This window comes from Protomyctophum parallelum, assembly GCF_964188405.1.
Source record: "Protomyctophum parallelum genome assembly, chromosome: 12".
Taxonomy (NCBI): Eukaryota; Metazoa; Chordata; class Actinopteri; order Myctophiformes; family Myctophidae; genus Protomyctophum; species Protomyctophum parallelum.
Window position 1 is genome coordinate 21094233 of NC_139712.1, and position 72089 is coordinate 21166321.

Consider the following 72089-nt stretch of genomic DNA (forward strand, 5'->3'; position numbering starts at 1 on the left):
ATTCATGTTGAACCCATAATGCATGCACTGTATGCTCCTCTCATCTCAAACAAAGTGCAGACTGCAGATGTAAACATGGCTTAAAATAACTGATATTAATATTTGTGTAAATCTATATGGGAAAAATGAATGGCAGATTTTTCAGTGGGTCCAGAAAAGTACGGTAAGTCTCTATCCGGGTGCTACACCAGAATTCAGCATGCAGTATAGTATATAGCGCGCAGTATAGTATATATAGCGTGCAGTATAGCCTATTTAACATCACACATACGAGAATCTGTATGATGGAATGCCAAAGGGTGAGCCAGAAAATAGCAGCCAGCAGGAGAATGAGACTGGCAGGACACTGGCCAAATTCACCAAGAGCTTCCAGCCAGCCAGAACTAGTGCTGTCGGATTAACCAACACATGGGCACCGGTCACAAGGACATCCCACATGAACTGTATATATATGGATGTATACTCGAGAATTAAGAGGCAGGAGCGTAAAGCACCAACGAGCTGGCCAAGATGTATAATTCTGGGGGACGACAGGTCGTCTGAGGACCTGTATAAGAGAAAATGTGCCTTTGTCACTCAGTGCTTCCTGGCACTAGATGAGTCACGCTAATAAGGTATCTTCCTCGCTTTCGGGTTCTTGGAAATGCCCCCCCAGCCACTGCGTTAATTTTACTGAGGTTAGGTTTAGGTATATTTTACTGAGGTTAGGTTTAGGTATAGTTTACTGAGGTTAGGGTTAGGGTTAGGTTTAGGTATAGTTTTACTGAGGTTAGGTTAGGGTTAGGTTTAGGTGTAGGCTGTCAATCACAGCGACTGGCCAGTCACAGCGCACCATTTGGCTGGGGGGCGTTTCCAAGAACCCGAAAGCGAGGAAGATACCATATAGAGCGTTGCAGTCCCGCCCCCTCGAGAGACCCTGAAAAGAAATCGCCGTTCATTTTCTCATAGGCATTTCTTTAAAGTATTTATTTAAAGACGGTTACGCCGCGGACAAAGCCAACTCGGATCGTGACAAATCATGACAATGAACACAATATTTTGGGCCGATCAAATCATTAGAAAGAAGAAAATAAAGGCAGGAGACAACACTATTTGTTTTGTTTTTCTTCTTATAAATTATTTGATCGGCCCAAAACATTGTGTTCATTGTCATGATTTCTCACGATCTGAGTTGGCTTTGTCCACGGCGTAACCGTCTTTAAATAAATACTTAAAGAAAATCCGATAGGAGAAATGCATTGCATTTCATTTCCTGGGCCACTGGTCGTTCTGAAAGGGGGAGGGACTGCGACGCTCTATTAGCATGAGTCACAGCGACAATTAACTAAGCAGGGCGAGGGGGAGGGGGGGGGGGGGGGGCGTGAGAGACAAAGTGCACATAAACAGCAACAAACAGATACAACGTATCAGGAGAATCATGGGGACCCCCCCGGTGTTAAATGGGTCTCACTTCTGCTATACAGAGGGCTGTGGGGCTGCGGGACACAGTGAGAGAGAGAGCTATTATGAAGTGGGTGGGTGAGAGACACAGAGAGACATATAGAGAGAGAGAGAACCCGAGAACGATTAAGGGGAGAACGGGGTGCAGAGAAAGATACAGAAATACAAATAAAACGAGGACATAATGTGAACAAAAGAGAATAGAAGGGCAGGAGAGAGAGAGAGAGAGAGAGAGAGAGAGAGAGAGAGAGAGAGAGAGAGAGAGCTAGGAGAAGGGTGTGATGATGATAGGCCATTGGAGACAGGAGACAGCTTGCGGTTCTCTGTTTCTCCTCATCTTCATGATCATAAGGCACCCCTGGTACTGCAGCTGTGCGGGGGTGGCGCTGGGTGGAGTGGGGGGGCTGCGTGGGCCCCGTGTCGGCTGTTTGTTGTGGAGTGGGGGGGCTGCATGCATGGGCCCCATGTCGGCCCCTGTGCATGACGCTGGGTGATTATATTTCCTCGTCTGTGCTGAGGCTTCCAGGAGAGTGCAGAGCGGAGGGAGTTTTTGAAAACGGGAGGCAAGAGAATTACGGAAATTGGATCAAATTTAGAAAAATGGCCCCCGACTCAATTTAGCTGTCCCTAACTCTTCTCTTGCTGTGGGCAATCGAATTGTTGTGAACCCCCTTCCCATAGTATCATTGTGCGTGTGCACACACACACACACACGCACACGCACACACACACACACACACACACACACACACACACACACACACACACACACACACACACACACACACACACACACACACACTGTTCTTCAAAAAAGAAATAACTTAACAAAAGCCATCTTAAACTTAACTCAACCAAAAACAATGATCACCTTCCACCAAAACAGGAGAAAAAGGGAACCAAATAAAAACATCGCCCACCCCATATATGCCAACACTAGTGGGCTGTTAATTTCATTCAGCAGTGGGATACACACAAGACAAAGGCATGCTGTGTGTTTGCTATAGTGGTCCAGTTGGAAAGCCGAGTGGTAATCCATCCTTTGATCCTCTTCCACCAATCACCTCCCGGTCACCAACCACCTGCTCACTACAACACACCTGCTACAGCACGTTCAACAGGAGCACCTCATAGTCCGGCAGCCAACAGGCTTTTTGTTTTTGTTCACAGTGGGACATTTGGTATATCCTCAAAAGTATTGCTCGATGATGATAACAGCAAGTGGATTCATGAATGTATAATATATAGACAATATGTTAGGCCGATAAAAAATACTATTTACCAAATGTATACCTACTCCGCGCCCTGGAAATGTACACACGGAAGGTTACACATAAGCCTATACATAGTCTTATGACGCTTCCCCTACGACCTCGCACACGACAACGCATGCACACACGCACGCACTCACTCACGCACGCACGCACGCACGATCACACATTTTACATAACATCAATGGTATGACTGACATTTGTACCTTTTGTACATTTTTAAAGCCAATCCTCAGACTAAATGAACACATTTAGCTGGGGACCCCACTGGGACCCCCTCAAAGACCCCTGGGGGTCCTCAGACCCCACTTTGAGAACCTCACTGAGTGCCAGGACAGAACTTTAGGACGTATGCTGCCGGCAGTGCTAAATGAAGTGTGAATGATTTGACGCTCACTAATTGGCTGTCACAAACACTTTTATACTAATAACAATGTTCACAGGGCTTGTCTTGTTGACAGACATTGGAGGATGAAGCGTTACATTTGTTTTCTTTTGAGGACAAAGGCTTTAACAGATAGTGTTTAAAAAAATATGCGACCGATATATTTTAGGGGAAATGTATCTAAAACATATAATATTCATTAAACAGTACACGTCTTAACCCATGTTGGGCGGGAACCCCTTCTGGTGTTTTCTTTTAAGCATTATGTTATACTTTAGCTATTGAAAAATAGCAGATCTACAAGCTCATAGCACAGCACCGAGTGTAGGTCTGCTATTTTTTTTTTATCGTGAAAATGTGGCAAAAATCTTTGAATGGGCTATATATTCTTTCATAGCAAACGTTTTAAACTCAAATATTTGCTTCTGCATGAGAGGTTCCTGGAACAACATATTTTCAGATGGGGGTTAGTGGCCAATTACATATCATTTTTGAGGTCCTTGACATGAAATATTGAGCACCACTGATACAGAAACATGAGGTATTTCAGAAAACTGTCCACGTCAGGCCTAATATTGAATTGATTCAGAATGATCTCGCTTCATCACCATTTCCTAGCAGCGTCCCGGTTGCTATATAGGCCAGTGGTTCCCAAACGTTTTTATGTCAAGGACCCCCAAGTTGACACTAATTAATCCCATTTGAAAAGATATGCCAGAGACCGCCATAAGAGAAGATTTCTACGGCTCTGGCAGTGATTCTCAATCCGTTTAAAGGTATATTCAGTGATTTCACGTAATCCAAACTTAACTTAACTTAACGCAACTTATTTTTTTGTTTTGTTGTGATAATCCTCCCTACTATAGAATCTGCTGACCTAAGGAGTTCCTCCCTGTCCCCAGTTAACCCCTGAGGGTCAAAAAACCTTAGGTTTAATTTTTGGCTAGGTGGCAAAGCCTTCATCCAATCAGGATAGAGAGGGGCCTTCCACCAATCATGATCGAGCGGGGGCGGGCCTTGGTGTGTGTGCTGTTGGCCTGTCGCGTGTCACCCCACTGTAGTGCGTGCATGTGTACATCTTGTTCCCGGGGCAGACTGGGGCGTTTTCCAAATCACCCAAATCACTGAATGCTCCTTTAATTTCAAGGATACCCAGTTTCACATGCACTACGGACCCCCATTTAATGGCATTTCTAGCTCTGAGACCCCAATTCATATTGTAAGATCAATGTTAACTTAACTCTGAGTACACTCAGAGTTACAGACCCATAAGGGTCCATTTGGTTCCAAACTATCATTTAGCTGGGGACCCCCTGGTACTCCCTCGATGACCCCTGCAGGGGATCCCCGGACCGCACTTTGAGAACCACTGCTTCGGCTTTGCTTGGCTAGTTCCGGATGTCCCCTCTGTCCTCTTCCTGTAGTAATGCAATCCTGGCTTAAACCCTTTTATTCTCTGAATCTACGCTGCATTTGACTGATTTGTTCGCACCTGAGCCCATGCATGGCGGGACATTGGCTATCCTGGTATAATGTTTGTTTAGTGACATTGTTTAGTGACATTAACCATTAAAAGTCAATAGACTTGGCTGCCACATGATGTCACGTTTAGTGCTCTGAACAAACATTAAAAGTCCATAGACTTGGCTGCCTTATGATGTCATTCCCGAAAGCCAGATGTTGGAGGGTCTAGCCACGCCTCTCAAAGATAATTCTGTATTTGTTGTTGCAGTGTTCGCGTCTTACTTGTGTATACTTGGACTATGGGGGGTTCTAGAGTACTTTGTCCACCACTTCCATGCAGCCTCCTTCCACAACAACAGGCCACAGGATGGCGGGTATAAAACGCCAACTGAAAAGAATTGATGGCTCCAATTCAACAGCAAATTGAAATCAGGGTCGAGGCGGTTGCCTGGACCGTCGGCCGGCGGCTCATTGATTGCCCGAAGTAGGCCGAGGCAAAAAAGGAAAACAATAAAAAGACGGAAAAAATGGAAAGCCAAAGCCTGTCCCTGTTTTGTATGTCCAAAACAGTTTATTTGAAATACTTTACAAAAATATACTGTGTATAAAATAGTGAAAATATACGATCTACAACCTCACAACACCTCACGGTGTGAGATGTTGTGAGCTTGCAAATCTGCTATTTTCACTACTTTTTACGTGCAACACTCTTGTTATTGTATGATATCCCCCACCCCACACATAAATGTGTGTAGGGAGGGTGGCTAATTGGCATAACGACTACATTGGGATCAAAAAGGCATATATATGCCTACTTGGCTTCTCTAAAAAAAACATATAAACAGTGGCTCTGAAATGGCAGTAGGCCTATAGGTACAGTATAGTTTCCCTGCTCTGCGGGACATTTTCAGTGTGCAACGGTTCGTGGCAGACTTTCAAGCGAGCGAACCAGTGCCACATCATTAGTTATTCGGCACTGTGTCAAAGCACATAAAATTCACATTCGCTGTACCATGATCCGTGAATGTTTGTGAAATTTCGGTGAATACATTTGCATAATATCACATTGACATTCTTCCTACAGCTGTTGTGCTGTGAGGGGAAAAGAGAGTGATGGATTGCTCAAACTCACGCGGGTGCGACGTAGCCTCCACTGTATAGCGAGCGACACACGACGCACTTCAGAAAGAGTGTCACGGTCTACAGTGCATTTCCCCATTTCCCTTTGTTCCCCCAAGTTTGGAGTTTAAAGAATCCTTACTGAAAGGGAGCGTCGCAGGGAGTTTGCACAATCCTTTGCTGAAAGGCATATAGCGTATAGGCAGAGGCAGGTCAGACAGCGTACGAGTGTTCTCTGATAGCTTTGAGTGACACTCCATTGGAATGACGCGGGCACATGTGACAATCCTTCATGTCACTGCTGCTGCTACACATCGCTGGGCTGACGTTTTTGACACCTGCTTTGTATTACCTTCTAAAATGGGGAGGATTTCAGTCAACGGCAGGCACATACTGTGCGCGCGTGCGTGCACGCACACACACAGGCTCATATGCGTGCCGTCACACAGAGAGTGAAAGAAAATGTCAAGCTAGAGGGTCAGTGTGAAACATGACAGTGAATGCTGTCTCCTCGGCGTGGAATAGGTCTGTGCTATATAGTTTAACCGTTTAAATAAATGGGGGTCCTCTGACCCTCCAGAAATGCTTGCATATTCACAGACCAGATGACATTTTCATCTTCCTGACGGCTTGCCTTATAGACACAAATGACATTTGATATAGCATTACTGTTCTCGATCCGTCTAAATGTTTCCACATTTCAAACGCGTATGGGCTGAATCATCAACCCCGTAGTATAGTTTTAGTTGTTTTTTGACGGGCGGCTCAACATTTTCAAGTCAATGCATGACATTTAATGTTTGCTTTAAAAGCAGGCAGGTTGGAAATGCACTGGCATATACATAGTTTGTTTGCTTGGAACTTCCGTCAAGGTTGGACAGAGACAATCATTACGTTACGTAGGCTACCGCCAAGTGCCGTGATTTTTGTTCTGTTTTCTATGCGTCTATAAGTTAACATATAGCGGTTCCCAAACCTTTTTGACCATCCACCCCCTGTTACCTCCAGACCTAGCTGACGCACCCCCCCCCCCCCCCCCCCCCGCCACACACACACACACGGAAATATATATTACATCATTTTAACACTTCCTGTGCACTTTTTGGAAAATAAATCCTTCTCCTAGTATAATCATAGTATATAGGCCTACCTGATGATCATGTTTTTTTTGTTCGTTTTTGTTTTTTTGCGGGAGGGGTATGGGGGACGGGGGTGGCACTCCATCTTTAATCACGTTTCCTTATTTAGCAGTCTCATATAGCCTGGGGGAAGAAGCTGTTCCTCAGCTCACGTCTGCTTTGAGGACCTGTTATGGGGTCGGGTGGCCTTTGATGAACCTCTGGGATTTCCTGGGGCAGCGGCCGGGTGTACAACATAACATCTCCTCCAGTTCACATGCAGTAATCCGTTCAGCTGTGCTTATCCTTGTCATCATCGCATATCGCCCCATCATGTCTCCGTTCCGCATGGTGAAGCTGCGCTATTTAATAGGGGGTGGGACGACAATATGGGTACCTCACGATGCGATACCTGTGGCGATATTAACGCCGTAGTTCATAAAACACTGACTGCAACTTTGCAACTTGTCCACACCTTGTCTGTCCACAACAATGGGTATACTACTTGTATGCTACTAACTAATCACTCCATCACTAAAATAGAGTATGTAGTGAAAATGGAATTGACAAGAAACAAATAAAATGAGATGGACATATTAACGTGCCGAGCATGACATAACCAATTAAAATGTCATTTTTAATTCAATCCCAGGTCCTTTAAGATAAGCAGTTAGGCGTTCATTTCACCCTGGGCGTGACGTTTGTCAGGAGCCCGGGAGCATGACGTATGTCTGTCAAGATTAATTATTATGCATAAACTAGCCCTCTCTCTATCTCTCTATCTCTCTGACATAACCAATTAACCCGGACCGATGTCAGGTATTCATCACCAACTTGTTTTATGTATTGTAAAGTTGGATGCAATATATGGCAAGTGAGTTTCACTCTCCAACCATGAACGCCTAGGCATATAGATAAGTATAATATAAAATATATATTTATATTATATTATATTAATACAATTATGTGTGTGTGTGTGTGTGTGTGTGTGTGTGTGTGTGTGTGTGTGTGTGTGTGTGTGTGTGTGTGTGTGTGTGTGCGTGCATGTGTGTGTGTGTGTATGTATGTATTTGGTTAAAATGGGTAGGGTTTAAAAAAAGGCAAGAGCTTGCTCTGTTGCACTGGCCTAAAAGTGGGTCCTTAAAAACTGCTAAAACTTCTGAAATGTATGTAGGTATGTATGTATGTGTGTATGTATATAAAAGGGGGGCTTTTTTGTAAAAAGCCCAGCCCACAATACCTTCATATATTTAAAAATAATTCAAAAATAGGGTTACCAGTGAAGGGCAAACTGCCTATTCACTGGGGACTATGCAAGGCAGAGGCGTCCACCCCCCTGAGTCCAAGTTAGACTGGACCGCATACCTAAACCATGGTCCGAAAATATCCTCTAAAACCCAATGGTAAAATGGATATAAAAAATGGACATTAATAAAATGTAATGAGTAAAGGTTCACAGCAAGGCCTGGATACCATTTATTTAGTTCGCAGATAAATGAACAGAAAAGGGATAGAAATCAACTTCTTTCATTTAAACCAGTGGGTGTTACACTTTGCAATTTTTGAATCCATCTGTGCTCCATGAGTTTCCGCTGTCCACTGGTCCATCGGACTCCACATTCCAGACCTGAAATGATGAGGTTAGTGATGGGATGGGATTGAAAGTGTGTGTACAGAGTTGTGTGTATGTCTGCTCGTTTGATGTGATATAAGTGTTGTTTGAGGCGTGTTTCTAGTGTGTGTCCGGTTTCTCCTATGTAGTGTTTATGACATTGTGTGCAGGTGATGATGTAAACTATATTGGGGGTGGTCAGAGACAGGGGATCCGTGATGGGGGAGGAAGTGTGACTATGGGGTTGTTTTTTCAAATATGTTTTTTATCCCATGATTTTGTAACCCATTTTTCACCCCTGTGTCAATCATCTAATGTGATCCTGGGCTCTACACACCCTTCACCAACCTAGTCCCCTATATGGGGGACAAGGGGAGAGCAGCGGACTTGAACTCATGCTTCCTTCATGCCTGAGTGTCCAAGTTGCTCCTTTACACCTGACAGGGGGGAGTTTCCCTGGTTGGACGTAGCGCGTGGAAGGAACACGTTATCCCAACCAGTTCCTTTCCCCTCCATCAAGCGCCCCGGCTGGCCAGGGGGAGGCAGTTTAGTGACCAGGATTACTGCATGTTTTTTGTGAGGGTACCTACCCTAGGGGACACGGGGAGAACATGCAAACTCCACACAGAAAGGCCCTTTCGCCAACCCCGCCTTCGGGTATGGGCACTGATGACGCGGAGGAGGAAACACGCCACCAGCACCCACAGCGTCCCGAGCGGGAATCGAACCCAGGACCTTCTAGCTGTGAGGCGACAGCACTACCCACTGTGCCCATTGGGGGCACGGTAATGTTGGGGTAATGTTGGGGTAACGTGACTCAACGACGTAGAGTCTGTGGGGGCCACGGGGCCGCAGCCCCCATGAAGACTCCCAGGGCCCCTTTAGGCCCCCATGAAGATTTTCGTGGACATTTTACATTACATATTTTCTGGGAATTCCAAACATTTTGGACCTCTCCGCCGGCAAATATTCGGGAAAACAGCGCCTCCCCTGTTGTTCCTCAATTATTGCGAGGCCAACAGCTTGAGAGACTACTCCGCCGGCTGTCCAAGAGGTGTTAAAAAGTAGGCTACTCAAATGCTAATCGGGTTTATTTTGTTTTCACCTAGCCAGATGTCCACAACATCAAAGCGTGTCAGAATTTCATGGTAGTTGTTCTGGAGTCGTGACATAATAACACTGATCAAGAATTCACCAAAGAGACCTAACCCTACACAGACTAGTGAGACTATACACACTGACTCGAGAAAAGACCCATATCGTCCAAAATAGGCTGATCAGTCGTTGTCTGTGTATAGGCTAATTAATTGGTAAAGGTATGCTAAAATAACTCATTTTTAGATGGCCCTTGAGGATTGATCAAACTCTTCGGCTCTGACGTGACTATGGGGTTGTTGATGCATTTGCAGGGTTTGAAATGGAGTGTATGTGGCTGTGGGGGCTTGGGAGGTAAAGTGGATGTATGTATGTATGCATGTCACTCAAAGTTATAGTTTAGTGTCACAAATTATAGCTAAAACAAAGAGGTTGTATAGGACCAGTGAGGTTGCCTTTATATCGTCGCAATATATCTGTGGTGACTAAAGGGCTCATTGTTTGTTTCCATATCACATCTGACAGGCTTGTTTTTTGCCCCCCCCCCCCCCCCCCCATCCCTCTTTCTCTCTCGTTAATAACAACATGACTTGTATCCCCGGTGATTTGGGAGCCAGGCGGCATGTCAGGCCTCGCTGTTATTTCCTGAACCGGCTGATAAACGGCGGTGATTTGCAGAGCGCTTGACAATTTGCTTATTTCACTTTTTGTGCTCAGAGGGACCCTCATCAGCTAATTTCAACATGGCAGCTTCGGGAAGCACGACTGGAGTGTTTGGGGAAATGTCATTTTTAATTAAATCCCAGGTCCTTTAAGATAAGCAGTTAGGCGTTCATTTCACCCTGGGCGTGACGTTTGTCAGGAGCCTGGGAGCATGACGTATGTCTGTCAAGATTAATTATATGCATAAACTAGCCCTCTCTCTCTCTCTCTCTCTCTCTCTCTCTCGTCTTCCCTTGGTACTGAAACCAAGCCCCAAATCTTGTGCCTGCATGCCAGTGCTATACTGCACCCGTTGATATTTGCCCAGTGGTGGAAAGTATTGAAGTACATTTACTTACCCCATTTAGGGTCCAGGAAGCCGCTAGGGTCCAGGAAGCTTCCTTCCTGGACTACATTTTCACGACAGGTTTTTGGCGTCATGACTAAAATATCTACAAAAAGAAAAACATATTACACACATATACAAATCCCAGGAAAGTGTCCCTTGTGTCATAAATATCATTAAAATAAGCTATTAAAGTAAGTACTGTACTGTACTTACACTTTTGAGATATTTGTACTTTACTTGGGTAGTTCCAATTTCCAGTACTTTTACTTCTACTCCATTACATTTCAGAGGCAAGTATTGTGCTTTTACTCCACTACACATTTACTTGAAAACTTTCTTAGTTACTTTGTCTTTGTAGCTTTTGATTATTATTACAAAACAGACATTACAGTAAGCACTTTAACCCTATACAGTATGCATTTCAGCCATTTGAAAATAGCCGATCTACAATAGCCTGGTTAATAAACCAGACTAATATCGCACGGACCGCGGGATATAGTCTGGGGAGGCTCAGCTTGGATTTAATTTCCAGGGGGGCGGGTTGAAACATTTTCTCTTTGACGCAATTGGTCAGAGCTACTGTCAGTCAAAGGTCTCAAGCATTGAAAGTCACTGTACCAAAGCCCGCCCATATTGCATACCGTGTCCCGATTGGCCGCCCCATTTCTCTGGTGTAGGAAATGGGCGTTTTTTTGCCAACGGCTGATTCGGTCTGGTTTATTAACCAGGCTAGATCTACAAGCCCACAATGCTCAGCAGTCTAGGTGCCCGGATGGTTGAGCTAACTATCGCTTCTGTCCGGACTATCTGCTATTTTCAAAGTATTTGTATACATTTGAAAACTTGAAATGGGACATTCTGCATGGTGAATACTTTCTACGTTTGGTTAAGTACATATTGCTGCCAATACTTTTGGCAGCATTAATTTTTCTCAAGCACATTTTGAATTCCGGACTTTTACTTGTAACGGAGTATAGTTCTACATTAATGCCGTGAGACGTGAGCTTGTAGATCTGCTATTTTCAGCATGCAACCAAGTGTAAAATGATGGAGTCCCCGCCTCTCTGTGCTGCTATCACACCACAAAAAGACATGTGCTATATATTGTCACTGTCGGCTGGAAACCAGACCTTTGTGACTTTTCAGGAAATGCAAAAAAGAACCTGTGTTACACTGGATCCAATATAGGTATTATTTAGTCACAAGCCCTTGTTAATATGATAATATATTATACAGGCCCTGCCCACCCTTCAATGAATTCATTGAATTGTGCGCATGCGTGTGTGTGTGTGTGTGTGTTTGTGTGTGAGTGAGTGTAGCTGTCCTTAACACATCAAGAACCGCCCGACTGTTCAACTTCAAATTCATTGTGTGTAACTATCAATCACTGAGGACCCACGGGGGTGTGGTATAACCCATGCTGTCAGTCGGATCAGACTAGAATCGCAGACCCGACCGCTATCGCCGAATATATGCAATAGAGCACCGAAGTCTGACGTCACTTTCAGTAGAGGGCGTCAGTCCCCAGGTTCATGTATTTGTTTAGTTGCATTGAAATCCCCATTGAGGCGATTTTAGGTCGCCTCATATAACAACTGTGTTTGAAAAATAAACATGTCACCCCGGCCGCTTCACTCATATGGATATGAAGAATCAACTGACTGAGAGAAAACGGTAATGTTACTGCTGCTGAATTAGTTACATTTTCGCTAGAAACAGACTGTATCATATATGAGTGACTGACTGTTGCAAACGATACAGAGACACCTCCCTAACAATAACGCTGAGACAGCTTGTTTATTTTTGGACCACAACTCTTATAGTAGACGATATTAAGATCACCCCATGTTATCCTCCATAGAGAAATTACTTCCGCGAACCAGGGGAATCGTCGGGATGAGCGAGTTACGTCAGGACTTCGGTGCTCTATTAGGCATTATACAGGTACATGGAGATCCGGTTGAGCAGAACCTATATCTGGGCATGAACCGTGGTGGAAACTGTAGTACATTTACTCAAGTACCGTACTTGACTCTTTTTTTGACCGGGGTTCCCAAACTTTTTCATGTCAAGGACCCCTAAATCGATATTGATTAGTCTGCGGAACCCCATTTGAAAAGATATGCCAGGGACCCCCATATAAGAGAAGATTTTTTTTACGGTCCTAGCAGTGATTCTCAACCATTTTCATTTCAAGCACCCCCAGTTGGACATGCATTAGGCCATTCAATGGCATTTTTATCTCTGGGACCCACATTTATATAGTAAAATCAATGTTAATTTAACTCTGAGAGTGTACAAATGGAACCAAATGAACCCGTTAGGGTCTGTTTGGTTCCATTTGAACATAGAAGGAAGCAAGAGGTCAGTGCTTTGCCCCCCCTAGGTTGGCAGAGGAAGTGTAGCGCCAATGCAGGATTACATTAGATAATTGACACTGGGTGAAAAAAAATGGGTTGCAAAATCGTGGGATAAAAATTATAAAAAAATAAAAAACAGATACAGGGCTTTGGAAATCCTGTTTTAATCGTGTCTAAATTGAGCTGGATGTAAAGAACCCCTAGCTGGAGGGGACGGAGACGTTGCATAGCAACAGGATCAACGTTCATTATTTTAGACCCCCTATAGGCAGGTGCCAACCCCGAACATGTTCGTAGACAACCACCGTATAATCCATATATGAAAGCGTGACCGTCAATGTACCTTTTAGGCGCATTGCTCCGGTTGCTATGCAAAGCCTCCGTCCCCACCAGCTATGGGATTTTTACATCCAGGCAGACGATTTTCAAAGGGTTTTTAGACAGCTGGTGGATGGAAAAGAAGCTCCACCTCCGCGGCTGACTGACGCGGAGGAGAGCGTTTCCGGGAATCTGTCAGTCGCGTCAGTCAACCACGAAGAAGAAGGGCGTCAGGTTCTTCTGACGTGTCTGTGCGTGAAGGTGTGCCTGCGGGGTGTGTGTGCTCACTTGATTAAGTAAACTCAGCTGTGCCCCCAGAATTTCCCATCACCTTCAAAATAAAAGCTTTAGCTGTAACAGAAATAATGGCTGTAAACAAACAAATTAAGCAAAGCAAACTAAATAATAAATGCATTCAATAATTATATAGAAAAAATACTGAAATACTAAATAGCTCCCACAGTTATTGTCACGCTTTATTATTAATCTTCCGGAGTAACCTACCTAACTTCCGCTGTGATTGGCCGAGCTTTGCATAACGTTTGTAGTAGCTAATTGGCTGTTGTTAGTTACGTGGCTGTTGGCTGTTGTTAGTTTTTCAAAATTGCGACTTTTCTAGTATATTGTTATTGTTATAATTATGACAATTAAAAAGCAAAAATCACACACGTGTAGTGAGGGGCGCTAATACATTGAAGTCTAACTCATGTTCAGGTGATGTAATGGTGATGTAACGTAACGGTGACAAAACAAACATTAAATTATCTTCATTCTTAATGGCATTTAATGTTAGGGACAAGATGACTTAAATTTTCTGTTCATTGTCAATGGCGTTTTTAAAACAAACATTGAACTAAAAACAAACATTAAACCTGAGAGGCTAAGGCCCCGCAATGAATGAACATATATTGTCATATATATGATATATATATATATATATATATATATATATATATATATACATATATGAGATATGTCATATCTCTATGAATGAACTCTATAGTCCCGACTCCCGAGCCGCTGTTTGGGAACGCCTCGCCTCGGAGGTTTCCATCCATTCCATTGGCATTGTCAAAATCATCCGCTCGGATCCTTTCGTCCGTTCCCGTCCGTCCTAAGCGTCCCGCGTCCAGCAGCAGTTCCTCGGATCTCCTCGTAATTTTCCGTGCATTCCCGTCCATTTCCGGAGCTCCAGTAGTAACCGGCCGCGGGCAGCATCCATTTTGCCGTCGTGTCGTGCGTGCTGCTGCTGTTTGTGTGTGTTTGTACTGTAACTGTACCGTGTCGGGGAGAGAGAGAGAGAAGAAGCACGAATCCAAAACAGCACTGAAGGGAACAAAAACGTGCAGAAATGGACGGGTATGTTTCGTTTCATATTATCTTTATTATCATTCCGAACCCCCGTCGTCGTGTGTGTCTTAATAAAACACGCCCGTGCGGTAAGCGTTGCGCGCGGGGGCTCGCACTACCACTAGTCCACACCGCGAGACGCAGTTCGGAGTGGTCGGCATGATTTGTTGTTTTGTTGTTTGAGCGTTAGCTTAGCATTAGGGTGGCGGTGGTGTGGATGATGTGGGGTTTCCATCATGGTTTCCATAGACACCACGCGCACGCCAGGCTGCAGCCTCCTCGAGGAAGTTTGAGAAGCTCGCGCGCCGCCAACGCAGTTTCGTTCGGCGTTTAAACGTGTAAATGTACAATATATATGAAATGTACTATTAAATGCCCCTATTAAACGTCACAATGGCGTCGCTTGTGTGTGTCGCCGTTGTTGCCATTTTTTGGCTAGGTTCGTTAGCTTAGCTAGCTAGCTGCCTGGCAGCCGGCTAAAGCCTGAAAACCCACACACATACACACACGACGATGCTCTTTTGTTGTAGCTAATCGTTGGCTTTAGCTGCTGAATGCTGCTAACGGCTTTAGCTTGACAGGGACTGATGGCGTTGTAATGCCAACAACAACAACAACAACCCGTGAAGCTAAACTAATGGTTCTCGTCAAAGGGTTCCCCTGCAGAATGGGTTAATATTACACCAACATCAGTTTAATCTCCTTTTTAACCGTATCCTATACGTCGTCATATGGGAAATATCCGACCTGGCTGCAACAAGCTCACGACCGTTGCATGTTGTACATCTGCTATTTTTAGAGGTGGAAGAAAACATTGGAAATTGCAATGTTTTTTTTCCCAACACAAATCTTGTATGTGGCTCCCTAGCTTAGCACAACGTTATTTTCAGATGGTGGTCTCAGACTCAAACGTCTGGTCTCGGGCCCACAATTGGGCTCCAAATAGACCCTTCTTGGGGCTGTAACTCCAAGTGAATGTTTGAATCTACACGGTACAAACTCAGTAGTGTTAATTTAACTCTTGTCTGAACTAACCAAATTGACCTGTAAATGGCCATTTATACACCCATTACAGTCATTTGAACCCCCTGGTGGTCTCCAGACCTGACGTTGAGGCAGTGGTCTAATTCCTGGCTGGACAGTGGACAGACGTGTGTTTACAGTTGAATGACCACTGTTTCCCATACTGGTTTGGGACTAACCTTGTGTCATTCTCCACCTCGGATAATTTGCTGTGTGATTGATCGGGAGCGGATGATATCGTTATGCCATATTGTAGTCATTGTTTTGTAGTCATCAGGCCGGAACCATCAATCTGGAACTTCCTTTCCCTCAAACAATTTACAATTTACAATGTAGGCATTTAGCAGACGCTCTTAATCCAGAGCGACTTACATTTAAGCAAGAACAAAAGCATGGGAATACATCACATAAAAGCATTTATCAATATCATGAAACATGCGTAAGCTAAGAAAGTAACAGTGGAATATCTATATAATGAAACTATACATACACTATACATATAAACTATACATATTTACTACTATGCTATACATATGTACTATGGCGTGCTATGACTATATACAATACAATTATAGTGCTGTCTACATAACATGCTATAAGTCTGTGTCAAATGCTATCTAAGCCAACAGAAATGCTATCTAAGGGGTTAAACCGGTCAAACCGGAAGAATAACAATAAAAGCCTGACTCGTTCTCTCTCGCTAGGTTGGGACTCATCATTTGTGTACCGCAGACACATTTTTGTTATTTAAAAAACATTAAAGCTTTTTCATGAATTAAAAACAAATTCAAATATTTTTTTCTCAGTCATTTAATGAAGAAATAAAATAAGTTCCAATTAGAAAAAGAAAAAGTTTTAAGTAGCTTGTAGTCTGCTAATTTCACTAGATTTGGTCCCTGGGAGACATCACATTTGTCTTAGACTGCATGAAACGGCATGAATGAGTAATTTGAGTTACATTTACACTTACAGTAAACCTATGATGTGACTGAGTGACATCACTACTGGCATTTCCTGTTTAAAATGAAAGTATAACATGGGTGTGTCTGTCTTAACACAGGCTTAATCAACATGCCATGTTTAATTATTATTAATGCTGCCGCAGTGTGTATTGTACAAGGAAACCTTGAACATGATCACTTCATCACTGGTGTTTAGTTTAAGCCAAGGTTCCTGGGATTTAAGGCAGGCTTTTTGAGATTTCTGAGTGGTGCAAATGTGTGTCCCTGGGTCTGTCCCTGGCTGGCTGGTTCTGTCCAAGCACGAAAATAGCTTTTTCTTTGGTTTTCACAAGTCACAACCAAGTGTCACTGTTGCGCAGCCACACACATACACATACACATTAACTGTATATATGATGATTTTGGGTGTTACAGTACAGTAGAGGGACCCCCACACGGTAACTCTGTCATTTCTCAACCATTTCGGATGCGGGGCGGCTCTCCGGAACCGGGCCGGCACCCTGGCCGCGTTCCTGTGGGTCTGGAACTTCTGGAGAGCCCCACACAGAGTTGTACCACTCACTTGAAAAGGCACATAAAATGCTCCTTGCCACATAAATGAACACAGACTGAAACAATCGTGGTCAAGAAAAAGGCATTTTGCATGGTTGCATCGTAATTTAACCTACGTTATGAACCACAATCACGTACAATCTTTTGTATTTTCTACAAAAGATTTGCAATGTTGTATACACATATGTATGTAACATGTTCATATTGTATGTTTTCATTTGAACAAAATTCCTAGTCTCCTACATTATTTTCTTTCTTTTTTTTCCAGCCTCGGTGATGTTGCAGTTGGGGTAAAGGTGAGTTTTCAAACCGGCTCGATCCCATATTTCTCCAAATACAAACATACCGTAAATGAAAACAATTCCATAAAAAAATACGATTTTAAATGTTAAGTATGGTTCTTGAATGAGCACAGACTACTATCAAATCGTTATGCTTCCATTTCAATTTAAGCAGAACAGCCACAATCCGATACTTTGGCTTATTAAGGGATGTACCGAAGGTAGAGGTTCGGAATCATAATGAAAATGTTTTCCCCACATACCTCTCTGGCTGGCCTTTTCTGTATCTACTCTATATATAATCAATTTGCTATTGACTGCATAGAAAGTGAATTGGTGCTTGACTGTCACCTGCTGTCTGTTATCTTTGAGCCAATCAGTGTACGGTTGAATGGGAGAAGTGGCGTGGGACGGCTGTATTTTCTACACAGGAGAGTTAATCTGATTGTTTTTGTGCAAATGAGGCGTCCACACAGAAATGAAGGGATCGCTGCCCAGTGTCCACCCTTGGTGAACCTCGCTGTTGTTGGCAGATAAGGCCTAAAAAAAAAAAACTTTGGTTTCCGATTGGCTTGGTCATTTTTGGGCTGAGTAGGTAGGGAATTTTATTTTATTATTTTATTTTTCGTGGGAAGGATGGGTAGCAAGGATTTTTTTTTATTTCTTTTTATTTATTTATTTATTTTTTTCGTGGGAAGGATGGGTAGCAAGGATTTTTTTTCTTTTTTTTCCTACGGCAATGATGGATAGGCTTCTTTTTTAATAACTTCAATATTTGCCTGAAATACCATCTTTTAAATAATGAATGGTTCAAGTACACAACACTGTATGCCTACAGCTAAACATTTGAAAACTTTGAATAGAATGTCCACACACTGGTTGAATACTTTAGAGTTTTAATTCAACTCAAAACCAAAGTAAAGTGCTGCATCACTCACATACCAAAAATAAATACAAATGTAAAAAATAATAATAAAGCTGAAACATGAACTTGTGTTTTGAAGCAGAGAGCTACTGGCTATCCCTGGATCAAACAAATTAACTTAAACCAACCAATGGCATGAGGAGTTGGAAAACCAAGAATACTGACTGGTGAATGAATTATACCAGGATTTGAAAATAATAAAACATTTTACCCCAGAGTATGAGATGAGCTCAATTCAGAATGAGGAGCTTTAACAATTAAGTCCATTCTAAATACTGATATACAGTATGCAGCTTAAAAGTGAATAGTGTTAGAACGGTGGTTGGTCAAACAGATTAGAACGGTGGTTGTTGAACTTGCTACCGCTGTCTGGCCTCTGGTTTGCGAACCAAATTAATTGCTTAGTGTTCAGCATCAAAGTATATAACTTAAGTTAACTTGCCATATGCTTAAATGTTCTATACGCCCATCGATTAATCCGCAATAGCTCGTTTTGGAAGCGTCAGGGCTTAACGAGACACTGCTGTCTCGTTGAACCCAGCTGGGTGAATAACCTAAATCAACGTCACCACGGTAAATGCTCCATATAACTTTGAAAGCGCTAATGTTAATGTTCACTGCATACACGTAATATAGTTGACCAAGCAATGTTACAGTCCACTGTAGGCTACAGCTATTTGGTTTCCAAATCGTAGCGCTGTAGACTACAGCAATTTAATTTCCGCATCGCAGCGCAGCGCGCCTCATGTGTGCCCAAAAGAACAGATCTGCAAGCTGTCGACACGCAATCGAGCGGCATGTTGATAGTTTGTATGTGCACTGCACACTAAATGAAGTGGAAACCGAGCTACACTTCCTAACCATCTGTCCACTGTACCAAGACATCAGAGACACATACTTCCCACAGATTACAACCACACACGGAGATTTTGAAAACATGACCAATGACAAAAAACTCCCATATCTGCTGGGCGAAGTACAACAATGTGCAAACACAGCAGCAAGATTTGTGAGCTGCTGTGATAGGAGAAGGATATCAAATGGAACACAACCACCCTAAAGACGAATCATTGTGTATATTCCTGCACTATACCTGCATCGAGTGATCTTGGTACATAGAAGTTGATCTATTGAAGATCCTGACCTTCAATGTACATCATTTTTGTTTTGATTGTATTGCTGTATTGTTGTATTGCTCTTTAAACGTATGTTTTCTCATGCCAATAAAGCCCTTTGAATTGAATTGAATTGTATGTCTTGTTATTTTGGTTAGGCAACGCACATTACGCGTGGTATGTGGGTTTGAGAGGCAATGATTAATGTAGGCCTACAGTAGATTATAGCCAAGTTGACAGTTGTCATAATATTGTGTATATCTGTTCTGGACTGTTGCACAACGTTAGCCAACGGTGAATGATGAAAAAGTTGCACTTTGTTAACGAGGACAGTATTGGACATGCTGCGTCACTTCAGAGGATCGCTGCTACTTTGATTCAAAGATGTTTACTCGCCCCTGGAAATCGCTGGAAACCATTAGAATGTTGGAAATGGAACATGAGTTACAACCTCAAGTAGCCTACCATGCACCTCGCGATGACGCATTCCAAAACATTTGCGCACGTGATATTTTAGACGAAAGAAAACTTTATTTTGACTTTGCGTGTCCCGATGGTTTCATCAAAGAGAATTTTAATGATCAAAGACCTTTTTGGTCTTGACTCGGTCGTATTCTGAGCTTTTTTTATTTATTTATTTATTTTCACCAAATGCCAATAAAATAATATGAGTCGCGCATATTTAATAGAGTCGGTCGGCAACCGGTAACCAAAGTTTTTTTTGTTAGGCCTAGTCTGCTTTGTGCATTTTATGATCTATTCTTTGTCCAAAGTTTCAACGTGGGGGCCATTTGGAAATGGAGAGCGAAATGAAGGGAGGAGGGGGCAGGAGTGGTCATAAGTCATGTCATTGTCAAAAACTTTTAACAAATCCTCAAATCGAAAATCTACAAGCTCACAAGGCATCTCAGTGTGGCGTGACGTGAGCTTTTAGATGCGCAATGCACATTTGCAATGTTATTTTCTATAGGGGGCCGCAGCCAGAGTTTATGGCTATTTTGAAGGTCCTGTGTATATGGAAACACCTGGGAACCTCTGATTTAGACTTATAACGGTTGTACGAGGTTGTACAATCACATCTGTTAAACATAACTGGCGAAAATGTGTTCATGCTGTGAGTTTGCAGGCCTGTTGCTGCACCATGCACATGTCTGCATTTTATTCCAAGGGGCACTGTAGACTAGTTTAGTCTTGACATTTCTTTTTAAAGACATTATAGCCCAATATGTGGGTCCGGAACGGGTCTTATATCTCTGAAATATTTTTCTGTTTCCAGTTCTCATGATATTATAATGGCTGTAATGAAATGGTGAAAGGCTTGTGTCCAGGTAGCTTTACCAAACAAACTTGTTTCCTCGTGTAAATGCATTGTTTGCGGGCACCTAACCTTATTTGTCAAGTACCAGCTGCATTTCCATCTGCACTAAAACCAAGTTAAAGCCCTCTCCCTCCAAGGCAAAATGGAACGGTCGTAAAACACTGATTCCTCTGATAAGATTCGTCTTTTTTGCCACCCTGTTTATTTCATCAATTTTTCATGTCAAAGCCAAACAAAGAATTTACCTACTGTTGGCTGCGGCGAAAACATTTGGTACACTCTCGGGTTGGGCGAACGTGTGCACACATTTTGGCCCATGTCAAAGACAACTTTATTACCTTTAATTTATTTGTGTTGTGTGTCCTGCTGGCTGCTGCCACGGCCCCGCAACCTCTAGTTTATCGTAACTATAAAGAATGCCGGTGACACAAACAACAATTGGTTCAAATTCACTCGCAGGAAGAAAAAGAGAAGGGGAGGGGGGGTTTTGGGGGGGCTCGGCCGCGCACTGGTCTGAAGCTATTACGAAGTTGTGTTTGTAATGGGTCCCCAGCCGCTTTCCCTCACCGCTCCCATCAGTCAGGTTTAAGAGTGCATGGGAGCACGTCAGCTGGCGCGCTGCCGCGTGCGTGGCTCTGCGGGACCCGTGGGGACCCCGAGCAACTCCGGGATGAAACAAACACATCTCGGGCATCTTAAATTCAGAGAGATTAAACCTGCAACGGGGGAGCGGAATGAACGGGAGGCATTCTTAAGCCGTCGTTTTATGTCCTCCTCCCTGCTTCTTTATCCCAGCATCCTTATTGCATTTGTTTTTTTGCTTAATTTAAACTGTGTTCCTGTGTGCTGGTTTATTGTCGTCTTTGAGAGGGACTACTAATGTAGATCTTCTTGTGACATTTCACTGCTGTGTGTGTGTGTTACTGTGTGATCATATATATAATTTTCTTTTCTTTGTTGTCTCATTGCAGAGAGGATCGGATGAGCTGAGTATGTACAACAGTCCCAACTCTGGCATGAGCAGTATCAGTGGTGAGTTCATTCAGACCACCAGGGAGGGGGGGCTGGCTGCCTGGGAATTTGCATGAAGCCCTTTGATCAACAAACGTCCGGAGGCATTAAGTGTTATCAAGGGGGATAAATGGGTATTTAGAAATGAGATGGGTTCAAAGGTTTAGTGTATGAATAACCTTGTGCTCCATAGTAGGTGGGCACCCCACAGCACAGTGCTACGTGCTTGGAATGGATGGTGTACTGGGTGTGCGTTTGCGTGCACTATGCATTTTAATAGCTTAAAGTGTTTCCCGCAGGAAATTCAATGAGTTCAGGTGGTGACTGGCAAACACATCTTTCTGATATATTTTATTTTATTTAACACCTCCTGTTTGCCTACAATCCCCGGGAGTCAGTTGCTGTATCGTAAACATTGCCTGGATATCGAGCTCTTAACCTTTATACTTGGTGTTGGGGAAATAAACAGCACTGTATAAACACACTGCGGAAAACACTGTTTCGTTTGGTAAGATAAGGCTAGACAAAGTATGGTCACACCGGGGGATATAGGATGACTGGAAGAGTGCTAGTGCAGTCACAGAGATAACCCACCAGATCTCAGTATAGGTATTCCAACAAATATCAACGAAATGTACAACGGGTTGTTTCGAGGAAGCAATCTGATTGGTTGAAACGGCTTCTAGCCGTGGATCAAACCAGCACCATTCACCACCTAATCAAAACAAATAATTCAGCTGCTCTATTTTCCCAGATCGCTAGCAAACTCGGTGGCTTGGCTAGCTAGTTTCTTGGGACATTTGTGGTCGTAGTGACTACATCTGTCATTAAAAAAATATTTTTTTTCAGCGTTTTTCTTAGTTAAGGGTAACTGTTGTATAATTGCAATTTTACACTTGAGGGTGTGGTTTAACATGATTATTGCCAGTTCAGTGATGCTTGCGGAACTCGATTTCGTCTCGTTCCTGACCGCATCACTGGCAATAATCACGTTAAACCACACCCTCTCGTGTAACATTGCTTAAATATACCCCATAACACGAAGACTCCTGTAGCATGAAGTCTACTCCATTGCACGACGGTGTCACTTGTCACATCACTACCTAGCCTATCATGAAATCCAGCGGTGCATATATACATCTTTAATACATTAACAAACATGCTGTCATGTAGACGATCTGCAAGCTCACATTGTGAGTCTTTCAGATGGGGCCTCCAACGGCAGCGACAGTAAAAAGCTGCGCGTGGAGGAGGCGCCACCGTCCCGCGTGCTCCACATCCGGAAGCTGCCCAACGAGGCGTCGGAGACGGAGGTCATCGCCCTGGGGCTGCCCTTTGGCAAGGTCACCAACATCCTCACGCTCAAAGGGAAGAATCAGGTAAGACACAGAGACAACCCCCAGTCCAGTGGTTCCCAAACCTTTTCATGTTGACACAATTGACACTAATTAGCCCGTGGACCCCCATTTGAAGAGATATGCCAGGGACCCCCATAAGAGAATTTTTACGGCTATAGAGGGTATGCGCATGCTTAACCCATTTTGACGTGAGATCAGATTCTAAAAATGTCTGTTTGAAAATGACAGTTTTCTGAAAAAGCCATGTTTCTACGTCGGTCGATCTTCGATTTTTCAAAAATAGCAGACCTACAAGCTCGTAGCGCGCCACTCTGTGGCAACAGATCTACAAACTACAAAACTTCAAAAATCAACAACCGTTAATTAACCGGATAATGCCATCGGCTACCCGGCTGGGAAATTAACCGTTACCGACATCCCTACTAGGGACCCCCTGGAACTCCCTCAAGGACCCCTGGGAGTCCTCGGACCCACCTTTGAGAACCACTGGTCTCTTGAGACAGACCTTTTTGCTCACACACACACACCCTTTCCCCCAGTTCCCTTTAGCCTTACTAGTTGCGTAAATTAGCCCTACTGGAAACTGTAGGTATTCGAAGTTCATCTTGGCTTACTGCTCAGCAGAAATAGGAGCGTGACGGATAATCCATATAAAATGCATTTGCTAACTTTATAGATTTGGTGAGGCCTCATTCATACAGGTGGTTGATTTTATTTGTCTTGGAAAAACTACACCTTTTTATCACTTTCTGTGTTTTAAACGGCAGTTTAAATTGACGTGAATTGGTCACATGAAATAAACACTCCTGATTTATGGAGCGTTCAAAGATTATGGAAGAGTTGTCTGGCCTGACCGAGAGAATAGACATTTGCCGGACATTGTTGTTGGCTCGTACACGTGTCCAGACTTAAGATAGATGTCTGCGGTCGTGTGGGTCCCCATGAAGGTCCTGGGCGATGCCTCGGCGTTGAGCACAGTGACACGTTCAGTTTGATTTTCTGTCAGTCTCAAAGAGCCCACTGACTTGTCTTTTGTGTGACGCGAGCACACTGGCGATACTATGTGTTGCTATCTGGGAACCGCATCTCCTCTGACTCACTTGAGTGTGCTCACAGGCTCCCTGAATGGAATACAAAACGTTGACCACTAGCAGGGCCTTTGTCAGTCTACTGAGGAGGGCGGTGGTACATTATTGACAGTTGCCCTCCCAGATTGTCTCTGGAGCGCTGTAGCATTGTTGGCTACATTGGTGCCAATGCCAGTATGTCATGATAAAGTGTCAGCTTCCTCCTCTGAATGTACAGTGGAACGGATACAGAGCAGTATCTGATGGTGTGTCAGACAAGTTCTGTATCGGGGAAGGAAAAAAGTTTGCAGCAGCTTCCCCAAAAACGCTTTTGAGCAATCCAATATGATTTGTTGTTCCTAGATCCAGATAACATAGTATGCCTGCCCTGTGTGCCATTGTTGACTATTTGAGCACCCCTTAAGGACTTTTTTGCCAGTTTGTCAAATGATAGAAATGTCTTCTCGATATATAGTAGTTTAATCTTTTTTCTTTTTTTTCCCCCCAAAAAGAAATCTATAAATTGCCATGGGATAATTGGTATGAACCATAAAGTTTATTCCAATTACCTCAACGACCTCATGTCCCAGACTCCCAGTCCCTGCTGATCCCTGGATTAACACATGGATTAACGTTAACCCATTCTGACCTGAGATCAGATTCTAAAAATGTCTTCTACATCCTGACAGTTTTAATTCTGACCTGAGATCAGATTAAAAACCCCCGGCAATTGGAGTGTTAACCAGCTGCTTCTCTTCACATAAGGTCATCTGAGCCATCCACAAGGAACAAGATTTGATTAAAACTTATGAAAAAAATATTTATTTACTTTTTCTTTTTGGCCTCTGTTAGCTTCCATGGCTAGCATCCATAGGCCTCTCGTTGTAGAAACAGCGTACATGGTAATCCGTGGTACACAGCGTTGTTTGTCTTATTTATGCTCGGAATGGCATAAAATGCCATGTTTATAGCCTATTAAAACGTTAATCCGAGCCGCGCTGAACATGATGGCTGCTCTGGGGGCCATCGTACATCCGTTCCCTAGGCCTACACCACAGAAACGACACTACATCACTTCAGCTATGCTTACTTCACGGATTTCTGTGGCACTAGCGCCACGCTCTGGCCTGGAGGGCTGGGCAGTATTGTGTTAAGATATACCTACCGGTAGTTCACTTAACCCATTTTGGACTGAGGTCGATTACAAAAAAGGCTTCTGAAAAACCCATGGGCAAAACCCAGAGCAAACCAGGGAGGGAAACTGTTTATCATTTGTGTCTTCTTTCATTTCATCTGGTCTCTGTGTTTTGTTTGGTTCCCCTCGTTCCCCAAGGCGTTCCTGGAGATGGGCACAGAGGAGGCGGCCATCACCATGGTGAACTACTACGCCACGGTGAACCCTCACGTCCGCAACGTCCCCGTCTTCATCCAGTACTCCAACCACAAAGAGCTCAAGACCGACGTTGGCAACTCGGTAAGGCAGTGGTTTTCAACCATTTTCTTTTCATTTCAAGGCCCATTATTAACCCATTTAGACCTGGGAACGATTCTATAAATGTCTCCTGAAAGTTTTCTGAAAAAGCTATGTTTCTATGTCAGTCGTTCTTCGATTTTTCTAAAATAGCAGACCTATAAGCTCTATGAGCAGATCTTTGAGCTTGTAGATCTGCTATTTTTCAATATCTAAAGCATAACATAATGCTAACACCAAAAGGGGTTCGGCATTTGAGCCACGAACTACCATTTGATGATATTTGGCCTCGGACCCAAAACTTTGAATATTTTGTTATCATTGGATAAGATCCACAATTCCATTCTGTTGGCAAACGTTGATCAAGTCCTATAAACTACAGGAATTCATAATAATAAAAAAAAAAGCATAACCAGATTTAAGAAATAATAATTTAAAACTGAACATAGAGTTCCTGTCATCTCTTCTCATAGATAGGAATGCCTCCCCGAGTTCATGTCCTATCTACTAGGGAGACTAGAGTTCAAAAGTCTGATTGCCTGGGGAAAGAAACTGCTCTGCATCCTTTCTACAAGCTCGTAGCTCGGCACTCTATGAGCGCACTGTGATCTTGTAGATCTGCTATTTTTCAACGGCGAAAGTTTAAATAATGGTTAAAGTGGTTTAAAAAGCTACGGTGACACAGATGCGCTCCAAGATCTTAATGTTCATGGCATGCGGGTGTGTTCTGGACGGTGTTGATGGTGGTGTTTGTGGTGGCCCTCCTCCCCATGCAGCGGGCCCAGGCGGTGCTGCAGGCGGTGTCTGCGGTCCACTCGGGCGGCTCTCCCAGCTCGGACGTCCAGGAGGCGCTGGCGGCGGCGTCCAGCCCCGTGCTCCGGATCATCATCGACAACATGTTCTACCCCGTCACACTGGACGTGCTGCAACAGGTCAGTCTCTCGCAGTGTCCCCGAACGGATTCATATGTTCTCATCACTGCATTGAATGCAGTGTTGTTTTTGGCAGCAAATTTTGATTTTAGTTTTAGTCATAGTCTTTTGAATAGTTTTCATTTGGTTGTAGTCACATTTTAGTCACCCGGAATGTGTTGGTGTTAGTCTAGTTTTAGTCGACTAAATGTCATAAGATTTTAGTCGACTAAATCTAAAGTTGATTTAGTCGGCTAAAATGTATTTAAAATGATGCTGTCATAATTCCTTTTTTTTTGCTGAAAATAGCTGATCTACAAGCTCACAACGCTTGTGAGCTTGTAGATCTGCTATTTTCAGCAAGCAACTAATTGTAAAATGACTTATACTGGATCTCTTGTCCACTAGTCCCTTCCTAACACTTTAGTCTAGTTTTTATTTGTCGACGAAATTGTCAGTATATATAGTCTTCGTTTTAGTCATCATGGCTTAGTTTTCATTTAGTTTCCATTCGTCTTTGTCAGTGAAAAAAGGTAGTCGACGGACATTTTTCGTCTTAGTTTTTGTCGACGAAAACAACACTGGCGTGTCCCGAACGGATTCATATGTTATCATCACTGCATTGAATGCATGTCATCAACCGTTATCAAGACGTTGGAATATGGCCAATTGGCCATATTGGCTATACTGTTGTTTTCAGCGATGGCACCATAGACTGTAAAAAAATATGGACAAAGCGTTCTCCGGGTCTGATATGGATGTAAGATGAAGCATGTCAGTCCAATTGCCATCTTTCTAGATCCGTTTGGGCCCAGCTGGCCATTGGCTGACCCAGACAACGAGGCGGGACTTCCCCCCCTTCTTCTTCGTTGTTTGTTTTTTTACTCGAGCGGGGGGTGGATCCCGATCATAGACTGTAACGGTGACATGAGAAATTAAACTAGTGACTGGAAGCAGAAAGTATTCATGCTCATGTTTATTAAGATAATACAGTCTATGGGTTTTTGGGCCCAATGACAACGCCACAACAGGCCATTATATGAACTTTCAGGAAGTCAGCATTTCCTACTGGCTTCAAACACTTTTGGCTTCACTGCCCCCCTGGATGGCACTGGGCTGTGTTCATTTGGAGCGCGCGTAGGACGGTGCAGACATGTCTGGGGCGTAGAAAGTAGGTTGAACTAATATGTACTAAGTGTGCCTATTGGTACGCAACTCGAAGGCCAACTATGCAACTATTCATACGCACCTCGAACGGCACAGAGTTGGTCCCTGGTGGCCTTCGCAACGCTCGGCACGGCGACTCAGCTCCGCTAGCGCCTCGCGTAACTCAAGGTCACCAGAGACGACGCACCTCTGTCACGGTCACAAAAAGCAAGCGCTCCCCAACGTGTCTGTAGTTTAATTTCCGGGAACATATTCTTGATTATAGGCTGATAACATTCGAAGCGGGTGTGTGGCCAGACTGTCGCCTCTTGCAATTTTCAAATGCTTCTGTCATTTGAACATTTTGAAGCTTTGATCATAAGCAAAGCGGAAGTGAAGCCTCCTCCCCACTTCCGTTTCGTCTTTTACAGTCGCGCAAATGTATCTTAATATAAATCCAAATCATCTAAGCACATATAGCGTGCTGCTTAGCAGAAATGGGAATCACTAAAACAAAATGTAAAGATTTTTGTGAACGGAAATGGCAGCTTCCCTGCTCAGATTGTGATGTGTGATGTCTGGTCCAGAGGTGTAGTTCCAGACTATAGCCTGATCTGATCTGGTTTAAATGACAGTTTTTGTTTTTTTGTTCCCAGATCTTTTCCAAGTTTGGCACAGTCATGAAAATAATCACCTTCACCAAGAACAATCAGTTCCAAGCCCTGCTCCAGTACAGCGATCCCATCAACGCACAGCAGTCCAAACTGGTAAGGCCCATTTCACCAGTAATACTACTGCTACTACTGTCAATCTACAGTTGATTTAGTCGACTGAAATGTGTTTTGGCGGGCCTTGATGACGTCGTAATGGCTGATTTTACACTGGCTGAAAATAGCAGATCTACAAGCTGATCCCTTCAGCTTGGCCTATATAGCAACAGGGGAGGCTGTATGTCTCCTCTGATACACATGGATTAACCATCTGCTTCTTTTCACTTCTTTTCAACGTGTCGCCAGCGCAACACTTGAGCTTGTATATCTGCTATTTTCAGCATGCAGCCAAGTGTAAAATGACTTGTCTTTTACTTGTACTGGATGTCTTGTCCCTTCCTAGCCTCGGAAACCCGGACGTTTTTATTTCCAGTGAGAAAAAAAAAGTCTGGGTCTGAGTCCACTTCAATTCGGCATAGAGTTGCGCAGACACTGCTCTCTCTCTCTGTCGCTCTAAGTAATTAGTCTCACGCAGCTGCGCGTAGTTCCATCCGGGCGGATGCTTCCGGGAGCTGCCTATGCCATAAAAAGCATAGGTGAGTTCCAGGCTAGCCCCTTCCTAACATTTAGTCTAGTTTTTATTTGTTGACGAAATTGTCAATATATTCAGTCTTAGTTTTAGTCTTAGTCTTCGTTTAGTTTCCATTTAGTCTTCGTCAACAGTGATTTTCTGCCCCCTCTCCCCCCTCCCAAGGCCCTGGACGGTCAGAACATCTACAACTCGTGCTGCACGCTGCGCATCGACTTCTCCAAGCTGGTCAACCTCAACGTCAAGTACAACAACGACAAGAGCCGGGACTACACACGGCCCGACCTGCCGGCGGGCGACGGGCAGCCCAGCATCGACCCCAACGTGGCCGCCGCCTTCAACAAGGACTCCAACTCCCTGCTTGGTAAGATCCCAGGTACATCCCCAGCTCTTTTTTTATTATTATTATATTCTTTCTACTTTGTCTTTTTGGTTTTTTGAATTGCTCTCGTATATATGTATGTATACACGCCAGTGTTGTTTTTTGGCAGCAAATTTGATTTTGGTTTTAGTCGTAGTCTATTGAATAGTTTTCATTTAGTTTTAGTCACATTTTAAGTCACCTGGAATGTTTTAGTGTCTAGTTATAGTCGACTAAATATCATAATATTTTAGTCTACTAAATCTACAGTTGATTTAGTCGACTAAAATGTATTTTGGTGGGCCTTTGTGCCGTCGTAATGACTGTTTATACACTTGCTGAAAATAGCCGATCTACAAGCTCACAACACGTCTCGCTGCGACACGTTGTGAGCTTGTAGATCTGCTGTTTTCAGCATGCAACCAATTGTAAAATGACTTCTCTTGTCCACTAGTCCCTTCCTAACATTTTAGTCTAGTTTTTATTTGTCGACGAAATTTTCAGTGAATTTAGTCTTAGTCTTAGTCATCATAGCTTAGTTTTCATTTAGTTTTCATTAGTGGAAAAAGGTAGTCGACGAACATTTTTCCTCGTAGTTTTAGTAGACGAAAACAACACTGATACACGCTAAAAGCATTGCTATTCTCTCAGAGCACTGCTGTGCTTCTGGTGCGCTCACGCAGGACGCTGGGTCTTAGTACTGGAGATTAGGAAGAACAGCAGCCCAGGCTTGCTAACCCATTAAAGACTATGTTTGTGGTTCTCAAACTATTTCATGTCAAGGAGCTCCCACAATTATATATATATATTTGGCCGCCCACCCCCATCTAAAAAATGTTGTTCCTTTTTTTCTTCTTCATGCAAATATAATAATATGGCAGATCTACAAGCTCATAGCGCTGCACTCGGTTCTGCACTATGAGCTTGAATAATTCAAGCTAAGGTGGCACAGAAGGGTTAGAAAAACAGCAGCCATGTCTGCTAAAGGGGAACGATCTGTAGTGAAGGGAGACATTCGCTCTTAGTTAATTTAAGGCATGGCTGCTCGGCGGTAGCGTGCATAGCTTTAGCTTGGTTGTTAAGCGCTACACCCCACATGGCGCGCCCATCTCGAACAAAGCCTATAAATATCCCTACAGCTTGATCTAAGCCGGGGCATTAAACTAACAGCCCCCCCCCCCCCCACACACACACACACACACACACACCACTAGAAAATTGTGTCTATGCTCGATAAATCTCTCTGTCTACTTTGGCAAGTAGCCGCTGAACAAGTGATTGGAACAAGTCGAAAGTTGCTTAGGTTTGTAACGAGGCAGGTGGTTTGTAGAGCTGTTGCGCAGAATATTTGCGATTATCTAAAATAATTGCGATTAGGCAATTATGTAGTAATAGAGGGTATGCGCATGCATAAAGTGAGTACCCATTTTGGCCTGATGTCGAAATTAAAAAAAAAAGTCTTCTAAATCATGACAGTTTTCTGAAATACCTATGTTTCTATGTCGGTGGTGCTCAATATTTCATGTCAACGACCCCAAAAATGATATGTGAATGGCCACCGACCCCCATCTGAAAATGTTATTCCAGGAACCCCTCAGAAGCAAAGATTTGAGTTCGCTCTGAAAGAATATACATTCAAAGATTTGTCACATTTTCTAGACTTTTTTTTAAAATAGCTAGAGTATAACATAATGCTTAAAACACCAAAAGGGGTTCTTAACAGATTCTATACATAGGACGTCTGAGAACGTCATAAGGATCCCGAAATATTAGTACTATTGACGTGTGAGGACGTCCTAGCGACTTCCCAGCGACGCGGGGCGAGATAAGAATATTCAGATTTTTTTTTTTTTTTGGGCATTTTGCTTTTCGCTTGCTGTATGCTAACGCTCAGTGCAACTATTAGCTTGTCATTGACTCCCATGTTAGCGCGGCGGAAAGAATGACTCGTTTCTCCTAATCCAGGGCGCTCTCCGTGGTGATGAATGGATCGATATGCTGGCGCTTCATTTCTGCTCCTCATCCGTCTCTCCCGCAAAATATGAACGCTTTTTGGAGCGTTAAACAATATATTAAGATGATCGGGGATGTGAGGTCCCTTTGTAAAGTCAACTTTTTTAGGCAAGCGTTTCCTGTTTCATGGCTTTCAAAGTAAAAGCGATCAGACAACTCTGGCACTCTATAGCCTTTATTTTGAAGGCACTTCCTGTACTAAATGTGTTAATTGACAAGAAGTGTATACCATCGGAGAATGTAGATGTGATGCCACTGTATTACTGTTTACTTCATTGGCCCATTTGACTGTCAAGGGCTCAGCCTCCAGGAAGAAACCCTAAATACAAAGTTAATACAACATTGCACATAAAAACGACTCCAGGGTGTCGACGAAGTACCGTCACCTCATAGACACGTGAAAAACTGTAAATACTGTAAACTTCAATACGTTATGGGCCTTGATATGAAAACGGTTGAAAACCACTGCTCTATCGTGACGGGGCGTACCGGTTCGTTGTGATGCACATCCCCATGCCATGATTGTGTGTGTCTTCTGCCATTTTTTTTTATTTTTGTGTTTTATTTCCCCCCCAAAACAAGGAGCCATGAATCCCCTGAGTGCTGCGGCGGCCGCAGCTGCTGCTGCCGGGCGGGTGGCGCTGGCCGGACACGGACAGTCCGGCTCCGGAGGAGTCCTTCTGGTCAGCAACCTCAACGAAGAGGTTAGCAACACACTCACACACACGGTTTAACCCATTCTGACCTGAGATCAGATTCTACAAACGTCTTCTACATCCTGACAGTTTTCTGAAAAAGCTATGTTTCTATGTCAGTCGTTCTTCCATTTTTCAAAAATAGCAGACCTACAAGCTCGTAGCACGCCACTCGGTGCCGCGCTATGAGCTTGTAGATCTGCTATTTTTCAATAGCTAAAGCACAACACAATGCTAACACCAAAAGGGTTTCCCGCACAGAATGGGTTAAAGTTCTCAGGACTTGATTTCAGTCATTTGGATTCCATAGAAGCCAGCAGCATGTCTTCTGTGAAAGCATGCTGTGCAAACCGAAAAAAGCAATGTGTTGCGAGCTGGTAGATCGGCTATTTTAGGTTTGGCTATTGGATATTTGCAGAAGAAGAGTATTTCTTTGAAGTGTTCAAACAACTAGCAAATGTAGCAATATGATACAAGTTTAGAAGAGTCTTCCAGAAACATGAATGGTCTCAGAAATGTCGTGATTTCCTCAGCTGGTCGGCCTAAAACAGTCGACACACACACACACACACACACACACACACACACACACACACACACACACATACACGCACAAACAGCCAGCCTGGACTCTATACTTGAACTTTCTTCCTACCAGTCATTACCAGATTCTCGAGCGGTTTCGGGTGTATTTATAATCTCTGTCATCAGCCGTTATCAACACCATTCAATGTAGCCAAGAAATGTCCACATACTGACGACGTCAGCCATTGTCCGACGTGGTGTTGGTCGCGTTGTCCGACTATTACTAACCGTAACCTCACTCTTGACTCTTTACCGGCCACGTAATTCACCTTAACAATTTCACAATGTTTAAATGTCCATACTGGGCTACATTTAATGGTCTTGATAAGACGGTTGTCGGTTGATGACATTCAAAGTATTTTGCCTCCCATTGTTGTCGGCGCCATCCCGTGTTCCGTTTCATGGAGTCCGTTTTGACGTGGTCGATGTTGATGATCGTCTGGGTCGGGTCAATTTGCAGGGCTGAGCCCGGATGCTAAGATCTGGCCACCCGGCTCGGCCCTCCAGGGCACGAACAGTACCTCACATATAATCATTTAATTGGCCTGACTTTCCCGTGGGTTGTGGCAGTTCAGTCGATGTTTGCTTTGTGTGAGCACAAAAGAAAAGACGTCTCCGAGAAAAACAGCCATACCACTCACTCTTTACCACGCAGATGTACGGCCAGAGGGTCTTAACCAGAAAGTACCCAGAACCCCCACCACTAAACTCTAACCATTCCTAATGGACAACTTTCAACGGAAGTTCATGTTTTAGGTTGTTCTTAGAGAAAGTCAAAGATGAGCATTAATCTTTTTTTATTTGCTGCTTTCTTTCGTTTTAGGGATTTTAGATATTTTTGACAGGGTGCGGGGGCATTCGAACATGGGGCTAAATATGTATATTTTTTACAAAATACTATGAAGATTTATTATTTACTACTAGACCCCATAAAATTACATCTGGCCACAAAATATAGGGTTTATTGAATGGGGAGGTGACAAACTGACACATATCTGACTATAGGGTGATGCAATACTGATGGTACTGCATCCCCCTATATTACCCCCTTCACATTCAGTAGATCCTGTGATCTTTTGTGGCCAGATGTAATTTCCAGAGGTCTAGTAGGACTATAATAAATAATAATGAAGAAAGCACCGTACAAATGCCTTGTCAAAAATAGCTAAAATCGTTAAACGAAACACTCATCTTTTACTTTCTCTAACAACCAAAGTTGTCCTTTTATAAAGCCTGGTTTATACTTTGTTGTATGATGTTGTCACGTGCCAAAAATTGCCCATCAATCAACAAGATCACAACGAATCACGGATTTGACGCGTGAGCTTGTAGATCTGATACTTTTGCTGTGCAACAGTCATATGATGGAGCATAAATCGTGTATTAGTTTATTTTTTATTATAGATAAAAAAAAAACATTTAATCAACCACTCATGCCGTAAAATCATTAGACAGATTTTTTTAGTCTTTATCATCCCACATCCAACCTTGCTTCTGGTTCTCTATTCTCCTCTACAATTTCCTTATCTCGCTCTCTCATCACTTATGTGGAACTGTATCTGTCTAACTCTGCTAACTGTCTTCTCTTCTCTGTTTTTCTCACTGAGCCCGGCTTATTATTATGAAATCATTCTCTATCTATACCTGTGTCTTCAAAATCATCTCAGACACTTGTCTCTTCTCTCTGCTGCTGCTTAATCTCTCTCTCATCTCTCTCTTGTCTAAACTGTGACTTAAATTGTTTTCAATTTCTCTCATCTAACCTCTCTCTCTCTCTTCTCTCTTCTCATCTGTCTGTCCCCCTCCCCTCCTCTCCCCCGTCCTCTCCCTTTTCTCTGGCTCTGAATGAAATGAATGCTTCAATGAAATGAATGCTTCAAGAGACCTCCTCCTCCCTCCTCTCCCCCGAAATGTTCACAGATACTGCAGCTTGCTGCTGCAGCTTTCTGCCCCTCTACAAGGGGGCGAACGCTGTCCGTCTCTCTCTCTCTCTCCCTCCTGTCTTCGACTTGGGTGAACGCCACACAGTTCTCGCGCTGTGGCCTTCGCATCAACTCTCGCATGTCAAAAACAAACAAAGAAAGCTATCGGAACTGAATTGGCGATTGCATGGTTTTCTAACTAACCTGCTTTTTCAGAAAAACGTCTATCTGTACTGCCACCATTTCACAGCTATACCAGATCGACAGACTTAACACCATAATGCATGTTGTTGTTGTTGTTTATTATGCCCATGATTATTTCTTTTAATCTAGTTTATATTGCTATTTATATATTTATTTATGATTTTCTTGACACAAATGTATCTTTTACCCCATGCCTGTCCAGGGTGAAATGCATTTTTGGCAATTTCTTTGCAGTTTTTATTTTGAAGAAGAAGCCAAAAAAACTAAACGGAACATTGATCCAAGCCATTGTTCTCTGATCAAAAAAACGTCCTTGCATTATTCCAGTGTTACTGACCTGTATTTTATTTTTTGTCCCCTCACTTTTTGTTGTTTTCTCCAATTTGCATTGCCCCCATCCCCCCCCTCCCAACCCACCCCGCCCCCCACCATCCATCCATCCATCCATCCTTCCCCTGTCCCCATCTATCCCCCTCCTCTCTCTGTCTTTCTGTCTCTCTCTGTCTGTCTCTCTCTCCCTCCCCCTTCCCTGGAACCTCCACTATCGTGTGTGTGTGTGTGTGTGTGTGTGTGTGTGTGTGTGTGTGTGTGTGTATGTGTATGGGGAAAATAAAAATCCTCCCACCACACCACCACTACCCACAACACCCCCCCCACCACCCCCTCTCTCCTCTCCTTCCATGACCCACCATCACCACCACCTCCTCTCCTCTCCATCACTCTACCGGGTGGGAACAAACCAAAACACAAAAAACCAACCATCTCCCTACCTACCTACCTACCGTTCTGGATCCTGAATCTGTCACATCTCCTACGCTCTCTACCTACCTACCTACCTACCTCCGCTCCGACTCCTCTACCTACCTCTCTACCTACCTACCTGTCTCATGCTGCTTGTTGCTCTTCTCTCCCTCTAAAGATGGTTACGCCCCAAAGTCTGTTTACCCTCTTCGGTATGTTATCGTTAGCTCTCTCTCTCTCTCACGCTCTCTCTCTCTTTATCTCTCTCTCTCTGCCTCTCTCTCTCTCTCTCTCTCTCTCTCTCTCTGATCTCATTCTACCTGTTTTCGTTCTTGTCTTTGAGACGTTTTATCGTTATTGATGTCAGGCCTATGTAAATTTGTTTACAGTACAGTACACACACACACAGTAGTTTTATTAGTTTTGTAACTACACTATTGGCCCGCTCTTGTTTATCCATTTTGGGTTAAGTGCTTATTCTTTTTTACTCTCTGGTCGGTTCAACGGCTGGAGATTTGTGTTAATGCACGTTTAGACTTGTTTGCATGCTATTTTGGTTTCATCATGTAGCCATTTGACCCCAGCTTGATAGAGCTTGATAACTTATCTGTTTAGAGGGTGTTTCTCTCTTATATCTCTCTCTATCCGTCTCTTTTTACCACTTTTCTTTCTACACACCTCCCATTCTGAAGTCTATTACTCTATTACTTTCTTGTGTGTTCAGCTCTCTCTAGTCTCTACTACACTCTTTTGTTTTTCTTAATATAGACGCGTTTCTGAAATAGCCTCTCTGTGCTAACTGTTGTTTTTTTTCTGACTCGTCTGCTTGTTCTGCCTCCCTCCCTCCGTCCCCTCCCCCTCCCCCTGTCACGTTGGGCCTGGGTCTGTGGCTCTCATGATAAACAGGGGTGTACGGGGATGTGCAGAGGGTGAAGATCCTCTACAACAAGAAGGACAGCGCACTTATCCAGATGTCGGACGGCAACCAGGCCCAGTTAGGTGAGTCTCATGATGTCCGCTTAGCCTGGGCTTTCATTCTTGTTCGCATTCGGCTCAAAAATGAAAGCCTGGGTAAACCCATTAAAACCGCGAACCAATAGCAATGCAAAGGAAAGGAAAGGTACTATGTTTACCCAGGGTAACTGGACTAAGCTCAATAACCTGTTTACAGCCAGGCCCTGCTCATAGAACATTTCATGGTAGAGGTTCAATGCCTTGTCCAAGGGCACTTCAGCGGTAGTAATTTTAACGTGCCGGTCCGGGGATACGAACTAGCGACCTTCCAATATCAAGACCGTTCCTCAAACCATTCGGCTACCGCTGCCTCACCTGCAGAGGGGCATCGCTCCAAATTCGTTGACGTCGGTGTTCTCCGCTGTTTTCTTCCGGGGATGTGAGGAGGGGGCCTTATGCTCAGATCGGTGAACCAATAGGATCCACCGCTTTTTTTTCATGCTGGCAATCCGCCCCCACGCATGACCTCTCCCCCTATGTAGGACATTCAAAGTTTTAGTTGAAAATGGGAGATGTACAAGCTTGTGCTTTTAGAATCTGCTCTCAGGTCAAAATGAATTAACCGCGAGGGCTTATTTTCGTCCCGTGTGCAGCGATGAGCCACCTGAACGGCCAGAAGATGTACGGGAAGATAATCCGCGTGACGTTGTCCAAGCACCAGTCAGTGGCGCTGCCGCGCGACGGTCTGGACGACCAGGGCCTCACCAAGGACTTCACCAACTCGCCGCTGCACCGTTTCAAGAAGCCCGGCTCCAAGAACTTCCAGAACATCTTCCCACCCTCCGCCACCCTCCACCTCTCCAACATCCCGTCAGTACCCTTGTGTTTTTAGTAGCCTAGTGGGGCAGCATTCCTTTACAGGTTTATGATCCGGTCAGCAGCGGATGATAAAAATGATGATTTTAAAAATACTAATAATTAAGTAGTGAAAATAGCCAATCACAGAACGGCCAACTCGCAACGAGGTGCGAAGCTCTCGCTCGTAGATCTGCTATTTTCACTAGTTTGGGTCCCAGGCAAACGTCTAAACGTTTAGGAACCACTGCGTCTCAATGATGACCCTGTGTCTCTCTCCCCCTCTGCCTCTCTCTCTCTCTCTCTCTCTCTCTCTCTCTCTCTCTCTCTCTCTGTGTTACAGAACGGATGTGAGTGAAGATGACCTGCGATTGCTGTTCTCCAATGCCGGAGGCACTGTGAAAGCCTTCAAGTTTTTCCAGTAAGAACACTTATTTGCCTTCTGTAAATAAATAATGGGGCAGCTCTGCCCTCGCACACACATGTGGGTAGTAAAACGGACTGACGAGATGTGTTCTAGTTGCAGACGGTATGTTTACCATAACATAAGTTACCCACTGGAGCGGAGATTGGCGCTTTCAAACTGCACGCCTCATTACTATAATTACAATATAGTCTATAATTAAATTAATGAGTGTGTATAATGATTACTTGTGTGATTATTTAATAACCAGTAAGCTAGTTATTTATATAATTTATGTATCGCCAAATTGGCCTGAAAAAAAGTTACAACTTTTTCTTTGTTATTACCAAATTGATTTGTTGGATTCACCACTGAAGCTTTAACTTATAGTCGTACAATGATGTCTTGCTTTACACCACTGTTCCTAATGCTTTTTGTTGTTTTCTGTCAGGGATTAGATAGCATGTTATGTAGACATAGCACTCTATAGTGTATACGCATAGTTTAATTATATAGATGTTCCAGTGTTGGGTTCTTAAAGGAGAAGTGCTAGAAGGCTTTCTTACCTTTATTTGTAGTTGTTACTTCCCCACCAAAGAGGTCCAGGTGTTATTTTGTGCAAAAGTGCATTATTGGCTATTTCCCCTAATATAAGCCCTCAATGGGGGTTTTGTGCTAATTTGCTTATATATTTCCTTCAAAATAAGTAGTAAAGTGTGCCGCTTTGGATACTATTTACATTATGAAGAGAGGATTTATACAAAAATTAATTTTGAGCGATGGAAATATGCAAATTAGCACAACACTCTCCCAATGCCCCATTCAATTCAATGCAATTCAAGGCTTATATTAGGGGAAATAGCCAATAATGCACATTTGCACAAAACACCTGGACCTCTTTGGTGGGGACGTAACAACTACAAATAAAGGTAAGAAAGCCTTCTAGGCTCTAGCATGGAATTCTCCTTTAAGCTTACGTGTGATTCTTTGACTATTTTTATGCAATTGATGCATTATCATGTTTTTGTCTACAAGACACCGAGTGCCGCGCTACGAGCAAATCTTTACATATATATTCTTTCAGAGCGAACGTTTTTAACTCAAATCTTTGCTTCCGGGGGGTTCCTGGAACAACATATTTTCAGATGGGGGTCGGCGGCCAATTACATATATGTTTGGGGATCCTTGACATGAAAATGTTTCAGAACGACTGACATTTTGATTTTTTTGTAGAATCGTCCCTCAGGTCTAAATGGGTTAAGAGCGTCTGCTAATTGTCTAAATTTGCAAATTGCAGGGATCACAAGATGGCCCTGCTGCAGATGTCCACGGTGGAGGAGGCCATCCAGGTCCTGATCGACCTCCACAACTACAACATGGGTGGAAACCAGCACCTCCGCGTGTCCTTCTCCAAGTCCACCATCTAGAGCCCCCAAAAAGGCACACACACCTGACTCGTCAAAACTTTGACGGGTCAAAATCCACACGGGACTGTTTCTGGACCCCAGGGGGGTGGGGCATAAAGAGTTGTTTGGCTGTTTGAATTTTACCTTTTTTTTCTCTTTTTGTATTCTGTCATTCCTTGAGAGAGAGATTGAAGTTTTCTTTTTTTTTCTCGTGAAGAAACGTGTACTTTCCGTGTGTTCTTTGCTGCCCCCTTTGTCATCCTCTGCCCCCTCTGTAACTGTACCACAACTATTTTTTTTAAACGCATCCCATGCCGTCGTTGTCGTTCCCCCCCCCCCCCCCCCCCCGCGCGTGCTATACAAAGGAGCGTTTTAGTGGTTCTTAGTTAAGATACTGCTGTGCCTTACCTCACAATTTCATCCAGTTTTCACAGCTGACCCGGTTTGTGTTCAAATAACCCCATACTATGCTTTTGGAGGCACATTGGTATTCTGGTATAGCTTTGGACATTATGGGGAAATGCAAGCCTTTCAAATTCCATCTTTCAGACATCCTCGTAGGCGCGGTAGAAACGAGTCAAACAAGACATTTTTCAGGTACATTTTTTCTTTAGCTATAATTATTAGTGGGACAAGATTTCTCTGCCACATTATACAACAAGACAGCGAAACTCATAATTGCATTGCGTTGTTACGCTTATTTCCCCCCAGTTTTAAAGCATAGGTTTGCTATTTGTGTTGGACACTGTTTATGAGGCGTCTGTAACAAGTGTGACAAAATGTATATGTTCACTGGTTCAGTATTGAGAAACTACCATGGCTATGTTCAGATTGTCGACAAAACTTTTTTTTACTTTTGCCTATCCATATTGGAATCAGATTGGTTTTATGTGGATTCTGAACAGCAAAGGCCATTTAGGCCTGACGTCGAAATTAAAGAAAAATCTTCTAAACAATACAACTATCTTCTGACAATTTTCTGAAAAACCTATTTTTTTTCCTGTCGGTAGTTCTCAGTATTTCATGTCAAGGACCCCAAAAATGTATTTGGCCGCTGACCCCTATGTGAAAATATATTGTTCTAGGAACCCCTCAGAAGCAAAGATTTGAGTTAAAAATGTTTGCTCTGAAAGAATATACATTCAAAGATCTGAGGCACATTTTCACGACTTTAAAAAAATAGCAGACCTATAAGTTCATAGCGCGCCACTCTGTGCCGCGCTATGACTTTGTAGATCTGCTATTTTCCAATAGCTAAAGTTTGAAACACCAAAAAGGGGTTCCCGCCCCAAAATGGGTTAAAGATTTGCTTTCTAATTCATAGAATTTCTTCGGATTTCTCTTTCTTTTCTTTTGAATTTTGTTTTCAAGTCATGGAAAAAAAGAAAATGCATTTCTTTAAATCCCACAGCCCAGCTCAAACCCACGTTAGCAAGGTGAACATAGTTAAGTCGACGTGAAAAAGGAACACGCATAGCTTTGACTTAAATGTAATCTTTTTTCCAGTTTTGTTCCAACTCTTGTTCCAACGTGGCCATCTGTACTTTGAATAAGTGATTGCAAAAGAGCAAACCTATCCTTTTAGCTGAACCACCGTGTTCTGTAGTTTAATATTTTGTAGGCATTTTTTTTTGTTTTTGGTTTAACCCAAGAACAAGATTTTGTTTTATTTTCTTATTCCCTAGCGATTTGGTGTCGTACTTGGATTGAAAGTGACTATGGTTTTCTAAGCATGTCTACTAGATGTTGTTAGGTTGTGGGGTGAGAGACAAAGTGTTGCATGCCTTTGGAAGCGGCTAACAGAATTGAGTCCACTGTGATTGTCATGTGATCAAGTTTACCGAAGGGCGGGGGCTTTACTTGGTTGGACCAAAGTTTGTGCCTTTAGTGTTTCTTTTTTTTATTTAATTGTAACGATGATCGGGGGTGGAAATGTGTTTTTGATTTCAAGGAAAGGCAAATGAAGCTCCAGTCATGAAGTCAAACTGTTATCTTGCGGGGGAAAGTAAAAAAAAAAAAAGAAATTACTTTTGGATCCCCCTTAAAAGAATAATCGTGTTCAGACCTCTTGATTGTTAAATCAAGACAAACTTGGTTTTGTTGTTTAGAAATAAAACGTAATGTATATTTTCTATATTAGTCCCACTTTTTACATCTTTAAATGTAAGGATTGGTTATAGTTTGGAAGCAGTACAATTAAAAGCGGAACTTTTTCTACCAAGGGGAAGTGCGACTTGGTTTCCTGCTTTTGATAGTCCTCCCCCACCCCCCCTAGCTCACGGTCTCTCTCTCTCGCTCTCTCCTGCGCGTGTGTGAGTGAGTGTGTGTGTGTGTGTGTGTGTGTGTGTGTGTGAGTGTGTACTATGCATTACCTCTGTAGCATGCAAAAATAAAACTTTCTGTAGCTTCACCTCTTCTGCCTCTCTCTTTAAAGCTCACATTTTATATTCCATCGTACGACTGTGCTGGCTCGCCAAAACGAGACGATCTTTAAGGCTTTGAACATCGGCTTCATTTAGGCGAGCCACGACCCTAGTCGTGCGGTGGACTGTAAAACGAGGCATTGGCCTCCCTCTTCTTCCTCTTTCCCTCACTACTTCCTGACATCACCCAACCACTAAAGAGGACGAGATGCGAAGACCGTACGGGTGACGCCATGGAAGGAAGGAAACATGCGCAGTTGAGACCAAGGAAGCTGAACGCGGAAGTGTTGGCTGCATATAGCCCATTGCACATGTTTCTTTCCCTTCATGGAGCAACATGGCGTTGCCCGTACGGTCTTCGCGTCTCGTCCTCTTTAGACAGTCCTTGACATCATCTTCAGTCTCCGGGTGGGGCTGGGAATGAGGCCAGAGTATAGACCCCAAAGATATGAGTTAAACGTCTGCTGTGAAAAAATATGTTTGTGATTTTATCTACAAGCTTGAACTTGTATATCTGCTATTTTTCAATAGCAAAATTTTAAAATAATGGTCAAAAAGCGGTTAAAAGATAACACAGATTAGTTCCAGGTCTAAATTAGCCTGGCTAATAAACCAGACTAAGATTCGGGTCTGGTTTATTAGGCTATCGCTAAATGGCAGTAGCAATAGTTCAGCACAGGCCACCATAGATTTGTTCTATTTTATTTTAGAACGAGGTTTGTAAGATTTGTCTTAAATCATGATTATAATATCAATTTAAGCCCCTTTTTGAAAAGAAGTCAAAAGCATCATTGGCCTGAAGGCACTTTGTGAAAAAGAAGTCAAATTAGTACTTGGCCTAGAATGAGTTTTAATGGTCTATTGTGGCAAATGGTCTGATGGTTCTACCACCAGGCGACAACGTGCATTCCCTCGATGTGTTTTCCCAGACGGCCAACTGTCTGTTTTCCTCTGATGTCCTAGCCTCTCCCTCCGGTGCTTATTGTCACGATAAGCAGATCTGACTGATCTGTCTGCTCACTCTACAAACTCAATATCATTTACATAAATGGCTTCAGCTTTCATCGTCGTCGAGATAAGATATAGTTTTAATGTCCCCATAGGGAAATTAGTTCTGGGGGTCTCTGTCCCGCGGTGCCAACTGAAGATAAAAGTCATACATCAGCAACATGTTCTTATAACAGAGCCATTGTGTGTTTTCTTGTTATTGCCCATTGTCGAGGGTTTTGTCTAGACCCGGGGGGAGAGAGACAAATATTGATGCATCAAAACCCAGAATACGGGCATTTATTTTCTCCAAATTATGCATCTTGCGATGGCTTTTCCTTCAAAATGTTCATTCACCATGAAGTCAAGTGCTTGGAAGATTTGTGATATGGCTTTTGTCCAATAATATATTTTTCTTTCCTAGTGTACTGTGCAACTATGGTTATATTATAGTGCAGGGACCTGCTACAATCATCTTATGAAAGATGAGGACGTGCAGTCGTGCACGTGATGTCAAAAATATTCCTATTTCAAGCTCCCAAGACACCGAATCTACACACAAAGCAGCTTTTCTTGCACCACAAGTCCACAACTCGAGCGACATTGTTTCCCTCCCTCCCCATTTGTGCATAATGTGACATCACAAAAACAAAATAAACTTAAAGAAAGTCTGAAGTTTCAATCAGGACCACCTATCTGTAGCCGATCCATAAGCTCACAATGTGTCGCATCGTGGCTCATTTTCATGATGTGATGTTGCATAGATATGCAACATCACATCATGAAAAGCTCTCTCTCTCTCTCTCATATTAGGCAACAGTGCAGCACTATCCCTCTCTCTGTTTCTGGCACAACAGCGCCCCTACTGGTGTACTCATAGTCATATACTGGTGCTCATTAACGTCACATAGGTGAACACGGACATTGCTGTTCCTTGGGAGTGGTTGCACCACTCGATGCCTTATTGGCCGCTGCAGTTTGTTGGAGCGACCTAGCTGTCTCCCAACGGGAGGCGGGAATCTTGAAGGCACAACGTGGGGGGGGTTATGTCTACCTACCCCCCCCCCCCCCCCCCCTGAGATGTCATGTGACACATCATCATGATACAAGGGGGCACCACTCAATCCACACAAATGGGAATATTTTATTAAAATAGATTATACCATATAAACTGTTAAATCGATTGGTTTTGATTGACCGTAACTGTCACACACATAATCCCCCGTAAACCGGTTATCTAGCTATAATAAGGAACAACTCCCAGGCGGTCGGTCGGTGCATGGCCTCATCATGCCGGTCGGTGTTTCTCTTCACCCCGGGATAAGGTGAACCACTTCTCTGATCTGTATTAACGTCTGCCTCCCAGTGCATAAGCAGTATAGTGGCGCCGCGTGCGTGCGCGTGCATGCGCGCACGGCGGTATAGGCTATAGTTCACCCGGCGGGCGGTCGCGGCCTCACCGGGTTGCTACATATAGCGATGACGGACGTCCCTGTCAGCGCCGTGTGTCTGATGAAGATGCGGCTTTGGGGTCACGCACTCTGCTGCACTCGGGCTCCGGGACGGAGCGGCTGCATCGCTGTGGCGATCATCCATCTCGCTCGGCGACGGCAACCGTGTGCTTTTTTTTTTTAACAGGCAAGAGACGAAAAGGGCTCTTACTTTGCGGGACTTAAATGGAGGCGCTTGCGTCCGGGGTATCCAGCCGTCTAAACAAAGATGACATGATGAATCGGGGCAGCGGGGGCAGCCGCGATCAATAGGCGGTCTGGCCCATGCATCACCCACGGCAGGGCATCTGTATCCTGGCTCTCCATCAGCGCTGCTGCGCTGCACAGCCTCTGTGGGATATGCTCCATATAGACAGGGCAGCTGCAGATAGAGTTTGACCCTAAAAGAAAGAAGAAATGGAGAAACAAACGGTTTAGTATCAGGTGTACTTTAACCCATTTTAACCCCTAAATTCGATTCTACAAATGTCTTCTAAAACATGAGTTTTTTTCTGAAAAACCCCATGTTTCTATATCAGTCGTGCTCAAACTATTTCATTTCAAGGACCAATATCATTATGTAATTGGCTGCCAACCCCTATGCGAAAATATGTAGTTCATCAAGGGACCTCCCAGAAGCAAAGATTTTAGTTAAAAAACCTTCGCTCTGAAAGAATATATATTCAAAGATGTGCATTACATTTTCACGATTTTTCAAAAATAGCAGATCTACAAGCTCGTACCTAGCTATGAGCTTGTAGATCTGCTATTTTTCAGTAGCTAAAGTATAACATAATGCTTAAAACAACACAAGGGGTTCCTGCCCCAAAATGGCTTAATAACAATCACAAGTCCACCCCAACATCTGACCACTAGAAAGTTCTACATTTCCAAGTTGCTACGCTGCCGCCATTTCCTTTTTAGAAGGCCATTTACTCCATTATTCAAGGGACACTTTTCAACCTATCTTCATAAAATTGGTCCTCACTAATGTTCATGATTAAAATATCACAACTGTCTCTACTCTGTGACTCATAGGAGCACCGTGGGCAGTTCAGAAACCACCTGTCCACCAGTGACATCATCGATGGGGAATCAAAGCTGATAGGCCTTTCGCCGCCCCCTTTCCAGACCTATAGTGGTGTTGACGTGACGTCACTCGACATTGCATGTTAAAAGACCTACATTCAGAAGCCATAAACAACGCTTTTTCTGAAGGTAAACTTTATTCTGTTTGTTTTAGCGGTCTTAACATCTTGTTTTCTTCATAATAATATTGGTCTTTTACATTTTAACATTTGGAAACGGCCTTAAATGGTGCAGAGAAATCAGGTAGGGATGTAGCTCTGGTCCATAGCCTTACTCATGGACCAGAGCTACATCCCTATATGCAATACAAACAACACAAGCAATAGTGGATGCGCAAACTTGGAAAACGCTACAACAAGTGCTTCAGGATACAGATCACGGGTACAGAAAGCATCGCCTTCTCCATTTATGGCGACATATTGCAGTGCTGTATTGCTGTTGTTCAGTGTCTGTGACCATTATTGCAGACACTGAACAGAATTCTGCCGATTTCCTTATAGCTCTCGGCTTGGGTATGCCTGCGATTTGCAGGCCCCTCACGACTGATTTATGGACATTACCGAGGCTTCCAAATATGAACACAAGTATAGTTTGGTATGGTTCTCAATATTTAATTTCAAGGACCCCAAACATTATTTTACATTTATTTTATGTAATCGGCCACCGACCCCCCATCTGAAAATATGTTGTTCCAGGAACCCCCCAGAAGCAAAGATTTGAGTTAAAAATGTTCGCTCTGAAAGAATATAATTTATATTCAAAGATTTGCTCTGGGTCCGGTGATGCACATGCCAAGGCTACTGGTTGGCTCTGTGGGGGATACATATGCATATGCCCATATATGGAGATCCCCGATGATGTCACGAGGCATGGCCATATATGGAAGTGTGACGGACGCAAGATGCAGGATTTCATAGTAAATGCAACCTTTGGTCCCAACAAAGACTCAAAACTGGCCATTGTCAATGGCATTCAATGTTTGTGTTTGCACAACCCCCAATAGCGTCTCTCAATAACACACTTGTGTGAAGTGAGGGGCGCCCACCGTCGCTGCCACATGAAGTCACTGCTTAAGGCTAACATTAAGAGTCCATAGATCGGTTGGCATGGCGATCAAATGACCATACCATATATGGTAGAGTGGTAGACCAACAAGTATCGGCTTCATGGATTGGCCAAACGTGCCATGACGTTTCTGCCACTCTACCAGTAAAAATGGTCGCAAGCACAGACCACTCCACTCTTCACAGAGTTTGAAATGTTTTGGTGTCCCACGCATCTCGGAGACTCGTCCGGAAGGCGCCACGATGCTGTTGTGCCGTGGAAATGATGTGTATTCCATCGGCGGGTACAGCGTCGTCGCAAAGGACACGAAGGACAGATGTCCTCAGATTCATGTCCTCGTCTTCAACACGTTGTCTCTGTGCTGGAGGACACTGACCCCTCTGACCCCCGGGAGAGGAGAGGGTCACCGTGAGGTTCTGTCCAGGAGATGGAGATGCACAGCTGTGCTGATAGAGGATACAGTCTACATCTGGGGAGGGAAGCCTGTCCTTGACAACGTGCTTTATGCATTCAATGTCGACGCCCACACATGGTTCAAACCCATGGTTACCGGGACTGTTCCAGATGAGAGGCGCGGCCACTCGGCCTGTGCCTTGGGGAAGGTCATGTTTTATGTAGGATACTACATAATGACTAATGACATCTAAGTTGGACACCAGCACAATGGTCTGGTCTTTAATCAACACCCAAGGAATTCCACTGCGGTGGAGTTTCACCGCAGTGCATAATGTCACCATTATCGGGACAAAGATGTTTGTATTTATGGACAGCGTTGGGTACCGGCAACACCGCAACAACATCATCAGAGTGTTTGACACGGAGACCGACTCCTGGCTGAACACGTCCTCTGCACATCCTCTTCCAGAACTCAAGTTTTATTCAGCCTTTGCCTACAATGGAGAGCTTATATTTGGTCACGATGATCTGAGGAGATTCAGTCCAGAGACCTTCTCCTGGAAGAAGGTTGAGACAAATGGAACATGCTGGAGTCTAGGGAAATCTCACGCTTGCATGGTGGGAGATCGAATTATCACATTTGCCAAAAATGACCAGGTCATCTTAGACTCGAGTCCTAGTCTGAAGACCTTATGCAAGCTGGCAGTTATTCAGTACGATCTCGATCAGTCTGAACTTCCACACAACGTCAGGTGGGAACTGGCAAAAAACTGGGCAAAGAGGCACACCACGGTGGCGCAGTCGGTGGGTTCAATGATTCCCGCTGTGGGCGATGGGGCCATGTTCTCTCCTCTGCGTCATCAGCGCCCATGATGCCCTATGTGAGGTTGGCGAAAGGGCCTTTCTGTGTGGAGTTTGCATGTTCTCCCCCGTGTCCCCTACCCCTAAAACTCCCACCTGTCGGGTGAAAATAATCCGCTTGGACTCCTCGTGCAATGAAGGAAGCATGAGCTCAGTTCCAGCACCCGATATTGCGGTTTTTAGGCAATTGGTAAAAAGATAATTCACACCTGTGTGAAGTGGGGGGCACTCTTATTTGGCACTAAATCCTTTAAACCCATTATTGACCTTAAACCGACCTTCAAACATACAATAATAGTGGTCCCTTATTGGCCGAGGGGCAGTATTCAAAAATGTCAGCGCCACCTGGTGGTCAGGCTTTGAGTGCCAATTCTCCCATTATAAAGATGCAAAATATGAATGAAAAAAAAATTAAGAATTCAAATTCCCAAGGGAAGACGTCTTGACGCCCATGGCATCCATTACTTAATAGGCAATTAGACGTCTTGACGTTTATGGCTACTAAACAGTTTTAATATAGATATTTTAAGTTTTTCAGAAAACTTTTAGAAAAATGTAGAATGCCTTTTAGAATCCAGTCCAAAATGGGTTAAAGCATGTTTTGTTTGTTTGTAAAAGTCCAATATATGGATCCGAGATGTAGTGGAGTAGAAGTAAAAAGTATTGGAAATTGGAAATACTCAAGTAAAGTACGAATCCTCAAAACTGTACTTGACCCATTTTGGGCCAAGCTGTATAATAGCATCCTTAAGACGCTGGTACTTAAGCACATTGGAAAGGAATGCCTCTTCCAGACTGTGGTAAATGGTAAATGGTGCATTTATATAGCGCCTTTATCCAAGGCGCTTTACATAGTGCATTACATTCACCCACACATTCATACACCGATTGCGGCGGAAGCCATGCAAGGTGCCAACCAGCACATCGGGAGCAATTTTGGGTTCAGTGTCTTGCCCAAGGACACTTCGACAGGAGCTGGGATTCGAACGGCCGACCAACGGATTATTGGACGACCTGCTCTACCTCCTGAGCCACAGTCGCCTGTGGTCAAATGTACATGCCACATGTACACACACACACACACACACACACACACAGAGAGAGAGAGCGAGAGAACCATAATATATAGGCTTTTTAAAATGCTATTAAACAATGTAATATCACAAGCCGGTGCTTTGTTGAGGGGCCGCCGCCATACATGGAATCTTTGTTACTTTTCCACTGTCATTGGGTGACCCTGTGTGTTTGTGCACATGCGGCACGCACACACACACACACACACACACACTCTAACCAAGGCGCGCGCGCGCACACACAGCCTTATCCATCACACACTGCTCATAATGTTCACATATGTCAAGCCATCTCTTTAACCCTGGGGCCTTGTGACATCTAATTCAGCCTTACACTGGCTCCATAATGACAGTATCGATTTGCCTTGTGTTGTTGTGCTCTCTCTCTCTCTCTCTCTCTCTCTCTCTCTCTCTCTCTCTTCTGAGTAGAAACAGGAGTGATTTTGTTTTAAACCATTTTGGGTGGGAAGTACCCCTCTTGGTGTTTTAAGCGTAATGTTATACTTTGGCTATTGAAAAATAGCAGATCTACAAGCGGTGCCGCGCTATGAACTTGTAGGTCTGCTATTTTTTTTAATCGTGTTTCAGTTTTTAACTCAAATCTTTGCTTCCGGGGAGGTCCCTGGAACAACATATTTTCAGATGGGGGTTGGCGGCCAATTACTTATCATTGTTGCTGTCCTTGACATGAAATATTGAGAACCACTGATACAGAAAGGTATTTCAGAAAACTGTTTAGAATTTATTTTTTTAATTTCGACGTCAGGCCTAAATGGGTTAAGCCTGTATCGCTTTTATAGCGCAATGATCTCTTTTTCTCTTTCTCTATACACAACCCTGTAGCTCCCTCTGTGTCGATGAGATGCAATAAGCCACATACGTTGTGACGTCACAGCCTGTCACCGTCTTAATCATGTATGTTTTCATCATTTAAAAGTTTTAGCGTTCTTCTAAAACACGTGTTATTAAAGGACCACCACTTCTCAAGCTATCTTCATACTGTATAATTGGTCTTCATTAAATGTCCATGATAAATTGTTTTTGTACTCAGTCTGTGTCTCATATAGGACTAGGAGCTAGGGCGTGCAGTTCCAAAAACCCGTCCACCAGTGACATCATCGTTCGGCAGATTTTATTTATCCAAACAAGATATATATGTTTTTAATATTCACATTTGTATTATCGTGAGAACGATTGCTTCCATTTCCGTATTGCAACTTTTTCTGGTATAGAAAGCCTGCAGTTTCGATTAGCTTGGATTCTCCATTGATGATGTCACTGGTGGACGGGTTTCTGAACTGCCCACAGACCTCAGACCGAGTAGGGAAAAAAATCTGCCATTTTTATCATGATTATTATAGTGAGTACCAGTTATACAGTAGGTTGAAAAGTCCGTTAACCATTAAAGCCTAGAGCATTGGATACTCTAGGCCCCCCAAAAAATGTCATGATGGTTCTCACTCAACAGTAAACAACGCTATAAGTAATAATAAAATATCAGACATGCCTTCCGTTTAGCAGCGTTCTTAATCAGGGATTGAAAACACAACAAAGCGAAATAAACCCTCTGGATGGAAACAGTTCCTCCTCCCGTCTCCATGTAAACGGGGAACACGGGCCCGCAAAACCATGCTGGATTAAACAAACAATTTATCATATGGAATCTTCTTTGCGTTTGCATAAGGACGTGCTGTGATTGGCCAGTGCACTTGTGCAAGGAAGGACGCGCTGCATGTGATTGGCCAGTATAGCCACTTTGAATGGCAGTTGGGGGCAAAACCTATGAAGCGTTATTCATAGTCTTGATTTATCGGCGGTGAGGTGACCACCGCAACTACAACATGACGTGACGGAGCCGCGGCAAAGAGCCTTTTTTGTAAGTTAAAAAAAAGACAATTACCGTGTCGGAAGTAATCAACAAAACAAAAGAACAAAGAGTAAAACATTTATTGGCCAAATTGTCAGATATTACCTAAGAAAGAAACGATTTTGAAAATAAATGCAAGGTAGTGTCATCATGTATAGATTGCCTATTTTCACGTTATTTTTGAGTGGTGCAACCACTCCTACAACCAGCAATGTCCGTGTTCACCTATGTGTGTCTGTGTTGGTTAATGAGCACGAGTATGACTATTAGTAGCCTACCAGTAGGGGCGCTGTTGTGCCAGAAACAGAGAGAGAGAGAGAGAGAGAGCTGCACTGTTGCCTGCTAATGAGAGAGAGAGAGAGGGGGGGGGGGGAGTTGCACCACTCAGTTCACACGGGTGTGATCTTTTTTAGTCAAACAACATGTAATGCCTCAACTCCTACAATTCCAAGTAGGTGATCGGTCCCCGCATGTGGTTCAAACCAGATTATTTTGGAGGGTTTGCTGCCTGGAAGCCTTGACAGGCACTGCCCTAGAGACGTGCGCGCGCCACAGTTTGTGAATCCCCGTGTTAGATTATTATACACTAAAATGGATCACACATCACCAGAACAATAGATGGGACAGTGTATTTATCTGTCCCTGCGTGAGTCATTGGGAGCTGTGAACATCATCATGTCTTTGTGAATTATGTGTCTTTTTTGACCACTGTCTCTCCGCTGAGGCCAAATCAATTGCGGGCTGCACGGCGGGGGTAATTGTTTTCCCATCGATTTTCTTATAAAAATGATATTCCAAGAGATGAGACAATGTGATTTACAGTAAGTGCGTTATGACGTTATACCACCGCACCCCATGCATCACGGCGGCTTTTCTGACGGCGCCGCGTCAGACATGAAACGGCGCTGGAAAAGTGACTTATATGCACATGTAATGTAACTACTGCCGGCCTCGCGACTATACAGTGCTTTATGCATTGAAGGAAGCATGAGGTCAGTCCGTTGCTCAACCCAATGGTTGAGTGTAGCGCCAGGGCGCACTAGCCCTTCGCTAAGTCCCTCCCCAACCCGTCCTTATAGGCACATTAGCAGTGGCCTCGGAAACCCAGACGTTTTTATTTCCAGGGAGAAAAAAGAAAGTCTGGGGCCGAGTCCACTTCAATTCGGCATAGAGTAGCGCAAACGTCGCTCACTCTCTGCTGATTTCTGATCGTCTGCACCTATGTTAAATTGACACACACACACACACACTCCTCTCTCTCTGTCGCTCTAATTAATTAGTCCTGCAGCTGTGTCTAGTTTCGGATCCTGCCGGGAGCTGCCTATGCCATAGAAAGCATAGGTGAGTTCCAGTCTACATTAGCAGTGACATGGCAAGGTGTTCACACCCATTGAGATGCATGTTAAATAATGGGATCTCCATATACATAATTTATCATTTGATTCATTTCAGTAGCAAGAGATCAAAATGTCTTCTAAATCTAGTCAAACGGGCTTGCAGTAGGCTATGCACTGGACAAATGTGCATGACATTATTTAAATAAACTAGAAATACGAGGAAATGACAGAGGAAGAAACAGTATCCAACATCAACTTTAACGACCGCCCTGACAGGAGTTTTCATGTCACACAGTAAGACTCCTGTCGTTAGTAGTATTGCCATCACCTGGGCAGGTCAGTCATGTAACTTTCCCGATGTTAAGCTGTGTATGTGTTCAACAACACAGCCATGCAAAAATAACACTCACAGCTATGGTGACGATAGCTTGTCCTGCATAGCAACAGTTGCAAAGCTATATGGATTGGCATTGGACAATCGCTTTTTGGGGTGGGGTTTAGTGAAGGGCTAATTGACACTGGGTGAAAAGGGTTACAAAATTGTGGGATAACTTTAAAAAAGAAGAAGAAAAGGACTGTATTTTGAGGTAGTCCGACTTTGACTTTACATAGGCCTACAGTATCTCACAAAAGTGAGTAGCCTACACCCCTCGCGTTTCTGCAAATATTTCTTTATATCTCTTTATGAGACAACACTGAAGAAATTACACTTTGATACAATGTAAAGTAGGCCTACTCTGTGTACAGCTTGGATATCAGTGTAGATTTAATTTTCCCCTCAAAATAACAAAAAAACACAGCCATTAATTCCAAACTGTTGGCCCCTAAAGTGAGTACACCACTAAAGTGAAACTGTTGTGTTGCCACCATTTCTTTCCAGCACTGCCTTCACCCTCCTGGGCATGGAGTTCACCAGAGCTTCACAGGTTGCCACTCCTCATCTCCCACTCCCCTGCATCAAACACAAATGTTTTGTCAAACCATGGTGACTTCCATTGGAAATTCATTGGGGGGGCGGCCATTAAACAAGGACAAGACACAAGACAAATGTTGTATGCATGTTGCAACAGTGTGAGTGAGGCCTTACTCTCAGCTTCTTTAGCAAGGCAGTGGTCATCTTGGAGGAGCGTTTGGGGTCGTTATCATGTTGGAATACTGCCCTGCGGCCTCAGTTTCGGCCCATAAAACATCATCAACACCATATATTCTTCATTTTAAACCCTCTGACTAAAAGCCCGGGGAGAATATACAAGAGCCCCTCCGAGCTATAATAAAAGTCAGCCAAGCATGGTGCCTGAGATAAACGTATTAACCAGCGCCAATTAAAGGCTGCTCTTGTTTATTTTCGTTCTTCTTTTTTTTTTGTGCTGTTGCCGTGGAGACATCGTTAAGGCAACGGGAACTTTGTTTTGACGTGTTGTTTTCGTGTGTGTGTGTGTGTGTGCGTGCGTGTGTGTGTGTGCGTGCGTGCGCGCGCCGCCCACATGTAGGCCTATAACAGGCTTCGTACACACACATAAAGAACAAATGTTCTGTGCTCTGCCTGTGTTTCATGGCCGCCCCAATGCTTTTCCAATGGAAGTCACGTAGTTTGACCAAACAGTTGTGTGTGTGTGTGTGTGTGTGTGTGTGTGTGTGTGTGTGTGTGTGTGTGTGTGTGTGTGATGGGGGGAGGGGGGCAATCACGACACACAACTGTTTGGTCAAACCAGGTGACGTCCATTGGAAAAGCATCGAGGCGGGCGGCCATGAAACACAGGCAGCACAGAGCATGTTCGTCTGATTATGCATGTGTGTACGAAGCCGTAGAGTGGGGGGAGGGGGAGGGGAGTCCCATCGGCACAAGCTCCTGGCAGCGTGCAGCGCGGCCGGAGAGAGGGAGGGCTCAGGGAGTTCATGGGAGGCCTTGAGCCGTGCATGTGTAAATAATCTATTAATTAACGGCAGCGGTGGAAAGTAACTATAGGCTAAGTGCATTTACTTGAGTACAATTTTGAGGTATTTGTGCTTTTACTTGACAATGTTGAACTCCGGAGTATTTGTACATGTGCAGTATTGCTATACTTTCACTTGAGTAAAAAACGAGTATACTTTTTTTCCACCAGTAATTAATGGAGGGAGGGGGGAGGGAGGGGGGAGGAGGGGGAGCCCAGAGAATGTAGAAGCACGTTCATGTGATCTCTCCATCCGTCGACCCCCCCCCCCCCCACTCGCTCCGCTCTCATCACAGCTCGCTCTGCAGGTATCGGAAAATGAAAGACAACAGTTTATCGGGGGTGGGGTGGGGTCGGGGAGGAGGGGGGGGGGGGGGGGGGTTAAAGCTATCGCTTCCTTGTGTCGTACTGACGATTATCTTTCTTTGCTTGCGAGATCCGACCGCCCTGCCCCCATAGAACAAAAGCTCTCTCTCTCTCTCTCTCTCGCTCTCTCTCTCTCTCTCTCTCTCTCTCTCTCTCTCTCGCTCTCTCTCTCTCGCTCTCTCTCTTTTCAAACTGTGCATGCCATTAAAAACGAAACATTATTTTTTTTACATTAATGGACAAACTAACATTTTTCTCATGGAGCCACCGCTGTTTGAAGCTCACGAATGCAGGCCACCAGCTGTGATCACAAGTGGAGAGTCACACACACACACACACACACACACACACGCACGCATGCACACACACGCACACACACACACACACACACACACACGCACGCCGTAATGAAGCACCAGCAGGCTTCTTGGGAGGTTAGCGAAAGGTGCCGTCTCCACGCCGGCAGCTAATTGACGATTATGTACAGTACACGGCTGTCTGAGCAGAGTCGTTCATTTTAATGGGTTGATTATCGGCAGGAAGGAGGTGCGGCCGGGCCGGCGTGGCCCTCGATCACGGCCGTGTCCTCTGAGAGGCCGGCGGCCGTTATAACAGCGGGTGGGCGGTTTGGCGAGGTGAGGTCACCGGCGTCATGGCCTCTAATCGAATCCCCTGACAGGGGGGGGGGGGGGGGGGGATAAAAATATCTCATTTGCGGTGTCTCTCGGAGGGCATGCAGGAATAAAGCGTGTCTTATTATAGCCGCGGAAAAGGTGGTGCCGTGCAGCGGTGCAAAGCGGTCAGGAGACACGGCCGTGCGGCGGTGCAACACGGTCAGGAGACACGGCCGTGCGGCGGTGCAACACGGTCAGGAGACACGGCCGTGCAGCGGTGCAACACGGTCAGGAGACACGGCCGTGCAGCGGTGCAAAGCGGTCAGGAGACACGGCCGTGCAGCGGTGCAACACGGTCAGGAGACACGGCCGTGCAGCGGTGCAACACGGTCAGGAGACACGGCCGTGCAGCGGTGCAAAGCGGTCAGGAGACACGGCCGTGCAGCGGTGCAACACGGTCAGGAGACACGGCCGTGCGGCGGTGCAAAGCGGTCAGGAGACACGGCCGTGCGGCGGTGCAAAGCGGTCAGGAGACATGGCCGTGCAGCGGTGCAAAGCGGTCAGGAGACACGGCCGTGCGGCGGACGTACGTACGCTGTGACACTGCTGATTGTGTCGTTTTAACCCATTCGGGACGGGAACGCATCTGTGTCGCGCTGTGACGCGTTGTGAGCTTGTAGATCGGCTATTTTTAGCATGCAACCAAGTGTAAAATGACTTATACTGGATCTCTTGTCCACTTAGTCGACAAAAACAACACTGGTTTTGGAGCTGTGTGGCCACGATACTTTCTCCGATATTTTGGAGAGGTGGGAGGTTTGAGATGGGCCTGTACGTAGTTTGCAAGAATCCAGGGAGTTTTTTTTTTTGAGGAGACGAGTGAGAATGGCATGTCTTTAGAGCGTGAGGAATGTGGCCGGCGCCACCAGAGGGAGGGGTTTTGCTCCCGATCTGATTCCGATCATTTGCCCCCACGATTTCTGATCAGGTGATCGGATCTCGGGACAACCCTATATAGTCCCATTATTTCCCCCGACATCCAACAACGCTGTCATCATAATAATGCACTTCATGTGGCAATAATGACCTGCGCAACACCTCGGGCTTGATCAATGGGCGTCGTAAAACAGAACAATGACGCATTCACACACACAGGGAGGTTGATGAGTCTCCCCCGGGGCCCTGCTCTGCTGAACCTTACACACGCATAAAACACAGACAGACGGACGGACGGACGGACAGACAGACAGACAGACAGACAGACAGACAGACAGACGGACAGACGGACGGACGGACGGACGGACGGACGGACGGACGGACGGCTGGAGGATTTTTCCCAGTGGTGGGAAGTATAACTAAGTACATTAGTACACTGTACTTAAGTAATATTTTTTTAGGTATTTGTACGTTACACTACATCTCAGAGGCAAAAATTGTGCTTTTACTCCACGACATTTATTACAAAAAAAATAAAAAAAATAAACATTGGTTACTAGTACTTTGTTTGTTATTACAAAACATATAGCTAACCTCTTCCGCCCTATATACATTTTGACCATTTCAAGATGATCGACAAGCTCACAAAGTGTCGCAATGTGACACTTTGTGAGCTTTGTAGATCTGCTATTTTCAGAATATATATATATATTTTAAATCTATCAAAACTTGAAATGGCACAATCTGCATAATGACTATACTTTTACATTTTGATGCCAATACTTCTGTACTTTCACTCAAGTACATTTTGATTTCCAGACGTTTACTTGTATAATGTAGTTCTACAGTACATTGCAGTATTGATACTTTTACTTATAAGTAAAACATGTGAGTACCCTTTCCACCACTGGATCTTTTCCCACGTCTAACGTTTTACCCCCAGGGGTGGGGGTGGGTGGAGGGGGTGGTTGGGCGGGGTGTTGAAAAATAAATGCAAATAAAACAGATTATTATATTAAAAAGAAGACGGATAATGTGTGGGCTTTGGAATTATGAGGAATGAAAATATCTGCCTGTCGTGATTTGTATGTCCACGGGCGACACTTGTCTTAAATTACCGTGTAATAAAACATTTCTACCTCCCGAGCGAGGAAAGAAGGAAGGTGCAGTACGCCTCACGCGCACACACACGGAGACACGCACGCACGCATGCACGAGCACGCACACACACACAAACCGGAGGGATAAAAACCAGCGGTGGCTTAATGGTGCTAGGATAAGGTGGAGGAGAAAAGATCATTATATTTTCCCGTCTGTGACAAATCCTATTAGTGATGTGGGGGATATAAAGATGGAGAGCTACGGAGCGCTGATGTTATGTCTAGTGGACATCTCATTATGTTGATCCGCTCGCTTAGTTCGATGGGATCGTATAAAACAATGCCATCTCACATCGCAGGCCCGTTCCGTAGAAAAAGAGTGGACTTGTTGTTTAGAGAGGCCCGGCCGATACCACAGGTTTGGCCAATCTCGATTTTGAGGTGCATGTGTTTGGTCCGACGTACTGACAGTCCGATACTATATACTTTGGTTCCTCGCCTAACCCTAACCGCACACACACACACGCACACGCCACGGACGGGTGAGTCTTAACTGGCAGTGCATGTGTCTTAACAGGCCTCGCATGTCAGAGCCACGGGTTGATTGATCAATTAACCGAACACGCATGTGTCTTAACGGGCCACACATGTGTCTTAACGGGCCACACATGTGTCTTAACCGGTCATGCATGTGTCTTAACGGACCACGCATGTGTTTTAACGGGCCACGCATGTGTCTTAACGCGCCACAGATGTGTCTTAACGGGCCACGCATGTGTCTTAACGGGCCACACATGTGTCTTAACCGGTCATGCATGTGTCTTAACGCGCCACGCATGTGTTTTAACGGGCCACGCATGTGTCTTAACGCGCCACACATGTGTCTTAACGGGCCATGCATGTGTCTTAACGCGCCACACATGTGTCTTAACGGGCCACGCATGTGTCTTAACGGGCCACGCATGTGTCTTAACGGGCCACGCATGTGTTTTAACGGGCCACGCATGTGTCTTAACGGGCCACACATGTGTCTTAACGCGCCACGCATGTGTCTTAACGGGCCACACATGTGTCTTAACGGGCCACGCATGTGTCTTAACGGGCCACGCATGTGTCTTAACGGGCCACGCATGTGTCTTAACGGGCCACACATGTGTCTTAACATATGCCCCCCTCAACTCCTGATTGCAGATGTTATACACTTCAATGTGAAAAGAACATTCAATTTAAATTATACAATGAACGAGTAAATAAATAAAACATGCACATGAAATGATCATTTTATTAAACCAGTCAATCTGTATTCAAATATTTTCACAAATAGCAGATCTACAAGCTCAACATGTCACAATACTTAAAACAGTGGTTAAAGAGTCGGGACACATTGGCTCAATTTGGCTGCATATAATGGCCGATCTCAAAGTCGTGGAATAAAAAGTCAAACCCGGTCCGAATCATCGGCCAACGCCGACACACGGTTGGGTTCCAATTTTGTTGGAGGTTTATCGTTTTGTGAGACAGACCAGACATTCCTGATGCAAAATGATCCAATAAAAAGTGCAGTTTAATTTTATGGTTATTATTATTATTATTGAGTTGATGTGACATAATGGACGGTGAAGTCCCCTCCTCGCATTAATGATGTGTGTAACCTGGCCTTCGAACAATGCATATCAAATGAATGGCTTGATTGAATAAATGAATATAAATGAATTAATGAATGCATAAATTGCCAGTGCGTCGGCTGCGTAGACGTGCCCTGAGCCATAACATTTCAAGGCCTTTTTCTTTTATTTTTTTTACAACCTGCCCGCAATGCTCATTATCGTTGTGTGGATTAAATGTAAACCCTGATGTCCCGTTCGCTTGAAAAATGGCCAATCTACAAGCTCACATTGTGACACATTAGACTGGCCATTTCTGCTGAAGAGATTGGTGTAGTTAGTTAGTTATTTTCATTTATCCCATTTTGACCTGAGATCAGATTCTAAAAATGTCTGTCGTTCTTCGATTAAAAAAAAAAATAGCAGACCTACAAGCTCATAGCGTGCCACTCGGTGGCGTGCTATGAGCTTGTAGATCTGCTATTTGTCAATAGTTAAAGCATAACATAATGCTGACACCAAAAGGGGTTCCCGCTCAATGCATGGTTATTAAATAGGTTATTGTCCACAATGTGGACATGGTCTCATAAACAACAGTAACAACAAAACAGCAACAACACTTACACACAATTATCTACATGGCAAAAATCCCCAACAGTGACAAATACATTAAAAACTGATTTAACGAGACATGGTATCATTTAGTGCCCTAATGGCATTAGGCTGAGTGGATGAGAGGGGGTCATTTGCTCTCTTGCCAGCTTTTTTCCAAAGTAGGCTATACTTCCTTGCAGATACAACTTGTTTCTGTCTTTTCCCAATGATTTTTGAGGCTATAGGTTCACTATTCGCTGCAGCTTGCTTCTTCCTTTTACATTAAGATTGCCATACCACATTGCCATGTTAAAAGTCAAGATTCCATCTATCAGGTTCTTATAGACTGTTTCCATGATATGCTTGCTCATTTGTAGAGGTAAATAATGGGTCCTAGTACTGTATGTAGACCACTGGGGAACTGTGATCAATTAAAGGTTTTATGACATTAATTTTAATTTATTTTTCGTTTTTCTTTTAGGTTTTATGGCCTCAATTACACCCCAAAATCCTGAACTTTGAACATTCAGTGGATTTTCTGTGGTCTGGAGTTTTCTTTGGGGTTTGGAAGCCTTTTGAGCTACAATGAAAACAGGCAAGACAGTGAAAACAGTGACATCTGCTGGGAAATCCCATTGACATATATGGGATTTGCAGGCTCTTACATCACAAACTGCCGGCAAATCAGAGCACCTGTTTGAGCCAGAAAACCCCAGACCACAGAAAGTCTACTGAATGTTAAAAGTTCAGGTTTTTTGGGTGCAATTGAGCTTAGAAAACCTAAAAAAATAAGAACAATTCCAAAACCTTTTTTTTAATGTCACAATCCCTTTAAGTAAAACGGGTTTAAGTGGGCATGCACGCACGCACACACACGCGCACCAACGCACACACGCACACACACATTTTTCTGATCAAAGATGTCCAAGGGATGTAAAAGAAGGCTGTTCGTTCAGAACATGTTGCTCTCGCGGTGTGAGTGTAATTCATTCCACCCCCCCTGCAGTGAGCATGTTCCAGGCAGCAAGACTACTGTCTCTGGGTCCACTGGCTAATTGGGACTAGAGAGAAATCTTCTTTGGAAACCGTCTCTTTCTCTCTCTGTCTCAATTTTAATTCAAAGGAGCTTTTTTCGGCATGAGAAAACGGTACGTTTACATTACCAAAGCAAAACTGGAACAAGACAATCAAGATAAAACAATATATGTAAATAAATATTGAATATAAATAGGAATAAAATAAAGGTGTATAAATAGAGCTGTGTTACTATCTTGTGGAACTATGGAAAGATTGTGCATTTTTTCTGGCAGAGATAGTTATACATCCATTTCACTATCAAGGACCACACCACCAATGAGGACATTTAACAGATTTTATTAACGTGGGTTGTATGGGCTTTATATACAGGTGGAGGAGGTGACCCGATAGGAGGTGGCTTGAGGAGGTAGAGCCGAGGTATAGCTGCGTCGGAGGTGTGGTCCTGCTCCTAACCCTAACCTCCCACGGGGCAGCACACCTAAACCATAACCTTAACCCATGTCTAACCAATGACTAGTCTAAACTAAGTATGCACCACCCCACGGGGCAGCACACCTAAACCATAACCTTAACCCATGTCTAACCAATGACTAGTCTAAACTAAGTATGCACCGCCCCACGGGGCAGCACACTTAAACCATAACCTTAACCCATGTCTAATCAATGACTAGTGTAAACTAAGTATGCACCCCCCCCCCCCCCCCCACAGGGCAGCACACCTAAACCATAACCTTAACCCATGTCTAACCAATGACTAGTCTAAACTAAGTATGCCCCCCCCCCCCCCCCCCCCCACGGGGCAGCACACCTAAACCATAACCTTAACCCATGTCTAACCAATGACTAGTCTAAACTAAGTATGCCCCCCCCCCCCCCCCCCCCCCACGGGGCAGCACACCTAAACCATAACCTTAACCCATGTCTAACCAATGACTAGTGTAAACTAGGGGCAGGTGTTCAAGTGAAAAATGGGCACCTTGTGTTGCGCGTGGAACAGCCGGCTGAGATTTATAGATTTTGGGTCATAAATAATATATTAGACGCTTTTAATCTAGAATTGATCAACGTCACCATGGGCCTTACATACTGTACAAAAATAAAATAAACAAACTGTACAAAACAACGGACTTTCAAAAGGGCACTTTGCTGTCCGGTGTATAAAACGTGTCATGCTGATGCATGTTAAGTGTTAAGAAATGTTAACCGTACTTTCAACCTGGCTGTGGCGTCATTATAGGGCAGGCGAACATTTTCTTATACGTTTTAAAAGTCGACCTAAAGCCAAAATAGCCGATCTACGAGCTCACAATGCGTTGTGATGCAACATGTTGATCTTGTATAGATCGGCTATTGATTATTATTATTTTTTATATAGGGCATGTGTTTACTTTGTTGTCACCCTGTGTATATATTCTTTCCTTTCCTGAAATGACACCTGTGTTTTGGGGGCAGTCGCAGCGTAGAGAGAACAGAAAGAGGAGACATGACGCACAATGCCAATTTCACAGACACAGAGCTTTTGTGTCTCCTGAGAGGCTCTTCAGCAGCACTGAATTGCACCTGGAACTGCAGGGCTTTTTGGCAAGCCACTTCCCTGTGTATTGAGGAAACTAAAGGCGCACGCAGGCTCTATCATTTGCATTGATTGGCTGGACCTGTGCCGGGCCAAAGCCAATGGAAACAAGGCGGGGACTGTAATGAGATCTTTGTGTGAGAGAAATGGAGAAAATCCAAAATGTAAGCTTGGCTACTGCTTCAAACAACGTGCAGTCAGTGGTGGAAAACGTACTGGTTATTAAGGAAAAGTATAAATACTGCAATGTAGAAATACTCTGTTACATGTACAGTACACGCATAATGTGTACGTGTACATGTTTACTCAATAGCCAATTTGTTTTTTAATTCCGGAACTTTTACTTGTAAGTATGTCCAGAATGAAAAAATAGGCTATTTAGTAAAAGTACAGTATAAGTATTGTTATGAAAATGCACGTTTCTATAGCAAGGACATGGGCATATCCCTCAGCCAGCTCAGGTGTGGCTGATCCCAATCAGCCCAGCTGCTCCAGATCGTCATCAAGTCAGGCTGCCAATATAAGCTGCTGAGAACCGGCGCCCGACACTTGAGCGTTGACTATACTGTGATCAGTGTAACCAGCTGTTGAACACTGTATTCTCTAGTAAGCTGTAGGGATTTTTCTATATGTGACCAGATTTGACTGAGAGCCTGCCATCGAGCAACTCATAGCCTACAGCTTTTCAACTGAATGTATTAATATTTTATTCAAAATGAGTTAACAGCACAGGCAGACTCTTCACATACTAGAGCATGTCTGAAATACATATCAGAGCTGAAATTGACATGCAAATATGAAATAAATGCTTAAACATGTAGCTAGTTGTAATGTTAGGGACCACAGAAGTGAACCTTTCAAGCGAGTTTTCTCAACTCGCTGTTTTCTGCAAGACTCTATTAAGCCATATCTCCAAAACTGGTGGGTCAAACTGAACAACCAATATGTCAATTTGAAGCTATGATTCCCCGCTTTCATATTCCATGAATAAAACGAAGATTCTAAGAAATCCAATGGCAGTCCCTCAGTCAAATTTGGCCACATAGTAGATCTGTGTTTTTCCATGCTAACTTTGTTTTGTTTCTCGGCTCTCTCCTGATCAAGTGTCTCCCAGCTCCACCACCACTCCTTCCACCCCCTGGATTTCCAAAACCTCTCATCATTCTCAGGATCTCTCCTCACGATCCCAACTGACTTCCCCACACATAAACCTTTATTTTAATAAATGTCCTTTTACCCCCTATTCCTGTTTCGGTGTCTTTGCCTTTGGGTTCCGCTGCCACATTTGGCTACTCGGCACTGTCAGCAGTCCAGCCTAAAACTGTGTGGTCGAGGAAGACTGCACGTGTAACATTGAAGAACTTAAAGAGTATATAAAGTTAGCAGCCAATGTGCCAGTCATGGTACTATAGCAGTGCACTGTGTACAGTTGTGTCAGCACTTGTCTTGTGATGTTTAATTGTATGTGTGATATCTGTGCGCTCAATTTGCATTGTTTAATTAAAAAAAAGGAACCAACCAAAAATAAGCATCTACACTTAACTTAACACAAGGCCCAAAAAATGCAACCCACAACTACCAATATTTACAAGCAATTTTACAGAAAAAAAAGCCCACATTTTAGTTATTTTTATTTAACCTTTATTCAACCAGTACAAACACATTGAGACTGCGTGTGTCTCTTTTTCAAGTGGGAACTGGTCAAGCGGCAGAAAACATGATTACACTTTCAATGCTACATTGTAGGCCTACATGTAAAGTTAAACGGCCAAATAATAAATCCATGAAAAATACCTCCAGAAGCCTATACAAGTATACAATCTATATTAACAAGTGAGAACTTGTACCCAACACATGGCAAGAAACCCAAAGCCGCAACAGCTACGTCACTATTCCAACACCCACAACACCATCTTACACACTACACCCACACACACTCACACGGCAGTGACGTCACACAGTTACCCTTCGCAGTGTTCGGGACCTATCTCCTCCTATCGCGCCCATCGACCACACTCGACACCACCCGCCAAAAAATGTTCATTGCAGTGCCACCAAAGATGCTTCCCGTCCACACTCACGGCGGCAATGCATTTGTTTACTACAAATATTATCGCCCCAAGCACCCACACCCCCGGAACACTGTTGCCCTCTATACAAGTGAGCACAAATTACATGTGAGAAAATTCATTCACAAGCCCACAAATGCCATTCAAATGCCATTCAACACACACTACGACTCGCTTACAATTCGCGAACCTGGCAACTACTACTACGTCTTTTAATTGGCTACTAGCTCTGCCTCTCAGCCTGTGCTGCTCTGATCTCTGAGTCTCCCTGACAGTGTCCGGACTCCACAGGAGAAAAAAACGAGGAAGGAGATGAATTTTCGCCTCACGATTTTGCTTATTCCTTCTAAATCTCTGTATATTAAATATCGCTCTCTCAGCGAATCTCTTAGTTACATCAACATTGTTCTTTGACAGTTTTTGGTTTGTGGCAAACAATTACACCGTTCAAATTCGCCATTTCGCCTGCCAGCCATACTGCCGAGTACATTTGATTGCGCACACACACACACGCACACGCACGCCTGGAAGCCACGATCTCTCTCTCTCTCGCCACGCCACGCCACGCACGCACGCACGCACGCACACACACACACACACACACACACACACAGGAATAGCCGTGCAGCCTATACACGGCGGCAGCGAGACAGGACGTTATAATCTTGAGTTTCATTATTTCATTCTTTCTCCGCACGTGCGCACACAACATTATTCAAGTGAAATGCGTAACGCCAATATTGGGCTAATATAGGCTACCAATATGTGGGTAGCCTACAGGGATTTACCCACGGAATGATGAATATATATATATATATATATATATATATATATATATATATATATAATCATCTATACCAGGGCTGCCCACACTTTTTTTTACTTCAGAGCTACTTTCATATACCCACCAAATAAATCTATCATCCCATTGCTGAAAATAGTTACAAAATGTAATTGAGGAGCCTTTCATAGGCTACATACAGTGGTGTCCCTTTCGTCTGTACCAGGCTGACTTCTATAGGTTTTCAAAGGTACCTTTCATTTTTTTATTCTTTATTTACCCAGGGAAGTAGCTGAGCACAGGTGCTCATTTTCAGCAACGCCCTGCATATCGAAACACACACACACACACACACACACACACACACACACACACACACACACACACACACACACACACACACACACACACACACACAAAATGTCATGTCAAAGGTACCTCTGGACACCACACCTCTGATGGGTGGGGTTTAGTCTTAAGGGGTGTGTTTCTTTCAGCCACTGTGTAATACAATAAATGGACGGTAGGTGGCAGTAGTACAGAGGCCAGAGAACTATAAGACAAACGCACATGGAATGGGAAATAGAGGGGGGGAAATGGAAATGGTAGGGTTTTTATTTTTGGTATTTGACTTTGCTACTGATGATTGTACGCAACAACAACAACAATTATTGCATTGTGTGTTTGAGCTGACAGGCCCTTTTTGATGTCAATCAATCAAGTCATCTCAGGTCATCTCAAGCGGCAGATGCAAAAATAGTTTTTTATATTAAAATTATATATATTTTTAGGGCCATGTCATGTGGTCTAACTGCAAAGCCTTTGTGATCTATACTGGTAGATCCTGATCTACCTTTTGGGCACCGCTTAACGTCAGATCAGCGGTTTTGTCGGCCAGTGCCAAAAATGCTCCCCGACAGCATAATCGGAGCAAATACCGGGCAGTGTGTATGAGCCATAACGTGTTGACTACACTACACTACACTAATGGACTAAAGGACACATAATAATAACCTATAACCCATCCGTTACTACATGTGGAGTTAACTCCCGCAATTTCCTTCTTCCCATAGTGCGCGGCAACCTAACTCTGGGATGAGCAGCCGCGAAGCGGCCGCAAAATTCTAGTATTATACAACAGTACTCGTACACTAGTTAGTGTAGTGTAATAGTACACTAACAATAACCGGGTACAAGACATTTTGCACACAAATACTAATGATAAGTACATTTATGGACGGGAACCAAAAAACAATACATTATATGGGCATATGCGGAGGCTAGTACACAACATGTGCAGGTGTTGGATTGTACAGTTAAGATGATCCTTTTGAAACTTCTCAAGGGAACTTTCAAGGCAAATTTTAGACCTGAGGACGATTCTACAAATGTCTTCTAAATCCTGATATACATGTGGTCCTCAAACATTTTCATGTCAAGGACCCCTAGAATGATATGTATTTGGCCGCCGACCCCCATCTCAAAATATGTTGTTCTTCGCTCTGAAAGAATATATATTCTGGCTTTAAGCTGGGTGGAGAAAGACCTCTCTGTGTGCAGGCCCCTGGCTTTGAGCTGGGTGGAGAAGGACGTCTCTGTGGCCCCTGGCCTTGAGCGAGGGGCCTCTTTGAAGCAGCCAGCCAGGCAGCATTACCTCATGGCTGCAGAGGTGTCCTTTGCTTGCACCTCAAGACGTGACTTTGATCAGAATCTTCCTCTCCATCTGGCCAAAAATACATCAATGTCTGATCCACGTTTGTAGTACCTAGCTAGCTGTGTGTGCGTGCGCGCGTGCGTGCGTGCGTGCGTGCACGTGGCACTTGTTTTACTATACTTGCAGGGGCCAAATATCCACACAGTGTATATAGTAGCATTTGTGAAACAGCCATTTTGTCCTGGTCCTCAAAAGTTAAATGGTTTATTTACTGTTTTAAGAGAAACATTTGGGGAACCACTGGTGATATAACTCGGGCTTATAAGGGTTATGGGGTTAAAAATGGCCTCAAAAGATACAAGCATGCATGTGTGTGTGCTGCGCACGTGTCTCGTCTGGCACTTATAATTGCTTTTCTTTGCTCGCCTTATTTCCTTGTCCCGCGGTCTGTTTGTTGTGGGCTCGGCCATTATGTTAATTCTCCTGACATTGTTGGTTCTATAGGTTCTTCGCTAGCGGACACTAGGCCCGTTGCTTGTTGCCTTTTTGTTTACAAATAAAATAAAGGCGTATATACAGTATGTCTGTGTTTCTCTAATATGTAGCACATTTCCCCCCTCAGGGTGTCTCTTGGTTGTCTTGGTGGTAAAATGCTAAGTGCGCCACTCACTAAGAAACAGGTATTTGAAACAGCTGTGTTGATTTTGTCGATTAATACAATGGCGGAAAATGTTCGTCGACTACCTTTTTTCAGCTATACTAAAACTAAGACTAAATATACTGACAACTGTTGTTTCAGTAGGTGTTTTGTCCCCTCAGCCATCGCGGCATTAAACAAACTGCCCCGCCGATAGGATGGTTCTGTACACAGTGGGGAACTCATGTTTTAGTATTGTCTTGGTGTAATGTTTTTCTGTAATATGTGTTGTTTTGTTGTGGGTGTTGAACACACCTGTGAAGATGAATGTCCTTCGGGACAATATAAATTATTATTATGATAACAGAACCTGGAGTTGAATTTATACGGCATCAGTGAATCTTGTCTAGCAAAACAACTGCTATCCAAGCTGTAACCGTGTGTGAGGACTCGGAGGCATGTTTCTTTGGAACAGTTATTTATGCTCAAATTGTATAAATTAGGCATGGGGGTGGTGGGATCAGATGAATAGACTGGACTGTTGTTGGTACCAAGCCAACGAGACCCTTTGAAGAAGAACCTATTTTAATTGAAAACACCAACATGTTCCATGTTTCACTGCACTGTCTGTCTGTCTGTCTGTCTGTCTGCCTGCCTGCCTGCCTGCCTGCCTGCCTGCCCGCCCGCCCGCCCGTCCGTCCGCCCCATTGTTTGCCAAGTGCACGTGGGGTCAGGGCCAGGCGCACTTGGCGTGCATGCACAGACACAATTTTGTGGATTCATTTACTTTTAATGCGTGGCCACCTGTGCCCCCCACAAAATGACCGGAACTATAGGCCTACTTAATATTTCACACAGCTAGTATTTCATACAGCTTAAGTTAAAAAAATCTGAACCATCCCTTTAACACAATCGGTGCCGGGATGCCTTCAAAATAGGAGCTCTGGGGTGCCGGAAAGACATGGCCACTTTTACTCTGAAGGCCCCCCCCCCCCCCCTGGAGAAATATTTTGTTAGTTTACCTTGGTCTCGAGTCTATTATATCGCTAGAAGCTCCAAAGCATTCATATTTTGAACGAGAGGCATGTTGAAGTCAGAAATGAAGCGCTTAGTATGTCCATCAGATCAAAACCACGGAGAGCGCCCTGGATTAGGAGAGACGAGACATTCTTTCTGCCGCGCTAACAGCTAATCCAACGGTTACGCTAATATGACTGTAGGCTTCGCTCTACGGTGGCCGAGAATCCGACAGAAAAAAAAAAAAGGAAAGAAATCTGAATATTCTCGTGTACACACGTCCTATGTACGTGTCGATTGGGTTCCCTAGGATGTGTGGAGCTGTCCTACGGACGGGAAAGGCATGAGAAAACATATACGTTTACATTGCCAAAGCAATATAAGAATAAAGACTATATGTACAATTAAATGGAAATTAAGCAATGTGTAAACAGAGCTCTGTCAAATTGCTTGCACAATTGCAATGTCACATCCTCTCTCTCTCTCTCTGTGTCTCTCTCTGTCTCTCTCTCTCTCTCTGTCTCTGTCTCTGTCTCTGTCTCTCTCTCTGTCTCTCCCTCCCTCCCTCCTCCACCCGCCACCATTCCTCTCCGAATCTTACCCCTGCGGGTCGAGGACATGTGGCCCAGCCAGTTAGGCTAAATCCAAATCAATTCCACTCCGATTGCCATAGCAAAGAGTAGCAAATCGAGTTTAGTGCCAGCCTAATGGAATCAGGCCGGGGTTGGGTGGGGAGAGGATGTCTGTGCCATCATGTCTCTCCTAATTCCATTTGGCTGGGCAGGCAGACAAGGATTGGGTGGGTGGGGGGGGGGGGGGGGGGGGATGCACCCCCTCCTGGTGCTGGAGGTGTGCCCACCGCCAAATTGGCCGAGGGAAGGGGGGGTGGGGGCTGCCTGACACCGAGCGCTATAGCTGCGACCGACGGCCGCCTGCAGGTTTCACGTGAGAGGAAAAGTCCAGAATGAAACCAAACGTTAAATGGAAGAGTGAGCAGAGCATTTTGGTCTTTTGTTGGTGCCGGACAAAAAAAATGGATGGATGTCAGATGGAATTATTAAAGCGATGATTATAATGTGCCTAATGTTTTGCTCCTCCTTTGTGTGACGATATACCGTGTCGTCTATAGATGATTATAATGTGATTATGTGATTATTATTATGTGATTATTAATGTGATGATTATAATGTGATTATGTGATTATTATTATGTGATTATTAATGTGATGATTATAATGTGATTATGTGATTATTATTATGTGATTATTAATGTGATGATTATAATGTGATTATGCGATTATTATTATGTGATTATTTATGTGATGATTATAATGTGATTATGTGATTATTATTATGTGATTATTAATGTGATGATTATAATGTGCCTAATGTTTTGCTCCTCCTTTGTGTGACGATATACCGCGTCGTCTATAAGGTCAGAATGTGTCGCGACGATGCAGAAATGTTCGTCGACTACCTTTTTCACCAACGAAATGGATCAAAAGTAAGACGTAGAATATATACTGACAATTTCGTCAACAAATATAAACTTGGGGAGGGACTAGTGGACAAGAGATCCAGTAGAACTAAAAGTAGAACTAAAAGTCATTTTGTGCTTGGTTGCTCTCTGAAAATAGCCGATCTACAAGCTCACAACGCATCGCGCTGCGACATGTACAATTATTTCCCGAAGCCACATGGTGTGCTTACTAGCTCCTGTTTTCTCCTGTTTGAGGCCGTCATAGGCAGACCTGCCTCCCAAGAGAAGACAGACTAGGCACCCACTGCACACAAAATGAAGTGGAAACTGAGCTACATTTCCTAACCATCCGTCCACCGTTACCAAGACATCAGAGACATATACTTCCCATGCACAGATTTCGATCACCCACAGAGATTTTGAAAAAAACTCCCATATCTGCATGCTGGGTGAAGTTCAACAGTGTGCAAACACTGCAGCAGCAAGGGGGCTGCTGAGATAGGAGAAGGATATCAAATGGAACACAACCACATTATAAAGACTATATTATTGTGTGTATGCCTCCACTATAGCTGCATTGAGTGATCTTATTGATTTATTGGAGATTCTGACTTTCAATTGTTCCGCTTTTTGCTTTGGGAATTTGTTTTCTCATGCCAATAAAGCCCTTTGAATTGAACTGAATTGTTTGAAATGAGGCTTCGTCCTGCAGCTCATGTGAAAAAGAATGATTTAAAGTGGCATGAAAAAGGTGGTGTGATGCGCACACGTGTCAGTCCACAATGAATGAGGACACACAGGGGGGGCTCGAAATGGGCTCAGGGTCCCGGTCGAAATGGCGTCATGCAGTCACCTATTTAGTCCATGATGGCGCCAAATTATTTCCCCCCACTCCAGTCTGTAGGAAATATAAAAGCCTTTTAGTCGCTCTAAACCTCTGGCTAGACCCCGAAGACATCAGTTCATACTCACAGATCCCCGAGCACTCACTCAGCTCTCTCTCTCTCTCTCTCTCTCTCTCTCTCTCTCGCGCTCTGGATGGGGGGGATTGACTTTTTTCCCCCTGCCTTTTAGCGAGCCTTGGTGACGAAGGCAAGCAGATGTCTGCAAAGTGCTCCCTCGGCTGCAGGCGTGCTGATGAGCGCTAATGGAAGCGCTTACCTCACCAGAGCGACGGACCACTCTCTCTCTCTCTCTCTCTCTCTCTCTCTCTATCTCCTCTCATACGCACGCTCTCTGGCAAGAGGTATATACGCACGCGCGCAATGCGTATACTACCGTATGCCATGCGTCATCACAGAGGGAAATGGAACATAACGTTAATTAAAATTAACTCTGTGAGTTTTATTAGGTCTTTATTATAATATGGGTCCATTTGTGTTCACTTTTACACTCTCAGTTAGAGTTTACCGTGTTGGCAGAGAGAGAGAGAGCACCGACTCCCCCCAGGTGCACTTCCTCCATAGCGGGCGAGTATAGGCGAGATGAATGGAGAGAGAGAGAGAGACAGAGAGAGAGAGACAGAGAGAGAGAGAGAGAGAGAGAGAAAGGGAGTTGTTGGCTTTGTGTTATTTATAAGGCTTACATGGTTAGCTTGAAGGTCAGTTCTTTTTCAGGTGAAAGTGGCGCAACTCTCATTGAACGCTATATAGGGGGGGGGGGGGGGGGGGGGACACACCGAAAAATCCGTAACCCCCCAAATTTGGGGTTATGGTTAGGGTTTGGCGTCGGACTAATAGTGGGGTTCCGTCTCCATGTTAAATTTAGTTGTCATTTCCAACTCATGTAAAAGTTTCACTTTCAGTACTAATTTGAAGGTGAGGGTCTATAGAACCATTTTGGTTCGAGTGGCAATCACCAAAATAAAATAATTGGCCTATAGGGGGCGTAGTCAGGTGCCAACCCCCATCAGCCCTACCAAAATATGTAAACTGTTGTAACTTTTGATAAATTATCCAATCTGAACATATGATATATGTATGGATTCACAATCAGGAGTAGCATTTGGTATTAGACATATAATATTTGTTTCCACCCAGTATTGGTGTATATCCACAAAAATAGCAGGAAAAACGAGCTAAAAACTAGTAGTGGGGTCCCTAGACAGACCGTCATTTAGTTTAACTTTCACTTCTAATTTGTAGATAATGACCTATAGAACAATTTTAGTTCGAGTGGCAAGTCTACAAATTAAAAAATATATTTTTATATATATTTATTTATATATTTTTGCCAAATTTCCAAAATGGCCAAAATCGGAATTATGTTTATTTGAAAAATGTCTTAATTTTCTTATATTGCTGTTTTTTCTTTGTTTTTCTTGCTATATCAAGTTAATCCTGTGTGAGGAATCAACTGGATTTCAAATATTAATGTTTTGAATAATCTGATATAGAAACAAAATAAAGATGGCTGCCAATGTACATTGAATTACTACATTACGCCTAACTTCTATCCTGTTGAACCTAGAATGGTGATGTTGGTGCCTATACCTATGTTATCATGAATGACTAATTGGAAAAAACAAAATACATATAATAGGACAATATATAATATTTCACTCAAATGAGACAATGCAGTACATATGTGGGGAACTAAAGTTAGATATTGGAATATAATACACCACTCCTGTGTTATATTTGTTTATTTAATTTTTTTAGTTATACTATGTACTGCCACTATAGGGGGCAGAGTAGCAGGTGTGTCTTAATTGTTCAGACTTGGTAGCTTGTTAGTTATAAAACTAAGCATACTGCAGAAGAGCATGAGCTGCACTGATTGCTCTATTGTGGTATTGATATTTTGAAGGTAAGCAAAAAAGTTAAACATGTCATGAAGGATCCTAAAGTGTTTTTTATGAATATGGATAGTCATGGAGTGCCACGATACGGTCTTCTCCCAGCGCAACTGCCTTGTCGTTTATCTCTTGGGTGAGTTCTACCTT

At 43.8% G+C, this 72089-nt stretch overlaps 1 protein-coding gene across 6 annotated transcripts; it reads left to right on the forward strand.

The window, feature by feature from the left end:
• Positions 1-14446: 14446 nt before the first annotated feature.
• Positions 14447-41382, forward strand: LOC310868293 (polypyrimidine tract-binding protein 2-like). 6 transcript variants are annotated; one of them, XM_083778654.1, is made up of 14 exons: positions 14447-14592; positions 17389-17416; positions 21731-21791; positions 22944-23149; positions 25529-25669; positions 26443-26598; positions 28380-28490; positions 29188-29398; positions 31979-32100; positions 35722-35755; positions 36450-36542; positions 37151-37367; positions 37696-37773; positions 39053-41382. In XM_083778654.1, the coding sequence occupies exons 1-14, from the start codon at positions 14585-14587 to the stop codon at positions 39180-39182; spliced, it is 1596 nt and encodes a 531-aa protein (XP_083634780.1). In that variant the 5' UTR covers positions 14447-14584; the 3' UTR covers positions 39183-41382. The 6 variants fall into 6 exon arrangements, with proteins under 6 accessions (XP_083634780.1, XP_083634781.1, XP_083634782.1 ...); XM_083778655.1 differs by having other exon boundaries at positions 29188-29386; XM_083778656.1 differs by having other exon boundaries at positions 22977-23149.
• Positions 41383-72089: the final 30707 nt, after the last annotated feature.

Coding starts and splice junctions, on each gene's coding strand:
- LOC310868293 (XM_083778654.1), top strand. Junction 36,543..37,150: donor CGGCAACCAGGCCCAGTTAG/GTGAGTCTCATG, acceptor TCCCGTGTGCAG/CGATGAGCCACCTGAACGGC. Junction 37,774..39,052: donor AAAGCCTTCAAGTTTTTCCA/GTAAGAACACTT, acceptor TGCAAATTGCAG/GGATCACAAGATGGCCCTGC.